Consider the following 72,089-nt stretch of genomic DNA (forward strand, 5'->3'; position numbering starts at 1 on the left):
AAATGAGGCCGTCTCACTTCCTAACACGTGGTCTTATTCTTTTATGAGACTTGTATAGATCTATATGAGATTTGTATACCTTAAATTTGTATCTAAGATTTACATAAAGCCTAAAGGGTTGATCTTTTGATCAGGATGTGTGTAAAAGTGACTCCTCCAATCACATGCTGGCATCTCATGATTCTTCCAATTTTATAACATTTTAATCGTAGTGCTACATTTACACAAAATTTTATGCATAATATTATACGTATTGAATGGTCGCTATATTTCATCAATATTTTCTTATTTCATTAAAATTTTAAATTTTAAATTTTAAATTTTAAAATTTTAGTAGCTAACACATCAGTACATATGGTTATGTAAGTAGAATTATAAATATATATAGCATTTTCCATAAATTAAACTACACTTTAAAGGAAAATTTAAATCCTAAAATATGAGTTCTAAACTCTTAAAAATCTTAATACTAATTATTTTTTCAGTTTGGATTGAGAGTTGATTTCATCTCATTTTATCTCATTATTATAACTTTATCAAATTTTTACATAAAATAAAATAAATAATTTAATTTTTTTAAATTTTAAAAAAATAATATATTAAAAAAATAATATTTTATTCAATTTTTAACTTTCCAAACGACACCATCGCTTCTATGCCAGTCCGGCAGTCGCAGTCACCAACTTTAGAGGTCACCAGAATTGGTCGGAATTTGGCAGTCAAAAGTTTGCCAGAATCCTGAGGTCGGCCGACAACGACGGTTAATTTTTTATTTAAATAAAATTAGAAATTTGACTGTGTGTAATTATATTAGATTTTCCAAGGAAGAAAAGCCTTCAGCCATTCTCAGTCATGAAACCTCATGAATTAGAAGAAAGTCGCTCGCAATCATTATTTTCTTTGTTTTTATCATCTTTTTCCTTGTGTTAGTTACATGACAAAGACATCCCTTCTTAGGCCTTGGTGTCGTCCACAATGCCCTTTGTCAAAAAGCCGAACTCTTTGCATATTATTGCCAACAACCGAAATCCTTTCTCATCGTCGAAGCATCATTTGCCTCACTTTTTTCCTGTGGCTGTGAAGCAGAAAAGAATATAAATTCATTAACACAATAATAAAGCGAGATAGCAGCCGCGCAACCGCTCCCTCCACTCTTCAGTGGCTGTATGTGAAGGTGGCCCCTCACCGACAACCCAATCAAACAGAATTATCAAAACACTTCAATCCAAATAATGAATATTAAACTTCATATATATATATATATATAAAGAATCCAACATCACCTCTAATCAACCCCCCTCCAATCGATTCCCTTTTCTAAAAACGATTAATGTAACAAAAAAAATAGAAGAGAATAGTACAAAGGTTGAGGAAGAAAAAATGGTGTCATTGCCGTGTCCTTTGTAGCCTGGATCCAATCATTTTCAGCTCGAAGTTCTTCACAGACCCAGCAGCATCTCTCATTGTGGTGTCCATGACATATGGGATTTTTTCAAATATGATCTCTGTCGAGTTTATTAGGTTCCGGCATGGTTCGCGCCGGACTGCTATGGTTCCATGGTAATGGAAGTATTTGATTCGGCCCTCCGTTTTATGAGTTGTTTTACCAGCGAGGTTTTGTGACATATGTACCCCAGTGGCATATACATTGCGCGGTTGCACAGCGTATTTGCGGTCCCTCCTAATTCCTTTCACCACATCCCTATATACAAGCTTTTCAAACCCCCACCTCCTGAAATTTGGACATCACAGAATATTACAAGACAAGGATGTGAAGAAAATGTATTTCAATACAATTTATGAAGTCATCAAAACAAATGTGAATTCATAGAGAAATCAATAAACTTGCTTGTTTCTGAAAACAAAATCTTCTTGACTTTTTCTGTTGTAAAGGATCCACCTCAAATGGAACCAAACAATCAACCGTCCAGCAAAAATAATCGGCTAATATGGCTCTTACAATGAAACATGAAAATAAATACAAAAAATGAGTTCTACGAACAACAATCTAGATGGTTTAGCCTAAGACCCTCCTATCAACAAGTCCCAAACAATCGTTCCTAACCCTCACTATTTTTATTTTCTGGCAATGTCATCATCATTCTTTATCTCAAATCAGCAACAACATAATTGAATGGTCACCGATGTCAAACCTTTTAAATAAGCATTCAAGTGCCTTTCTTTACACTTGGGGAGAATTAGTTTTCCAAAAATCATATCATACTTAATTATTTGACCCTTTGGCCTATCTTACATCTTACTCCAGGAGAGAACACCTTTCATTGAAGGATTGTTCCCTAAAATAAAAAAAGGAATCTTTAAAAAATATGAGTAATATGCTACTTTAAGAATTAACAAGATCCCAAGCATGCATAACATATACGAACTTTGGAACAAAGTTCAAACCCACCCAACTTCCGCATACCCTAAAACAACCATGAGAAGGAAGAATCAATTCCAATACTACATGAAAGTTCCAATGGTTCCAAATGTATAAAACACTTTGGTCCATCAATGCCAAAATGCTCCCATCACCCAACTACAGCATAATAATCTAAATGTAGTAAGATTAAATATAATTCATAAAAACTGATTATACTATGAAATACTCAATTGCTAAGATAAATAAAGTGCACTGTAAACTCCCTTGTATGGGGGGAAAACTACAATCTATGCTCTCAAACGGATAAACTCCGTGAAGATTGAACTACTAACATGGCAATGTGAGTTCAACACAAGAAGTTATTTACTATCAAACAATCTGGATCTATAATTTCCTTCAATAAATGCACCACGAAGATCAATACAAACATCAAAATTTCAATAACTGAAATTCAAAAAATGTTAAACAATTCTCAAACTCCAAGTATGACATTTCCCCTGCCTAGGTGAAATTTAATTGCTCAGGAAGTTGGCTTTTTAAAACCTATCCACCCATGGAAAATGTAAAATTGACACATTGTAAAAGACGTCAAAAACTGTATTCAACCCAAGCAATTTCCCACTATTTTCTCAACTTAAATCACGCTAGGAAAAAAAGTAATCAAGAGGACGCATGAAATGTACCTGTAGGTTCTGCCGGCAGGTTCGTAAAGGCATAGCTTACTGCTCATGGGCATCTGCTCAATGGTGAACTGCGAGTAGTTGGAAAGCGAATCGAGCACCGTTTTAATGGTGCTTTTGGGCGGCACATATATATACTCATCAACGTCAAAGAAGAACATCCACTTAGCCATAAACTTGTACCTATGCAAGCAATCATTCACCACCATGAACTGGTTGTGATAGTACCCGTCAAATCTTTCCTGCTCCCTTATATCTTGCAACGTCACAAAGCCCTTTTCCATCCATGGTCTCAACACCTCCAACATCTCCTCATGAATCCCACCCGCGTCGTGTATCACAAAATGCGATCTCTCCCCGAACAATCTAACGTGGTACGCTATCCACTCCCTCAGTCTCTGGGGACTCAAATTCCCATACAAGGACGAGCCACAATACAGATAATCGTACTTGGGTTTTGAAGTAAACAATGCGAGATTCAAGGATCCGGGAGACTCTGTCAAGGCCTGGATGGTGTCCGTGACGTTGAAGCTGCGGTCACCGCCACCGGAGGTGGAGGCGTAGAGGAGTAATGTTCCGCCGGAGTTGTCGGTATTGATGGGTTGAGAGAAGGTGCAGTTGACGACAACGACAGTGTAGACCCGGCCGTAGCCCCAGTCCGGGAGGATCTTGTAGCCGACGGCGGAAATGGGTTCGGAGGAGTTGAGATGTGGGACCCACTGGCACTGGTAGGTCGGCTTGGCAAAGACATGGAGTGGCTTGGAAGCTATACCCACAATGGCAAAGGTGTTGAGGCCTCCTCTGTAAGCCCCCATAGTGACGAAGCTGTAGGCGGCCGCGCCGTAAGTATTGAAGCCACGCTTGATAACGCCATTATCAAGCGTCTGATCTTCTTGCCGAAGGGACGTTGTCGCCGGCTGAGACGGCGGTGACGGTGAAGAAGGTGGGGGGGCGAGTAGGGAAGAATGTACGGCAGATGAAGTGGAAATGGTGGGTGGGGCCATCTCGGTGGTGACGACCCTGGAGATGCAGAAGCGGAGATCGGAGGTGGAGATGGTGAAACGAGAAGGAAAGAACTGGAGAAGAGTGGCCAAACTGCAGAGTATTAGAAGAGCAGTTAACAACAGCTTAAGCTCTGCTGCAAAATTCCACACTCCCACCACCAACATCCTCTTCTCTTTCTCCTTAGGTTTATCCATCACTCAGTAATGGAAGAGCAGGATTCAGGAAGGAAGAAGAAGAAGAATGGCAAAAAGATTTATCCTATACTCCTCTGTATCTCCCTGTCTCTTCCTCTGCCTGCCTCAAAGTTTCTGTCATTATGTGTGTTTTATATTGGATCGAGTTATTAGCGGTTCTCCCATCTCCGTCCTCTGGATTTTTGTAATGAGTACTGTTATATGTTAGAGAAATTACACAAATTGATTTATTTAATTCGTTATTATTTTACAATAAAAATAAATAAAAAGATTTATAATCTGATGAATTAAACGGCACATTAGTTTATAAAATTATTTTTTTATAATCTCTTTATAATTATAAAATCTAGCCCACCAATTATAAAGCTCGAGTTGTAATTGAAAATTTGAGTGAGTGCTCAACCGAGCTCAGTTCAACTCGTTTCAATTAGAGAATTCTTTTGTTTCTTATTTTCTTATTTTAAAGAATAAATATATAGGATAATAATACGAATCAAACGGAAAAAAAAAAAATTACTAATCAAAAATCAAAATTATATTTCGAATACAATATTACAATTTATATTTACAAATATATTTATAACTTATATACAGATCCAAATACACACATAAATGTTAGTGTATATGCTTTTAATATATAGTGTTACTTTATATCTGGAATTTTGTATACATGCCTTATATCAATTATATTCTTATTGATATAAAGGTTTGTACTATAATGCAGAAGCAAGCTTGTTCTCGAATATTAATCAACTCAAATCAAATGATTATAATTTTATATTCATATGCAATTTATTTTAGTGAATTAAAAAAAGGTGACTCGAGTTTTAACTGACTCTAATTTGGACAGTTTGTTCAAAAAGTAATATTACTCATCATTTTAATTATCATCATCCTCTCGTCATCTTATAATGTGGCATCAGATAATTGGAAACTATTTATTATATTTTACTTGTGAACTTATCATCTAATACCACATCACGAAATGATGAGAGGATGATAAAAAAATAGATGATGGATAAATTTTTCCCTGTTCAAATTACACTAGTAATTATGAATTTTATTTTGGGTATTTAACAACATTTGCCCTTCAAGCTTTGTGGTCCGATTCATATTTATATTTGAGTAGTGGTAAATATAGTCGTAGAGTGTGTAAACACCGCACAATTCTTTAAAAAAAATGAGATTCATTATTAAAAAATTAATTATTTTTTTATGTGAGTCTTATATTTACTCAATATTTTCAAAGAAATTACGTTATGTTTACGCACTCTAAAATTATAAATATCATTTCTTTTATACTTACACGTGGAAACTAGAATTTACAAATAAAAAGTTAAAAACCAAATTTGGAAGGGTTTAGGCCAGAACCATGAATGATGTATCTTATTATATTCACTTAACAAAGATGTTGTCGGTATGCGAATAACTTGTTTACCCATTAAAAAAACAGAAAGTTTAGGAGGGGAATAAATAAATATTATAATTACTGTTTATATGTAATTAATAATACACATATAGTCTTAATTTTTTTATATATTTATATTTTAAAATAAAATATTTAGTATTATTATTTTATAAAAATATCTTATATTTAAAAATAAATAAAGATACTCTTTTTTAAAAAATAAGGTCTATTATTAAAAAAAATAATCTTTTTATGAATTTGAAATTTATCATTTTTTTCAAAAAATAATGAACTTTAGGATGGCAAATATTATTTTTTATTTAAAATGTATTTATATAAAAAGTTATAAAATAATTATGTATTTATTTTTATTTTTATTTATATATCTAGAGAGGGGGGGGGGACCGGGTGTATAAAAAAGCCTCGCCTCGTGCCAAAAGGAGGCGTCTGGGAGTCTCTTCTCATTTTCCAATGAGTTTATTTCTTCCGTCTTGCCACCATACCCCTTTACTTTGCACAGCCTTTTAACTTTATGTTACTGTGAAAGACAATAATGAAAGATGAAGTTAGCAGCTTGGGTTTGTAAGTTGTATGGAATGTCATGGATGATAATTGAATCAATATTTACTAATAAAAATTTATAAAAATAATAATTTTTTTTGAAATGATTCCTTTCAATAATTTTAAGGTTAAGATATTAATAATTTTAATTATGTCTAAATTATATTTAATGGGTCATATTTGATAAGTCCACGAGCAATAAATTATTGAAATTGATTAAGAATTTTAATTAAGCTCAATAACTGGGTTAAATTTCATTTATTATTTATTGAATAAGTTAGTCCTTTTAGAATTTAAAGATCGACCACTATAAATTTATTTTAATTTAAAATCATCACTGATTGAAGTCTCCTACACAGTCTCAGTCACTACCAATTATACATTGAATGAACTATTAGATTATATTTTTAAACTCAAACTCTTTTTTTTTTTTAATGATCGTGACCGAGTCCAACTAGAACTCGAACTTGTCAACATCCTATTCCAACACGGATACAATTCTACAAGTCATATTCACGTTAAAACTCTTTAACCGAATCAAACTCAAACTGGTCGTCACCCTCTCCCAACTCTCTATAAGTATCTACATTCCCCATGTTATTTGGAAAAGAAAATAAAAATAAAAATAAAAAACGCAACATAATCGATTTTGTGAAGCAACACTATAAGGTAAATAGTTTGATCATAAATTATAATTAGCATACGTTAACTAGTTATATATATTATTATTATTAAAGCTAGTTCTTTTGAAGCCAATGTTTACGCATCACGCATGTCATGATATTTACAAGAACGTCATTCATCATATTTCAGTCTGTATATTATAATTGTGTATGTATTATGTATCTTATACATCTCACGTTGCATAAAACACGTAAACTTTCATAAGATCAAGTGTAAGATAAGCTCATAATAGCTAATCAGATGATCATTCAGATGCATGGTACCAATGCAGTTTTAGGGTGGGTGTGCAAGCTAGCGACTCAAACGTGGTTCACCATAGTATGCCAGAGTACTGCATAGTTGGCTTCCTTTGCTGCAACAGGGGAAGTTAGTGCACAACCTTGCACACAGGGTTAAGTGTGTTGGCCAATCGGATAAATCATATCAGTCAATTAATGCAGATAAATCAGTCATGCATAGCATAAGCATCAGTATTGTAAAAGGGTTTTTCTCTCTATCGACCCACAGGGCAAGCCCACGAGGGGCCACTAGGAAGTAAGTCAGAGAGTTCAGCCGAGGCCAATGTCCCTCCTCTAAAAGGAGTCAGTGAACTTCTGTAGAGTACTCGACCCATGAGTGAAACTCATTAATGAAACAACCCACGCGTGAGGAAAAAGGACGGTAGGGGCAGATGAGACTTGCCGCCCTGATACATTCTCGATATCACCTTACCCTTGTGAACATGAGCAAGCAGGTGGGCGGAAAATATGGAGAACAATTGGTCTTCTGATAATAGGTATGGAGGGGCTTAACATGGAACGTTCACATGGTAAAGTGAGTCAGGAAGTCACGCGGTATTAACGGTGCTACTCTCTGGACTCTACGTCGCATTAATGATGCTACCCAGAAGCCGCGTCACATTAAAGGATTCAGACTAAGCGAACGGTTGAAGTGGAATGAACTCTCCGAAGCCAAGTATGAGTTGTCCCCATCCGGATACCTAGTATAAAAGCCGACCCTAGGTACGAAGAACACTCTCTGATTCCTCTAAATTTACACACAAACTACTAAGAATATATACTGACTTTAGCATTAGAGACTCCCCAGCCACCACCAAGACCCCCACATTCTTCGTGTTTGCTTAAAGTGTGCAGGTGACAGCCCGAAGATCCGAGTTTCTGGAACCCGGTCCAAATGCGTGCGAAAGACAACGTTAACAATTATGATCAATCATAATTTTAAGTTTTCAGCATAAAATATTTTATGAAAAATCTTATGTTAAGTATGTTTACGTTATGATGGCTTTCTTACTGAGTTATCGACTCATTTTAATTTGTTTTTATGTTTTTAAACCACTCCAGGTCAGGATAATTATGGCGATAGAGCTGCAGGATGAGACTTGCTCCAGAGAAGCTTGACAGTGGCTTAGATCATGTATAGAGATTTTAAATTATGATTTTTATGACACGGGTTTTGAGAAATTTTAATAAATGCTTCTGCGCACTCTCTTTTATGATCTCATTATTTTAATAAAAAATTATTTAATTTATAGAATCTTTGTACTTGACCCTTCATTTAAAATAACAGAAAATATTTTTAAGTCAAGATTTAATAGTAGCATTTTGCTCTCGAGAATTTTTAAAAACAATTTTATTATTAACTATTAGAAGCGGGGCGTTACATTTCTTGATATGTTGGAAGTATAAAATGTCAATAGGAAAGAACGATAGTATTGAGTAATTATCGAGGTTAAGTTAAATGCTGAATTTCTAGCTCGATGGAAAATACTGAGCATCAATTTGATTTGATAATAATAGAAAAGTTGAAATTTGCGATAATTTGAGAAGGGATAGAGAAAGAAGAAACTATTGGTAGTTACTTTAACGGAAGGATTTGTAGAGGAAAATAGCGAGAATAAGTTCCGGCTTGAATATAAGAAGCGTTTTATATTAATTTATTATTATAATTTTTTTAAATTTTTATATAAAATATAATAAATAATTTATTTTTTAAAATTTTAAAATAATAATAATATTAAAAAAATAATATTTAAATAATATTTTATTTTATTTTTACCTTTCATAATCACCCAAGTTAAAAGAGACGATGATCCTAATAAAAAAAATTGTAAAAAATTACATATTTATAAAGTGAATTTAATAATATTCAGTATTAGGAATGATTTGAATTACTGTTCATGGACTGTTATGCACTGTTCATGTCCGTTTAGTACTGTTCATATACTGTGTCAGTTTTTACTATTTTATATTATTTATTTATTATTTTTAAATATTTTCAAAATTTAAGAGATAAAATATTATGTGTTGATAACAAAAACTACGTGATCCAAACCGGGCCTTAATTTTAGAATCTTCACCCGGGGAGGGGCATGAATGCAAATAGATTCCCAATCATACAAGGCCGTGACAGGTGGCTGATTCTCTGCGAAATACGGTGTCTTCTGTCGCGCTGTCCTGTCCGTCCGGCTGGTCTGTCTTCTGTCGACATAATACTATTAGGAAAATGATTTACCTACAACACCTTATACAACACATTGTATAAAGTGACGTAGGTGTATCAGTACTCATACTATTATTATTATTATTATTATTATCATTATAATAAATTTTTTAATGAAAATAACAATTTCCTCGAACACTGTTCGACGCGTGGCCGCGCCTACCAGGTGGACCACATTCTTTTATGGACCACATTAGACTTTAGAGCCTCATGTTTGAACGGCCGATCTTTTCTTTCGTATAATATGAAATGATATAAAAATCGGCGAGGCTGAGGGGGGCAGGCACACCGCCACACGGAATCAATCACCGATTCTTCCCATATTTTCTGAAAAAGCATTTCAAAAACGCGGAAATGGAATGGCAACGACAACTTGACCCAATTAAAGAACTAAACGACCTTATTCCTAAGAAATTGCAAAGATTTATACGAGTGTATGGCAGCGAAAGTCTATCTGTCTGTGTTGCTTTGCTTATGCAGAAGGAAAACAACGGTTTTTACGTCTACGACGCGTGTTTATCGGTTATGAGCAGAGCACAGTACATCTAGTCGGGCCATGAGTAAAAGGCGGTGAAATTTTGTTAGAAAAGTACTAGAGAGTATCCACTATAGTGGTACACACAATATACATATTATGTGAATGTCTCTCATCCACTTGTTATTTTTTTTCCTTATTCTTTCTTCAAATATAACGGCTTCTCTCTCTCTTATCTCTCTCTCACCAACGTCTCTCTCTCTTATCATCTCCACTCTCTCTCTCTCTCATCTCTGCTTTCTCTTTCATTTCCGCTCTCTCTCATCGGCTCTCTCCCTCATCTATCTCTAATTTTAAATTTAAAAAATATGTGGTGTAGATTTTGACATATAATATGTGTAAAAATGGTTACTATAAATAGTGGTTTCTCCCAATAATATTTCATTTTGTTAGGTACCGTCTAAAAGTTCTATATATTAGCGTACATTAATTTATACCTGTTTAGATGAGATGAATTGAGATAATTTATAAATAATAATAAAATTTATGAATTAAAATTTATAAATAATAATAAATAATAGTGATATGATCTCGACTCATCTCTCAATTCAAATCGATTCTTAGTTAAACTTTTAATTTATGATAGTTTCGAATTCGACGTGACGACAATCTACTCTAAATAATTTATTTCATGAATTCATGGCAACCTATTCTATAATATAGTTTTTGTTCTTATACCAATTGTTAAAATTCCAATAATTGATCTAAAAGTTTTAAAATATTGGAGATTAAGGCTGGTTTGGTAAGTCAAATAATCTTACCACTTCACTATTATTTACTATTTATCACATTTTTACTATTATTTATTTTTATTAATTACTTTTTTATTATTTTTTAATTATTATTTACAGATGAAATCAACATTAACCTAAGTTAGTTATACGAATAATGACAAAGAACAAAACAGTAAGGGAAAAGGGGCAACAAGTCTACATCTTAAAAGGAGGAAAATGGGAAGAAGGGAGAAACGGGCTCGAGAGAATTCATATAAAACTTAATTGAATTCAAATCCCATCAATGATAGAATTGAATTTAAGTATTAGTTAATATTATAATAAGATGTGAATTCAAATATCATATTAATTATTTAAAATTGAATAATGCTACTCTTACCACTCTCGGTCCCGCTTCCAGTTCCGTTATATTTTTTAAATTTTTTTAAATTTTTTTACTTAATAATTAAGTAAATATTTTTTAATGATATTATAATTTTTTTTATTTTTTTTAAATATTTTATAATATTAAAAAAATACATATATAAAAAAATATTATATTTTACACTGAGTGAGACCGGGAGCGGGACAGCCAGCGGAGGCTGTAGAGGCGTCCTTTAAAATTATAAACAAATGTTATTCCTTCTTAGCTTCAAAGCGTACGTATATATAGTGCGTTTTAGTACTGAGGATGAGATCGATCCTCGTCATTTTTTCGATTAGATTAAATAATCTAACTCAGAGAGATAATATTACAATATAAAACTTTTTATTAATATTGATTCCACCTAAACAATTAGCTCCATTTGAATATTGAGATAAAAAGAGATAATTTTAGATAAAAATTAAAAGTTAAATAAAATATTATTTTTTAATATTATTATTATTTTAAGATTTAAAAAAGTTGAATCGTTTATTGTATTTTATGTGTGAATTAAATAAATTTATAATAATAAAATAAAATGAGATAAATTGAAATGATTTCTCAATCTAAAGAAGAGTTGTTATCTTATTTCGATTTTTAAATATCTCTTTCGAAAATTCTAAGAGATAGTTTGAATATTGAGTTGAGGTTGAAATGAAAGTTAAAAATTAAATAAAATATTATTTTTTTAATATTATTATTATTTTAAAAATTAAAAATATTAAATTATTTATTATATTATATATAAAAATTTTAAAAAATTATAACGATTATCAAATGAGATGAAATAAAATAAAATACTTCTTTTACTTCTAACATTTAATTTGTCATGCTAAGAGTGTAGCCGGACAAATCATGCATGAAATCTTAATTGATATATTGTAATGATTCATCATCATTAAAAGAAGTAGATGGATAGACTTATAAAAAGATTGCAGCTAATTGATAATTCAGATAATTGCAACCAAAGTTAAGAATGCCTCAACCACTTTACGTTAAAAGCATTTATTTAAAATAAAAGCTTTGGTCATCCTAGCTAGCTAGCTAGCTAACTCCATCTACGGTCGTACCATAATTGAATGAGGAAGCTGGAAAGTACTACTGTGCATGGTTTTATTTAATTAATTTAAAGAACCTCTAATGCACAGTATATATTTTTATAATGCAGATTTTTAATTAATAATGATCATCTTTCTTTTTTGTGAGTAATGAAAGAGTTTGCATTTGATTGATCTATAATTAAAATAGAAAAATGATTTTTGCAAATTTAGGATATGTTATTAATGTTATTTATTTAAGGGTGGCTTGTTTGAAAATAGATCTCATCCCATCTCATCTTATTCTCAAACATAATTTAAATCCAAATATTTTTAAACTAATAATTTTAACTTTTTCATATTAATTATTATAATTTTTCTAAACTTTTAAACAAAATATAAAAAAAGTAATTTAACTTTTTCAAATCTTTAAATAAAAATAATATTATAAAACTATATTATAATAATATTATAATTTATTTTATAATATTTTTTGTTCAACTTTTTCTCTCTTTTTTTTTTAAAATTCAAAAAAATGCCCAATTCAATTAACTATCTTACTGTTATTTATAAACTATCTTATTATTATTTATAAAATTTTTATTTAATCTCACTCTCGCAAGCCTAAAATGAATCAATTAGGAATGAAAATGTAAATTAATGTTTAATAGTTCAATATGTCTTGTAATGAGTAATCCACTGCAACTTGCTGCCTATATGTCCTGGCTAATATACATATACATATACATATATATATATATATATAGATATAGAAGCATTAATTTGGCTTTGCTACGGCAAGAAGAAACGAGTTTTTGTTGATTTTATATTCCCTACAATCTCGTACGTGTTCATGACGCCAGTGAAAATGGCAGGCAATTACAACGAGTCATGCACGTATTTTCCAGGAGAGAAAACAGAAGTAAACCACTAGAAAGTGAAAGGAATTGAAGCCTTGTGACGTATGTCGTACACGGTTGGTGGAAACAATTGCATCACATTAAAATAAAATTTACAACATTCTACCATATCATATCATATCATATCATATCATATCATATCATATCATATCAACAGCAAATTAGTGATTTTTGGTTGAATGACACCAACCCGTATCTATCTCAAAAGTGAGTTGCAAATCCTATAACTATTGACTTAAATATACAAATGAGAAATTATACTTACAGTCACTTAAAAAAAATAAATAAATATGAAATTTACATGAAAAGAAATTAATTTTTTAATAGTAGACCCTACTTTTTTTCAAAGTAATTACGACATTTGCACATTTCACGACTGTATGTAACATTACTCTTTTTTATTTAAACATTTTTTACAATTTAAAGATATATATATATATATATATATATATATATATATATAGAATATAGACCTTACTGTATTTCTTGTAGTCTATACTATCCACTATTAGCATTTAAGTTAGTAAGGTAATATTAAATATTTTATAAATAATAGTAAAAAAATAACAAAAAATATTAAATAATTATAAAAAATATAAAAAGTATAGAAAAAATAATAATAAAATAATAAATAAAAGTAAATTATTCTCAGCCACCCAAACTCTTAAATTCTTAATGATTTAAATTCAAAGACGGTGTACGTCCTTAGTTGTAATATAGAAGGTGTTTAAATAAGCATGAGTGCTAGTGGGTCATGTATCCTCAGGAATGTATTTAATTTTGAAAAAAATAACAACCACATTTGAGGTAAAAAAAAACAAGGCACCAATTGAGCAATCCCTAGTACTACGTACCTTCTCTCACTCTATAAATAATATGAGTGGGTCTACACCAATTGAGAGATTTTTAACTTGAATTACTCAAGGTATACTAGCAAAAAACTCATTGTCGAAGGTCTATACATACTTGGGAGTAGTCAGGATGCTGTTCTCGGACAACATGTAAATTCACATTATGCAATTTTGTCCCCTAGAGGAGTAGAGACACAAACACACACACACTCACACTCGTGGTTCGTATATGAGACCCAAATTCTAACTAATCTCACTCTTTGCAAATTCAGTTATATTTATTGATAAATCTCCTAGCTTCACAACATTATATCAATAAGTAACTGCATGATATAAATAAATAACTATGGCCTTTACCAACTCTTTGGATGACAAAAGATATATTTGTCTAATACATCTTAGTATATTACTCGGCTGTGCCGTTCTAGCACAAAATCAAAAGTCATTTCATTTATGATTTGATCTTTACATTTCATAACATAATTAAATGAAAACAAAAATATAACTGAAACTTAACAATAAAAGCTTAAAAGTCTTTTATCCACTATATACCTCAAGAGGATTTACTTTCCTCCATTTGCAAATCCAATGTTGAATCCAATGAACACCTCTTCCTAAGATGTCTGCTCTCAAGAATCCTTTGGAGACGATCAAATTGACCTATTGTCACGCCCGTGCTTTTCTTTCTTTTTTTTTTTTTTTTTAAATATTTTAAAAAAAGGGACGACGGGAATTACCATCCTGTTTAAAACTTTTTCACTTGCATCCCCAGGGTGCGAGACTCTAACGTTTATAAATAAAATGTGCTTTGATCATAAAAGAGGGTTACAGCGGAATGCATAAATCTTATAATAAAAAGGCCTCGTACGTTTAAAACTCGTGTCTAGACTTCCGTGCTCTTCCCCGTGGGCCGTGTCCGTCCTGATCGTGCAGTTCCTGTGAGGGGGAGGGACATGCATAAAAACTAAAATGAGTCGAAGACTCGTAAGCATTACTTCATACGGTTAAAATATAACAACATAGGTTTTCATTCATGCATTCGTCAATCGTACATACTATTACGTGCGTGCCTACGTGTCTTGTGTGCGTTCGTTTGAAAACGTCACTGGACGGGGCTTTTCTTTTGAAAGGCTTTCCTCCATTTAAAACGTGTCCCCCGTCACTGCCTTCATTTCTTCAAGAGTCGGTGTACGGGGTTTTACTTTAAAAAAAGGGCTTTCTCGCCGTAAAACGTTTCCCCCGTCAGTGCCTTCATTTCTTAAAGAGCCCGTGCTCTTGTGCTCTTGTGCATACATGTGCATTCGTGCGTTCGTGCGTGCGTGCTTACATCCATTCTTTCTTATCGCTTTCATAGGCCAGTACACACAATTACGCCCCGTGTGTTTGGGGTTAGCGGTCTTCCTTTGGACCCGGATTCCGCCCGTGGCCACGGGTTGGGAACCCCTTTTCATAGGGGGCAGCACTGGGTGCACTTCCAGCACTACTTACCCGGCATTGCAATCTGCCCATTCATCGGTACCCTTTCATTCATGTCATGTGGCCGTTACGTGTCTTCATACATTCATGCTTTCGTTTCTTTCTTTCTTTCTTTTTATTCGTTCGTTCATGTCAGCTCGAAGGAGCTGAAGCTTTCATTCCGTTCGTTCTTTCATTAAATAGTCATTTCTTTTTATGAGAAAACATTTCTTTTCGTGAGAAAATATCGTTTGGGGCGTAAGCCCGAAAATGGTCTTTCCGTCTTCTTTTTCAATTTCATTTCAGTTCTATCTTCTCTTTAACAAAGAACATACATGGGCTTAAGCGTCAGCTTCCGTGGCATCCTATAAGTGTCACCTTTAACTTCGTCAATCATGGCATCCGCGAGTATCACCTTGTGGCGCACATGAGAGCGTCGGTTCGTAGGATTCACAAAAGCATCTGCTTTCATGCCTTTCATGCATCTTCATCAGTTTATGGGTTTTTCTTAGAAAATACATACAATAGATACAGCGTATAGTCATCCATTCACATGCGTACAATTAATACTTTGGGATGCGTAAAAAGGGGCTGCCAATGAGGGGTCGTACATACTTATGCTTTTGAACATTTAGCATTTTCTTTCTTAAAACGTCTTTAGTCTTTTCGTGAGCATTTTAAGGGAAAAGCGTTTCTTGTATCTTTGATAACTCTAGAAGAGTATGAACGTAACACTTACCTGGACTCCATGCTACTTGCATGTCATTCAGTCCATTCACGTGCTTGTCAGATGGCAACCTACATGCATACACATAACCTTAGCATCATTCTCTATCTAATGCATAAGTAACTTAAACTATAAATAGAACTACGCTATACTTAGAACACTCTCCTTCTATCCCATGCACTTACGTGCCCTTCACTATGTTAGACCCTTCGGGGACCACTTATGGTCACCACAACTTCCAACTCAAAGTCTTGCCTCGAGTGCTCATCCACTAAAGTGAACCCCTTATTCACCTTAGGATTAAGACACTAGGACATTCGTCTTACTCTTCTTACAACCACATTCGACGCATGATTCCGACCGATAGAATCACACATCTCCATCCTAACGATGCATCCGTCACTATCTTCATGCATCTTGGCCCATACTAAATCCTCATTCCCATCCAGCAAGACACATGGCTCTAAGCCAACTCTGAGGCTTAGTTCCGTGCAACTATGCTCATGACAGATTACCCATTACATACGGTGAATCCGTCCGGCACGTGTCTCTCACCATGTTACACAGGTACCTTACCCCTTTATCACCTAAGATCAACGTATATAATACGTTGATCACCTGTTCGTAGGGACAAGGGCCATATTCCGATACCAATCTTCTCTTGACCCGGCTAGCATGACACTTCACGCTACCCGTCCCTTTTGACAGTTCATCCCAACACTTAACACGACAAGACTCCATCTATAACTACGTTTCATGTCACGTTATATAGCCCGAGATTGTTCCAGTGCTACACCGTGACCTTGTCGTGTTACCTAACATTCTATTACATCACTCCTGACTCATCACGAGTACGGTTCCTCACGTACTCCCGTTACATCGTGACATCTCGTCACGTTCCCATTACGCCATTTCTACACTTTAACACTTCACCCATCATAAGCATGACTTCCAATAACCACGTCACTTCATGACGTTGCCCAGTCATGCTTCCGCTGCGTACTCTTACACTTATTCCACTACTTCACCCATCACAAGCACGATTGTCAATAGTCATGTCACTTCGTGACATTTCCCAGTCATGCTTCCGCTGCGCACTCTTATACTTGTTCTACTACTTTGCGCATACGCCTGGCCATAAGTCCATCACAGTGACACTTGTCACCTCAGACTACAGGCTACGCCATAGCTACTTCGGGACACTGTTTCACAGTTCCTGACACTATCCATCACGTTCCACGCCCATCAATCACATAATCATCCTTATCTCTACGGCACGCCACACTGAGTGTCGCTGCTACGTGGAGTACACTCCACATATACTCCCTTCATACACACCACATCACCATTATGGCATACCTACCATATGGTACATCACTTCATCACATGGAGTACGTTGCACTCGTATTCCCTTTACATACGCTCCATCACCACTATGGCCTACATGCCATATGGTGCATCCCCAATCATATGGAGTACATTCCACATGCACTCCATCCATACTCACCATATCACCACTATGGCATACCCGCCATATCGTACATTATTACATCACATGGAGTACACTCCCCGTGTACTCCCTTCGTACACTACGACACATCACCATTATGGCATCCTTGCCATGTGGTGTATCACCCATTATATGGAGTACATTTCACATGCACTCCATTCATACACACCATATCACCACTATGGCATACCTGCCATATGGTGCATCACCATATCCCATGGAGTACACTCCTCGTATACTCCTTTCATACACACTACGGCACATCACCACTATGGCATACACGCCATATGGTGTATCTCACCATCTCATGGAGTACATCCCACATGTACTTTCCACATACATACCACATCACCAATATGGCACACACGCCATATGGTGCATCGTCCACCATATAGAGTACGTTCTACATGTACTCCTCTTACACGCATTACGTCACTGAGTACACTCCACTTGTACTCATCCCGTTCCACGACACGCCAAGAGGGTATATTTTACATATACTCTCCTTGTCTCACATTACGCCACACATAGAGTACACAAAGCGTGTACTATCCCCATCCCACATGCCACATCACCATTATGGCATATCCGCCACATGGTGCATTACTCTACCACATAGAGTACACCAATCGTACACTCCCTTCATACATATCGCGGCATGTCACCACTATGGCGTACCCGCCATATGGTGCATCTCACCATCACATGGAGTACATTCCACATGTACTCCCTACATACACAACACGCCACATGCACACAGAGTACACTCAGTGTGCACCGTATCCATTCCACATACACCATGTCACCATTACAGCACATATTCCCAATCACACTACACAGCACACTTCCCAATTACACCCAACACATCACAGTACACTACACGACACAATGCACCTCCATCCAATACAGATAGGCCCAACTCTTCACTACACAAAATGCCTAACACTTCATCACAATGCCTCAACTCCACAAATACTAACAGCACAGTCCACAACCTAGTCAACTAATCAATATCCAACATAATTAATAATGGATAGAGGGTTATATCATCGACGGGATAACCCGTGCGTTGCTTGCAGATCGTCATAGCCGATGATGTCGGAAGAGTCGTACGTGGCGGCTAACTCACGTACGGTGACTGTTTAGGCGTTTAGATAGCTAGGTGTGGTCTTGGAAAGGCTCGTGATAGCCTTGTGATGATGGTAAAGAGCATAACATGGCGGATCTAGCCATGTACAGTGGCGGTTAATCACACGCAGTGACTGTCCATCACGTGCAGTGATTACCCATCACATAAAGTGATGGTTTAGACCTAGGGCTTGGCTAAAGGAGGTGTGGTGAATCTCGTGGTGGCGTCGAGGTGGCGCCACGGTGGCTCACGGTGGCAGATCTGGCCATTCCATGGAGGAGAAGCCGTGGGAGAGTGAGAGAGAGTGTGCTCTCGTGGGTGGCAGATCGGGGCCAAGGGAGGTCGAGCTAGCTTGGTGGCGGCCTGAGGAGGCTGGACATGGCGGTCATCAGCCATGGGTGGCGGTGCACGGTGGTGCACGGCGTGCAACCCGTGCGTGCGTGAGTGAGGAGCCGTGAGGTGGAGGGAGAGCTTCTGGCCATGGGTCACATGGAGGAGCTCGGGGGAAAGGGAGAGGAGGTCCATGGTGGCCATGGGTGGTCATGGGTGGCCGCGTACGGCGGCGCACAGTGGGAAATGGGCTAGAGACCCATTTCGGGTACTTGCCGTGGAAGGATGGGGAGGACTGTTTCATAGGGGCTGACTTCGGTGGAGGATGATGGCCGGTGGGAGAGGAGCTCGCCGTGGGAGCGGTGGAGCCATTGGGCGGCGCACTGCGGCGCTACGCGCACAAGCCCGTTCGGGCTGTGTACTTCCGAAATGGAGAAAGGGAGAGCGTGAGGGGGAGAAGTCGGCATGGATGGACTCGCCGGCATGAGGAGCAGCCGATGGTGTCGGCGGTGTGGCCTGGCGACGCACGGCGGCCCCGGGCTGAGGCCTTAAGCCGTTCGGCGTGAGGTGATCTGCGTACAGCGTACGCCGAAGGAGAGAGGGAGGAGAGAGAGGGTTAAGGGGAAATGAGAGGGAAAAGAGAGGGGTCTGGGTATTTAACCCAGTCCTTTCATCTGGGGGTCTACACGATAATCTAACGACGAGGAATTGAAATACTGATTTGAAGATGCGTAAAACATTAACTTAATTAAAAACACTTAGAGGAATTAGGATAGATATTATTTTAAACTAACTTTAGTTTGTAAAATAATATTCTTCATCATTAATAAATGATGAAGTCTCACTTAACATATTTAAAAGGGTTAAACCTTTTATTTAATAAAAGTTCTCAACATAATTTAAATCCCATAATATCTTAAATAATTGAAATCATTTTAATAATAATATTAAAATGATTTCCGGCAATTATAATATTTTTGGAGCTCTTCAATAATATTATGATTGTCGTATTTAAGATCAAATATTAATTCAATAATGATGGAAATACTCCTTATAAATATTTCCAGCATATTTAAAACACTGGACGTGCCCTAGAAGTCACACGTTATCTTTCGAGACACGCTATCATGGTTCGACACGCATAACGTGACTCGCAGTCGGTAGTGAGAAAGGCAGATGATCACATAATCTCTGCCTTTAGGGTTTGCTTACGTCATCAGGACGAAACATACATTAGAAAGAGAGAAGCGTACGTAAGAAGAAGGAACTGGGTGTTACACCTATAGACACCTTAATCCTGAAAATTCAACCTATTATGCAATTGATTCTGATTATACTTAAGCCAACGGCCACTCTGAAAATCCCCAAGGAAGTAAACATTCTTTCCCCTATTGCCATGAAAGGTATTTGGTTTTTCCGTAACCAAAGTGTCCACAACAATCACATTGCAAATCCAATAAAACTTATGAATTCAGTAAATAAGCTACACTGGGAACACAAGTCCAAATGGTTAGAGAAACTACATCAGGATACTAAACCCCCCAGAATGCTTGCACCGACCAGAAGTCATCATCTCAATCTCATATAATGTTGCCATCACATGCTAGATCCTCTTGACATACCCAAAGTAAGGGGAAGCAACTACTGCTATCTCCTCTCAATCAAAGAAGTTAAATGTTAGATGTTAGGAACGACAAGAAGAAAAAGTAAAGCAAAACGAAATCAATCACACAAGATTTAAGTGGTTCGGCAACGTACTTACATTCATGGAACTATAGACGATTTTATTCTCTTGAAAGTCAAATACACAATGCGGCAATACAATATGTGGCCATACAATATTACAATATATTAGGGTCAGGTCAGACCGGTTAAAGAGCTAAATCGGGTCAAAAAACATTTTATTTGAGGATTCTCCTCCGGACCCCCACGAGGCTTGTCCATGTTTGCTTCGACTTATCGGCCAGAGCCTATGCTCCATGGCCCAAACCTCATTAAAAATCTATCAAAAAATTGCAACAAATTCTTTTTGGATCATGTCATCAAATTGGCCGCAGCAACAAATTCTTTCCGAATCATGTCATCAAATCAGCCACCACAAAAATAAACCAAGCTCCACATAAGCAAACCCAACACGAGATAGAGTTTTCATCCAAGGAGACTCATATGTGGCCACTGGAGCAATTCAATAGCCCAAGGTATCAAAAGATTGGAGAATACATCCCATCATCCATGACATAATGATCCACCCCAAACGTTGCATGCAACAAAGGAACTAATATTCCCCCTCAAGATGGAGTGTATAAATCAATAACACCCATCTTGTGTAAAAGGAAATGAAATTGAGCTGCACCAAGAGGCTTTGTTAGGATATCACTGAGTTGATGAGAGCTAGAGACATGAAGAGGTTTTATAATTCCATCTTGTAATTTCTCCCGAACAAGATAACAATCAATCAAAATATGTTTGGTTCTTTTGTGAAACACTAGATTCGCAGTAATATAGAGGGCAACCTGGTTGTCACAGAACATGAGAGCAGGTTGTGGATGAGAGATGCGAAGGTCTTGAAGGATTGAAAGGAGCCAAGTGATTTCACAGGTAGTGGAGGCCATGACCCTATATTCAGTTTCAGCCGAAGACTGAGAGACATTCTACTTCTTGTTGGACTTCCAAGAAATAAGAGCGTCACCAAGAAAGATCAAATAGCCTATGACAGAGCACCTTGAATCAGGGCAACCAGCCCAATCGAAATCGGTGAAAACCTTGGGATGAAGAGTGGTGGTTGTTGGAAATAATAAACCTTTGCCAAGAGTAGACTTGAGATATCGTAGGATGCGATGAACAACATCTAAATGGGGTTGCCAATGCGTATCCATGAACTGGCTGAGGACCTGAATTGAGTAGGCCAAATCAGGCCTAGTCCTAGTGATAGTCAAGTAAATCAATCGCACAATGAGTCTGCGATATTAGGAAACATCTTGTAAAAGGGGGCCATCATCTTTGCCTGGTTTCAGATTTTGTTGTATGGGAAAATTAAGAGGCTTGGAACCAAGAAAGCTAGAGTCCTCAAGAATATCCAAGGCATACTTACGCTGATTGAGGTCAATACCCTTGGCAGACCGAGCCACTTCCAAACAAAGAAAGAATTGTAAGTCTCCAAGATATTTGATTTTGAACTTTTGATCAAGAAACACCTTTAAATTTGTAATAGAGAGAAGATGATTGCCAGCTACAATGATATCATCGACATAAATTTGTTGAGGTGTCTCAACACATGATTTTTGGTGAACAACACCTTTGGCGGCATAGAAGTCAGGCATATGAAATTCAATGTCATTGTCAGATCTGAGAGTTTTGATCCTTTTGTTGAATTGTGTTTCAATGAGAGAGAAAAATGAGTGGATTAATTGTCGGGTTTTCCCTTTGTCATGCATGAGATAAAGCCAAGTACATTTAGAGAGATCGTCAACTATCATAAGAAAATATTTGGATCCATCAAGAGAGGGTACTTAAAAAGGTCCCCAAATGTCATAATGTATTATGTCAAAAGTAGAAAAAGACATGCTTCGGCTTAAAGGAAAATGAAGTTTGTGTTGTTTAGCCAAAGGATAAATTGTACAAGGAAAAGAACTCAAAGCCTTTATTTCAGATACATCTTTATTCAGAACCAACAATCTTGAACAAGAAAGATGACCTAATCTATAATTCTATAAGTCAAAATGACAGTGGCTAGAAACATTATGAATGACACAAGAAAGTGTTGTGGTAACCTTAAAACTTGCTGAAGAACTCGAATCCTACAAGAGGTAATACAGTCTAGCTTGCTGCTCACCCATCCCAATCATTCTCCAAGAATGTAGGTCTTGAATAAGACAATGGTTAGCTAGGAAAATCAGGCAACAATTCATATTGATGGAGAGCTTACTTGCTGAAATGAGATTAAAAGAGAAACTAGGAACACAAAGAACATCATAAAAGGTTAAGAAGTGTGAAAGATACACTGTATCTATATGAATTACATGTGCAAGTGTTCCATTTGGGAGTTTGACCGTACGATTAACAATTGAGGTAATGGAGGTAGATAAGAGGTGCAACTAACCATATGATCAGTGGCTCCACTATCTATAATCCATTGATTTGGTTGATGTAAAGAATGCTTATGAATAGAGGAATTGAAAACATAAAATGTTTTGATTTTACCTGACAGATTCATGATATTTCATCTTATTCTTAAATATAATTTAAATACAAACATTTTTAAACTAATCATTACAATTTTCTCAAACTTCCCAACAACTCAACTTTTTCAAATCCTAAAACAAAAGTATTATTAAAAAATTATATTATAATAATATTTTAACTTTATAATATTTCTTATTCAATTTTTTCTCTCTCATTTCTCAAAACCTAATAAATACTTAACCTAAACTATCTTACTACTATTAATAGATTATCTTACTATTATTCATAAAATTCTCATTTTATCTCATTTCCTAAGCATTTCCTGACTCATAAAAGTGGTTGACTTTATCAAACTTTATTGACCTTTGGATTTTATTTTAGGTTAATACTAAGGGCCCTGCTACATGCATTGAAAGAAAGAGTGTATCGACAGTGCATTTCATCTTTCTTTTTTCAATATTTAAAAAAAGGTAGGCTGGCTACTATGCTACCAAAGTTTGTCCACTTGGTGTGCCTGTTAGTACAAATTACACTTTTTATTTTAAATATTTTATAAACATGTTTAGACATTTTAATAATTTTTTTAAAAAAATTAATAAAAAAATCAATACACTAATAGTCACTTTTTTAACTATTAAATAAAAAAATATTAAAAATAAAATAAAATATATGAGCAAACTCAAAAAACATGGTATCATTTTCTATTCCTAATGCTAAATAGTCTCTATGATTCATTGATTTGGTTTGGAAAGTTTTCTCCCCATTTTCGAAAAAATAAACTTTTTCATCGTTATACTCTCTCAACTTTAATCATTTTGACTTCTTATTAACAAAGTCTCTTCCACATAACTGCCAATGATGGCTCGGAACCCATTATGATGCTGCTTATGAGCCATGTGTCAAGAACTTCGTTAACAGGTTACACGTATTTACAATAGAATGATCAAAATGATTGGCGTTTAAAGGGTATGATGATAAGGTTCATTTTTAAGAGTTTAGGAAGTAATCTGTCTAAAAGATAAACGATATTATATATTTTAATATTTAGTCTTTTTTATTATTTTTCAAAGTTTTAATCTCTAAATTAAAGGGTGACGCACCGTAATCAAAATAGGATTTTTAATCGCTTTTGATAACTCGTCTTATCATTATAATTTTTTTAAATTTTCATGTAAAATATAATAAAAAAATTTAAATTTTTAAATAAAAATTATATTAAAAAAATTATATTTTAATAATATTTTATTTAATTTTTAATTTTTATATTATCTTATCTTAACTTATTATCAACAGATAATTTTAAAATTAAAAGGTTGAGTAGATTATTTGGGATGTTAGAGTACTAGAGATTACTCGATCGGGTTTTGGATGTTGGGTCTGGGTTCTAGTTCGAGTCCAAATCTTGCAACGGACTCAGCCCAAACTAACAGGTTCATCGCTCATGGATCCAAGATTTCATTCTAGCGATGTGGTGAGCCAGAGAGAGAGAGAGAGAGATGGCGTGGAGCGCGACGATGATCGGAGCACTGCTGGGACTGGGCACCCAGATGTACTCAAACGCACTCCGAAAACTCCCTTACATGCGCCGTGAGTCCTTCTCTCCACCCCTCCTCCTCTCTTCCCTCTGTTCCTTTTTTTCCACAGTCATCTCCTGGGCCTGATTATGTTTTTTCCTTTTGTGTTTAGATCCATGGGAGCACGTGGTGGGTATGGGACTCGGTGCCGTCTTCGTTAACCAGCTCGTCAAATGGGACGCTCAGCTCCAGGAGGACCTCGACAAGATGCTCGCCAAAGCGAAGGCCGCTAACGAGCGCCGCTACTTCGGTATTTCCTTTTCCTTTTCTTCCTCCTTTTTTTCTGTATTTGCTTTTATATGATGTCAAATCGGATGTTGTATGAATAATTTTGGACATTGTGTATCCATTTCATGTGGGTACGTGAAATTCCAATCAGCCTATGTTGTTGCATCATGAAATTGAATTTCTTGTATATGTTCTCACATGTCCGTTCTCACTGTCTTGGTAGAATCCGCATCATCTGAAGCGCCTTTTATTGATTGGGTTTCCGGATAATATTTCTGATACATTTAACTTGCTTGGATGATGTTTCGAACTTTTTAACAAAAAGTTTGTTTTCTTTTAGTAGAATCACGCCCTCCTAATAGCAGTTATTTTGAGCATTCAAATTAAGTGGGCTTCGATTGGTCTATATTGTGAAATTTTGTTACGATGACTCTTATGTTGTTCTGGTTTTAAATGAAATGCCAATTATGTTTCAGCAACTATGACGGTTGTTTGCTTGGTCCTAAGTTCGACTCAATATTGATATTTTGGCAGCTATGGTTTCTGCTATCTGATAACCTTTTGGTTCTGTATCAGATTCTTTCCATATAGACTAGAATCTCTTCTTTGGTATTGATGGGGGTGGCACTTTGAATGTTGTTAACATTAATAATTCTCTTTGTTTTTTTTTTTAATCTCTAGAGTGGTCTGTGAACTCTTTTGAGACTGAAGGATACCATTGATAATGGTTTATTAATGCTTCAGTGGTCCTTAGACCACATGGTGTTACTTTCTCCCTCAAGTAAGGGGTGGAGGTTGAGGTTATGGCATTCAAGGGACTAGGGAGCACTCTCCTAACACTCTATACTCTCAAGATGATATGCATTTTTTTTTTTTAATTTTCCATATTTGGATACAAACCCATCTCAATTCATCTCATCTAATCATTACAACTTTCTTAAATTCCCACAAAAATATAATAAACAATTTAACTTTTTCAAATCCTAAAACAATAATAATATTAAAAAATAATATTCTAACAATATTTTATTCAACTTTCAACTTTCATCTTAACTCATCTCATCTCAACTTACTATCCAAACCGTACCTAAGTCTTTAAATGGGATGTGTTTTACCTTTGGCGCTCTTAGATGCCTGATAACATTTTTATATGTTTTCCATATCCAATAATAATGTGAAGTTTTCTTTTCATTTTAACCTTTTAAATCAACATAATGCAAAAGACCCTCCATATATTGTGCTATCCAATGCTATGAAACCTACATTGGTTATGTTGTGCTAACAAGCATACAGAAGCCCTTGAAGGTTACTTGCTTTAGGGTAGAGTATGCAAACTCGCGCTTTTGTATTTTCTTACATAAAGTCATGGTTGGATTCATCCTGATACATATTTTTTGGTTGTTATCTGAAATTGAATATGGACAATTAATTGAATTCATGTTTTGTAAATTTTATGCTTTTGCCTCTTAATTGGCTAAAATAGGACGTCCTCTTAATTGGCTAAATGTTTAAAGATCACTTGGAAGTTCAATTACTGTTTGTTTAGTTGGCGAGCGTACCATGCTGGAGATTCTAGACATTTTATGAGTCACCTAATATAATTTCATTTATAAAATGTTGTAACAAACGAAAACAAAGATGTACCTGTGTCTTTGTATTTTGTGACTGTATATACATCACCTCCCTCCCTCTTTTCTCTTACTCTCTATCGACTACTTTATTTACCTTGTAATTTTGCTGTCAATTGCAGATGAAGATGACGAATAGCATGCTTTTCCATGGATTGTGGCAGCTTCAGACAAGGCATTCTTGTTTTCAGAAAATGTTGTCTTCAAGTTGTAGATGCATGTTTGCTTTCCAGTTACTGTTGCTCTGTTCGTAAGGCTGATAGAACTCTTTCAAGTTATTACCTGTTTACACAATTTTTTAGATGCTTTCATGATGCTGACTGGCTGATGTAAAACCTCCACCAATAAAATGAATCACTTGAGCTACTCTTCCAAGCAAAACTGTTTTGTAAAGCAGGTGTCATGATGCCATTTAACGGACCTTCTACTGAAGATAATTTTTAAGATCTAGAATACAAATGGCCGATTATGGGTGTAGACCTTAGATCTTAGTGGTGGTGGTGCAATCTACTTTGTGCAGCTCTCTGCACATTCAACTGATGCTAGGAGTCGATCTATTTGTTCTGTAATAGACTGGTTCAGTTGTGATTTTATTCTAAATCAACATTATTTCGTTAATTATGTGCAAGGGATCTATATTCATCTTCCCAAAGTCCATCATCCTATATATTGATGAAAACATGTACAAGGAGATCGCATGCTTGCCGGGAAGATGGCCTTTCTTTTTGGTGCAGTTTTTGTGCATTGAAGGGCTATTTCAAGCACTTGCACATTCTTCACCCGGCAGGAGTGGTTTCCATGAAGGATCGATCAACATCTCCCGACCGGCATTTTGCATTTCTATATGCGTCTCTACCCACAAGCTCCGTCAGCACAATACCAATTCTATAAACCGTCACTCTTTTCCGTTGCCTTTAAGTTTTTAACAAACATGCGTATTCTGAAAACACAGGAAAATGTTTCTGGAAACATGCGTATATGGGGGGACAGAAGTAGAAGTACCTCAAACCTTTGAGATTTCAAATTGTCCGATGACATGACCTTTCAAGTTTCATGGAATTTAAATTATCAAATTTAGGGACAATATCTAACAATATAAGAATATATGACATGGCTTAACAGAAGTAAATTTAATACTTCGAGAATTATTTGAGCTATAGATGATAAAGTAAGAATCATATAGCATCAATTGGAATCTAGCAACAAGTTGCTAGATTTTAGTCCCTGTGAATGATCTTTGGTACGCAATCATGGTGCAGGTATTTCCACTCCGTTTGCAAATCCCATTGAAATCCTTAGCCTTGCCAGCTCCCAATCAAGGCTCCTGGTCTCCTTGCTACCGAGCGTGCGCGGATGTCCATGCATGCAGCTAGCCAATCCCATACACTTCCATTTGCCATGTAGTACTCGTATATCAGCAGCAGATTCAAATTAACCTGCTTCTTTGTTGCTGCAGTAACCCATCAACTTCACAAGATGCCTGTCACTTATCCTCTCGAGTATGTTTGGGAATATAACTGTTCTTATACTACTATTTACAAATAGTTCACTACTATTTTACTACTATTCATAAATTATTTTACTATTATTCACAGATGATCTCTTAGCATCCAAACAGCTCTCTTGTGGAGCTTTTATTTAGTCAGTTAGTTGTCTATCATGATCATCTTTCTGCAATCAGTACTTTTTAACTGCCGCTGTATGTGATATCCTGTATAATACGAGGGATAAGGTAAGTGGTGTATGAGATCCCACGTTACTTGCAAACGAGAAGTTATTACTCTTTATAATGTTCTAATGAGACTTCAATTGTATCATTTACTAGTCATTTTAGAGTATAGACTATGTAGTTTGAAACTTCTATTGGGGCGTTACACTATATCTCCAGATGGCAATTCGGCTTTATAAATCTTCCCAGCACCACCTGAGCCAAACATGAACTCTTCTCCCAAATAGTTTGTGGCTTCCATGATGTCTTTCCACTTGAACTCTTCGCTGTTCGTGCTTGGGAAAAGCTCGATGAGTACTCACAAGCTTAACCCGAGACAAGTAGAAACTGTCTGATATATAATGCTTAAACCCTTCCCTTGCCCGGACAGAACTTTGTGTTTCTCCACTGAGAATCAAGTAGGATGGCAATCTCAAAGAAGGATAACGCTCCCTACTACGTAATCCTCTTAGGGCCTTTTCTTTTTGGGCTAATCAACATGGCCTTAGGCTTGAAAAATCTATTGTTCTCTTTTGGGCTTCAAGGGAAGGAAACCTGGACTAGCTAGGAAGCCATTATAGATGGACAAAATTAAACTGAATCAAAACTCTGATATTAATAAATTATTGTTTTGTCTTTTAGTGATCTTAAAAGAATAGGTGCAGTGATGATTATTCTAACATGAATCATAGACAATGTTACATCATTCCATGCAATCTAGAAATCAGCACCACCAATCAGCAACGAAGTAGATCTTAGATTTTTCACCTGAGATCTGGTATAAAAATACGTAAAGCTTGAACAAGAAGCTTGCAAAGCTTGAACAAGAAGCTTGCATGCACTGGTTTCTTTTGATAATTTCATGATTTGGTGAGTGTGGTAATTGAACTGTACATCTTCAATATATATTCACCTATACTTGTGAATCCCCTTCTGCCCTTCTAACTTTTTCGAGGATTCAAGACTGACTCACTCGGTCTCTGTATGTATGTCTGCTGCATGGACCCATTCTCGAAGTGGGCTCTACTCTGTCCTCCGCTTGGGAGACTATGGTTGCTGCCAAGGGCGCGTTCACTGTCATAAAGGTCAATCCAAGATCATCTCTCTCTCTCTCTCTCTCTGAGCACACATTTTCTACCATCACAGTCATCTCCACAAGACATGTTAAAGCAACCATCTTCCCATCACCTCAAAGGAATATTGTTAAAGCAGTTCACAATCCCTTGCTTTCGCCTTTTTACTTTTGATCTCTCTCTCTCTCTCATTTGAATGCTTATAACAAGCCCAACAAGATATCAGTCTCAAATGATCTCTCCTAGCCATCTTGAGCTCTAAGGTTTCACACGACCAACCCTTGACTGAGTGCCAAGTACCTTGCTAGATGCTGATCACTTGAGATCACCTGTTGGATGATTTTATACAGATTTCATTTTGCATGCATGGCTGCCGATATTGTCTCTCCCTATCTTTCCTCTTTGACCCTCTTCGTCATTCTGTTACTCATCTCTAATCCCACCATTGCTGAAACAAAGCATAGCTTCTTCCCACCTGTCATGAAGAGAAACACCATGGAATTTACCTCAAGAAAACATGGAGTTGGAAAGTCGAAGACCGAATCATCAACTCACAAAAGTGTATCAGTAGCAACAAATGGTATCCATGTCCCTTCACCAGGTCGAATGAGAGGCAGGTTCCAGACTAGCAGATCATCTCCATTGTTGCCATGGCAAGAAAATATATTCGATGCCGGAGAACATGAAGTTCCAAGTGGTCCAAATCCCATTTCGAATAGGTAAGTGACGATCGAGCAAATTAAACGAAGTAAAAGATCAAGAAGAGAGATCAGAAAATGGCCACTTCCTCCATCCATATATATAATATCTTTGATCTGTGGTTTGTGTTTTTGCATGCATGCCGTTTATATATATACATGAGTTAGGCTTACTGCAATAGTAAAATATCTCTACAGTTTATTCTTATTATTGTTTTTCCAAAACAGAACCTACCAACCAATCATTTAACAATGAGGATATGTACATAAGTATTGATCTTTGGTTTCTTCATTTGTGGAATTCATAGTCATCATTATTCCGCCCTCCTCCTTCGGCCATGCAGATGATCATGTCTTTCAATTCCTTTTTCTTTTCTTTGTGAATGAAATGGATATTACTCATGTTTTTTTAATTAATTATATATGCACAGATCATAATTAAATATTTAAAGATATTCTTGCTTTTTGGCACTGTTTGATTTTGTGTATTTTGATCAAGGAGGTCGAATCACTTGTTTGACTAGTACTAATAGACGACTAGCTATAGACATGAAGGGTCCGTTTCCCACTACTATATATATCTTTGTTTTAAAACACTTCGCCGAAAGAAGAAAAGACAATGTTCTTTAGTATAATGGGAAAAAGACAAGAATTTTTTTTAAAAAAATTGCAACTATGTATCGAACTTAGGGGCAGAACCCAAAAAGAGAGATTAAAATATCACTAAAGTAGTTGGAGTTATTGGACAATCTTCTTTTTTCCCCTGCAAAATATGTGCTATTTTTCATCGATATTGGAAATAACAGCCAAAATTGCAACCAGTTTTCCTAATTGTACGTCCAATTCAAGGATTTTTTTTTTTTTTTTTAAATAATCTTTCAAAACTGATCAAAGCAAAAGATTCTTCATGCGGGAACGAGCTGCTTTGGTAAACTCATGGAGGCAGTCATGAATTAAGCTGCACGTACGTATAACGTGGGATATATATATATATATATATATATATATATATATATATGGATCGAGACAGAGTTGATCGATCATCTGCAAATGGTGAAGAAGATGAAGAGATCATCATGATGTGGGCATGCAGATGGGTACGTACGTAAGATCAACCACCCTTAGAAGATGGATACATAGAGTAATTATACGTATAATTGTGAAGTGCCTAAACATCGCGTAATCGTTTTGAAAAAGAGTGAGATTTACTATTAAAAAATTAATTTTTTTCATATTGATTCTATATTTTATTCACTTTTTTCAAAACGATTATCTGGTAGTTACACAATTTACGATTGTAAATATTTTTCCTTAAAACATATAATATGAAATGAAGATTCTGGTGAGGAAAGTCGAAGCAAAAAGCTACAAGTCATGGAAAATAACTCGAGAATATTAATATCACCTGCAAATCTCGAGTCTATTAACTTTTTAGCTTTACTAGATACAAGTGGTTTGGCGCATCAAATCGCGTATCGACGCTGATGTGATTTTTTTTTTTAAAAATAAAAAATATAAAAGAAGAAAAATTTTGAGAGAAGAAGAATGTCTCATGTCTCACGAAAATCATTTCCGTCTTCAATTCGCACCGTTTTATTAAATGGATGCCTTACATGTCAGTATCGGTGTCTGATTTGATACACGAACTCATTTGCAAGAAGACTTTTCCTGAATTTTTTGATGAAAGATGGGTATCAATTAAGAGTACTTATGTGAAAATAATAGGACACGTTAATTCTTTTATGAAAAGTGGCACTACAAGAAAAATGAGATTTTGTGGTCATTTAATTGCGGCGAAAATGTTATTTGTGATAAAAACACTCATTTTGACTGTAAATAGCCATTTCGTTGGAATTAAATGGTCACAAATAAACAGTTTTCTTGTAGGGTGGGATAACGAAGAATCAATTTGAACAGTAAATTATAAGTAATTAAAGAAAAACACATCAGGAGTATTAATCAATCAATTAAGGAGATCAACGTCATTCTGCTAGCTAGTAGGGGAATCTGTTCTTGTATATCTCAAGTACTGGTTGGTCATGTGTGTGTATATATATATATATATGTATGATATATGTGTGTGGATAAATCAAAGTGATGGACATAATGATTCGAGTAAATTTGTGGGTTTGAACCTTTTGTTTAGGACGAGACTGCATGCAATCATGAAAGAGGGATATCAAAGAAAGCAAGAACACCATAGTTTTGCGTGTAAAGTAATATACGGACAGGGACCAGGCATCCAAAGCAGTGGAGAAGTGTCTCTTTCCTCTTATCAATTTCCCAATATAGCCCTTACCATCTCATGTAAAGTGGAAACCGAATTCAATGCCATTCTGTCTCTCTTCCCTTTTAAAAGCTGCGTTTGCACCAGCAGCCAGCCAGCCAGTCCATGGCAAAGGCTGTTGTCCGTCCTCATCTATCTGCCTTCTCCATTTTTTTTTGTTTTTTCTTTTCTGTTTTTTTCTCTTCCTTTAGGCATCTACTTGGCACTTTGTAGCTTGTTTTTTTTCACCTTTCTCTTTAAAGCATGAACTGTAAATTCATCTATGAAAGGCTTGACCAAAATTTCAAATGGAATATATACCTTTTAAAGATTTGCAATGTGATATTTTCTTTTTCTTTTTTTTTTTTGCAATAATTTTTTAAATATCTTTAAATATTTTAAAAAAATTTACCAACTAACTAAAAATCACTTCCTTGGCTTCTTTAAAACTATCTTCAAAATTTGATGTAAAATATACGTTTTCTATAAATTTAAAATATCTCTAACCATAACTTCAAGTTAGATTAGTCAAAATAATAATATAATATTATTTTTTTAATAATAATATTTTTAATTATTTTTTTCATATTTTATAATTATACGAACTATATATTAATTAATAATAATATTTCTTCATTCACATATTTCAAAACTAAATAGAAAAATAAAAGTGAAAGGACGTTTGGAGAAGTGAAAGCAATGATAAATGAAAATTGAAATGCAAAGCAGTTGAGATAATTTTTACAATAAAATATTATTTTTAAAGATGAATAATATATTTTTAAATTTAAAGATATACTTAAAATTACTGTAGCTCATAGTTCAAACTTTTATTTTTTAAATAAATTAATATAAATAATTTTATCTATATTTTTTTAAATTATAAAGATACGTTAACTTTTTAAAGAAGTCATTAGAGCATTAGCATTGGTCTATGCATATGTATATGCAAAGTCAAATTTGTATAATATGACTCTAAAATCTTCCACATTAACTTATGCATATCTAAATATTTAGCTACCTATGAATAGTGCTTATCCAAATTTGGATAACCACTATTCACCCTACAAATCATATTTAAATAATTATTTCTCTCTCCTCCCACTCTCTCTCACACAATCCTTTTATTTTCTCACTCCTTCAACAACAAAACAAACATTCACTTGCACATTCATTTTATTATTATAATATATCATATATATTTTTTTTCATTTTATTATATTTTTAATATATTATTATTAAAAAATTATATTTTTTATTATTATATTTGTATTATTAATGTCAAATGTATGTAGTGGATGTTAATTGTAAAATATATATAAACAAATGGATTTTAGCAAAAAAGTAATAATAATAAAATAATAATATTTTATTATTATTTTATCTCAAATATGCATAAGCCAATGTGAGAATTTTGCTTGAATGACAAAATAGATATGTAAAAGAGGTAATTTTATATATACATATGCATAAACTAATGCTAATGCTCATAGTGGTGCTCTTAGCTACTAAAAAAAACACTACCTGTCACTTTGTGGGCACCATTCAGCTCGGCCCCCCAAGCATTTTCTGGCCATATCAAAAAGTCATTGTAAAGATTTCAATAAATAACATTTTAGCATTTTTGCCTTAGGTTTTCTATTTTGTTTTACATTTTATCTGTTACAAAAACATGAAATTAATTAACTCCTCTGTACCTTAAAAAAAGGAGAGAATATTTTTAAAAGAAAATATTTATATAGTATTAGAATGTGTAAATTTTACGTATTTTTTGTCTAAAAATTGGACAAATCTAAAAATAAAAAAAAAAATCTATATTTTAATAATGAGCCTTATTTTTTCTTAAAAAAAAAAAAATACCAAATTAGCATATTCTAAAACTAGCACATTTGGATACAAAAATTATCTCATCTCATTCTAAATTTTTACATAAAATATAATAAATAATTCAACTTTTTCAAATCTCAAAATAATAATAATATTAAAAAATAATATTAAAAAATAATATTTTATTTAATTCATTTAAAATCATTTCTTCTCATCTCACTATCTAAACGAGACATATCTAACATTACTCTATTCATAATAGCAAGATAATATTAATCGATCCATCATTCGTCTCATCTAACATTACTCTATTCATAATAGCAAGATAATATTAATCGATCCGTCATTCGCCTCTTCCATCTCAGTAAAAGCTAGCGATCCGGAAAGCATGCTTAAGTCAAGACAGAGACACGTAAACTTTGATAGCATTTACCTTTTTTCATCTTTCTCTCGGTTCTAAATGTCCAGATAGAGGAGTTAAGGTGGTTTGCTTTTGGTAATCAAAGAATCATTCTGTCTTCGCTTTTGAATTTGAGCTTCTTCAAACTTTTCTACACTGCTCTCAATAGACTCTACGTATGCATAAGTACTGCATTTACAAAGAAATATTATAGAAGTAAATTTAGAAATTGGCGTATATAATTTCATGTGATACATTAATAGATTTATTTTATAATATAAATAATTTTAGAATTAAGTAATTCTACATACAATCATAAAATGTGTAACCGTCGTGTAATCGCTTTAAAAAAAAATTAAAATTTACTATTAAAAAATTAATTTTTTTTATATGAATTATATATTTTATTCACTTTTTTCAAAACGATTATGCGGTGGTTGCACAATTCACGATTACAAATATATTTTCTCTTTATAATTTGATATATTATATTAAATTACGTCAATTTATAAATTTATTTTTATGAAATTAATTTATAATTAAGACATCTCTCTATATGAATTGACCTGCTGCATGGCCACAACCGAGACGCTACTGTTAACTGTAAATCACATGAGAAGTAGTACTCCAATTAGATACAAAACACCATCCGTCAATCTAATCATCCGGAAAGGGATCGAAAGAACTGATTGTCGATGTAGCCCTCTTGATAACAAGTGATTCAAAAGTGATGTGCATGCAAAGCTTTTCTTTACCAAAAAGTGAACTCGTGATTAGTGAGTGCCATCGCATTCTCATTCTGCATGCGAGCGAGAAGTACAGTAGATGTGGACTGTATGTGTATGCTTTGGGTCAAATCAGGCCACTGTCTGAAACATCACAACAATGAGCTACACATCTTGATAAAAAATTTTATCTAAATTACTTTTGCAAACTTTTTATATATTATATTAATGTGATTGATTGTATTATTTTTTTAATATAAAATAACTATTTTGATCAATCATATTAGTAGAATATATTTTAATATAAAATAATTATTTTGATCAATCACATAAATAGAATATGTAAAAAATACAAAAAAATTAACGATATATAAGAAGCTTAAACCGAGCAAAATGTCTTTTCTAGCTAGCTAGCGAGCTGCTACTGCAGAAACTTTGAGGCTTATCTAATTTCTTTACACAGATGGAGGGATATATATAATGAATAAATATAGATAGAAGTTATTATTAGGAGCATCCATTTTACACACATGATGTAACATTATCTAGACCACACATCTTTCCAAATGTGTATTGGAAACAATCAACTAGAAGTAATCACACAATAAGTATAAAATATGTACTGTTATAATGACTTCTCTTTAATATTACTCATATATAATAGGAAGACCACCTAACCTCCATATATGCAAGCTATCAGAATAATGGGCATGCATGCATGCCCAGCTACATTGCCAATCCTTTCCACGTGAACTACGTACTCGACAGCTGTTAAAGATGAAATTCTCAGGCCAACATGCCCTCTGCTTTAGCCTACTTATAATTCTCCTTCAGCGTTTTCATCCAATTAGACAAGTTGGATTGTTATAAATCATTTGTTGCAATAAAACTTCGAATGATCACAATATAATAATATGCACCCTTGATTCTCCCTTGGTGATGGTTCCATGCATTGGCTGGATAAGAACTGAACAACTTCCCTTCAAAGGGTTGACTGTCTTAAGTACAAGGGTTTCAAGACTCCTCTTAAGTCTAGGTTTCGTATTGATAGTTGCAGCTTTTACAACACTCATAAATTAAAGCATTTGTTGAGCCAAACAATAAGAACTACTCAAAACCACAAGTGGGTTGTCTTCATTACATAGGCAATGTAATCAACTAATTGAAGTGTGCTTGAGTTTGAAGAGAAGTATTGGGAAAAAAGTCACATGTTATTTAAATTCTCCGTTGATCCTCCGCCTAGTTTTGTAGTGATTGGACTCTTCATTACAAAGAGCCGACAGTCACGGATGGGCAGGTCTGCAATTTCTAGGTCTGCTTTTTGGCAAGAGCTTGAAGAAGATCTAACTGTTTGTCAAAACGACGTTTTTCCATGCTCCAAACAAAAATTACGCAGCCCTCACATGAATTGGTCCAAGATCATTATTCTTTCAACTTGCCTACATTCATGTCATCTCCTAGTGATTCCACTCACAAAGGCCCTGTTTGCTGTTGGTATTGTCATTGCTCTCATCCATATCAGAGGCAATGTAGTGCTTCGCATGCTTGAGGGGGACCTGCCTTTCAGAACCAAAATCTCACCACCAATTAAGGGCTTTAGCATTGATATTGGTTCTTCACTACAAATTCATGACCAATCCATGTAAAACAGTCCTTCACGAGATCCAAGCCATGCCTCCAAACCATGGCCCTGCTGATATGGATACTCTCTATAGCTTTGCCTCTCGTCTTGAACTCCTACCAATCCTACACATGCAGGAATTCAATACAACTCTGTCAATAATGGGAAAATTTATACATGTAAAAGAGCTTATAAGCATTAACTCCTGTAAAATCTCTATATCCACTATAAAGTGAGAGAAAATTATAATATTAATCGAATGAGAAACTAAGAAGAAATCCAGATACTTTCAGCTCTACGCCAGCACACAGTTGAAGGGACTGAATTAGAGAACTTATTCTCAAAGAGCAATTCACCAGACTTGATACTCCAGAGCCGTAAATTGCAGTCCTCTCCACCTAAAATGAATATAAGGTCAGATACAAGCTCAAATTTCAGAAACACTGATCACTAGTTAAATAGCTTACACTCAAATACCTGACATAAGAAATTTCTCAGATGAATCGACTGCAAGCTGTATACGAGTATGGGAATTAACATGCCCTTCATAAGATTGCACAGCTCCTCTCCGGATTAGACGGTGATCATATAGTTTTACCTGGAAAGAACCGAAGCTTAGGAAAGAAAACTCTATTTCTCCCTCCCTCTCTTTTCTGATGGACCAACCGTAACACAGTTTGAAATTAAATGCAGAAATCAAGATACGGACTTAAAGATCAACATAATTTTTAGCTTAGCTGGCAGTAATAGTACATCATGAGGGATGAGGAGGAATAATCCAAATTACTTCAAAAGTGTAAAAATTATTGCAATTGTAATTAGCCTTTATTTCTGGTATCTGTTCCACAATTCCAGTAGAGTAAGTTAGAGGAGAATGATGATAATAACTGGAAGAATGTTCTGGATATTTTCCATGATGAATGAAGACTGAATGCTGAAATTGGAGGTGCTGATTTCCTTGAAAAATCAGGGATTCTTGCTTATTTTCATTCCAACCTTTTTTCTTGATGTAATTGTTCACCAGAGACCATAATAAAGAGGTATCAGAGCAGTCAGTTTTGGAGCTTCTTATAGGTTGATAAGGAAAACAATGGCAGAGGGTACAAGGACTTAGAGAAGTTAGTGCTGGGTTTGTAGCAACATCAAGACCAACAAGAGAAGAGGGTGGAAGATCATTAGAAGTCCTTGGATGACTTATCAAAGAAAATGAACCTCGTATTGGAGACCTTGAACGGGACATCTCCCTTCACAGAATTGCATCCCACCCGAAGTTCCAGAACTCTCTGCATGCATCATGTCCTCAGGTGTCCTAGAGTGAACATTCCATGAAGGGAGATGTCCACTATTCAAGGTCTCCAACTCGAGTTCCATCTTCTTGATAAGTCATCCAAGGACTTCTAATGATCTTCCACCCTCTTCTCTTGTTGGTATTGATGCTGCTTGACGCCACAAACTTCTCCAAGTCCTTGTACCTTGTACCCTCTGCCATTGACTGCTCGAATGCCCCTTTGTTATAGTCTATGGTGAATAATTCTTTATTTATTGGCACTAGGTGTCCGAGAATAGCGTCCCAACTAATCCCGGGGGTGCACAGGCCCTCGGCAATGAGTTTTTCGCAAGTGCACCTTGGGTAATTCAAGGGAAAATCCCCATCTGATGGCCCCTAGAGATTGTTTGCACCCAAGATGATTATAACCTTAGACCTTGGAGGGAGCATACCATCAAGGCCAAGGCCTTTACAACTTGAGTCAACCCCTAGGGGTTAGTCTTTGGTGAATAATATATAACCCTCTCATCCTAAAAAATTTATAGTAACCCATAGCTTTCTTCCAAAGTCCAAAAATTACATGTATTCAAGTTTTTGCTAAAAATCAAATTTTAGCCTTAATCTTAAAAGTTCTGAAATTTTTCTTTAAAGTTAAAAGTTTGAACCTACAAAGTTTTAAAAGCTATAAAACAATGTTTTCCAAAACTCAATGCTTTTCTCAATCCTTCATTGAATCTATTCAATCTTCCTTTACTCTCATTTGCTATTTACCCTTGCATTGTGCATATGTTGATAACCCCCTTTTTTTTTTTTTTTTAATCTTAAATGACGTTTATAGAACTTTTTTAATACTATATATATAGGAAAAATATATCATGCAAACAAATTAACTATTAAATTAGGCCAACATGCATATGTTTTGGAAATTAAGGGATATGTTTTGAAAATCTCTCTCTCTCTCTCTCTCTCGGCATGACCTTTTGTCTTCCATTCCCGGCGCTTCTCGCCAGGGATAATCCTTAATCTTTCTTTGTTTCTCTGTTTTGATTTCTTTTCTTTCTTTTTGGTTATATCTTCAGTTAGATGAAGATGGATCATAGTTTTTGGATAGAAGCTAAGAGGTTCTTGTTTAGTAGGAAAGGTGGCAACTTTTTCTGCATTACTAAGAAGAGCCGGAAGTTGTTCAATGTCGCTTTATCTCAGTGGAGGTATCGTTGTTTGGATGGCAAAGGTGGTAGAGGATTGTTTGAGGTCATCGGGTAAAATGGAATCTTATCAGACTAGAAGGGCGCGAAATAGAGTTTTTTTTAGTTCAAAGGTGTCAAAATGCATATGGTAGGTTTGTGAAGTTGATTGAGTTTGGCAATGGTATGGGGAATGGTATCATTGTGATTCCAGAAAGGAGGAAAGGGTGTGGTTGGGCAGGTTTTGTGAGGATAATGAGAGAGATCGTTGATTCTAAGTCCTCTGTTTCTATTGCTGAAAACAGAGTTGCTCCTAACAGAGTTGATCCAAACAATGGTGGTGTTGTTCGGGATTCCAGAGTTAAGAAGGTGATTTCGGATACATCATTCAAAGGAGATATCCCTCCTCGTGAAGCTTCTTACTTGTCGGCATTGATGAATCCGGCGTATGAGGTTTTTAATTCTCACCAGGATATTGGAAATGGAAATATTAGGAAGGATGATCCAGGGTTGGATGTTAGTAAAAGAAAGGAATGAATGAATGCTGCTTTGCAGGAAATCGGCTTGATGGTAGGTCGGATGGTTGGCCTTTTGTGGCGCTGCAAAATTTTGGAGAAGTCGAAGGGTCTCTTTGGCATGTAAGGGCAGAGTTGTTTGGATAGAAGGAGAAGTTGGATTCATTGATGAAGAAAGTTGATGGGGGGTTGGGCTTGCTTATGGGCCGGGCCAAACATATGTGAAAGATGAAGTGGCAAATGATGGGGATGCGAAATGGACCTAGGGCTTCTAATGTTACTAAGGGAGATGGGTTGGCTAGAGGCCCAATAAATAGGCCTATTCAATGGACGACTAAGCCATTTTGTGGAAAGCAGGGTCCCAAAAGCTCGATAGGATTTGAGGCTTAGCCCAAGGGGGCTCCGACTGGTGCTTCGACGTCACAGACAAGGTCGACAGCGGCAAGCGAACCTCCGAGAGGTCTCCTGACGATGAGTTCTCCAACGGCGACTCTCCATTTACATAGATCTAAGAATCTAACTAGTGTGGAGACTCATATTAGATCTTCGATAGCTTAGATGGATGTGTCTTCATGACAGAAGGGGTTGAAGGCGGTTGACAACTCTTCTAGGGGTACTCAAGTGGTGAGTCTCACTCCGGTGAAGGGGAGGAAGTTGTCTTCCTCTGATCCTAAGGTTTTTAAGGGAGTTTCACATCACGAGAAGGGTAGAGAAGGCTTGATGCGGTTACTTTCTTCTTCATAGTTATGCTATGGGGTACTAAGCAGGCGTCAGAGGGAGTGGATGTGGAGGATGTAGTTGGTGAAGTGGATATGAGAGTTAACGATTTTGGGCCCATCGAGGAGTATGATTTTGGGGTCCCTTGTACCCAGTTCAATAACTTAGATTTGCAGGTGGTTCATGGTGGTGGGGAAGATTCTGAGGCAAGTGAGTCAGAGGAGTTGATGGATTCAGACGATGAAATGGATCCTGATCCGCTGTGTTCTATCCCTCCTGAAATTGAATGGCCTAATAAATCGTATGATTGGGTGTTGTGGAAAGTGGATGAAATCAAGGACAGCGTGGGAATTTCTTGTGACGGTTTTGAGGAACAATTTAGAGCACTTCTTATAGCAATTGAGGTTGATCAACCATCTTTGGCTAGATCCGCTTCAAAAAAGGCAAGCAAATTGAAAAGATTGTCGTGCTCCATTAATTATAATGCTAGGGGAGGAAGAGATAAAGGCAAGGAGAGGGTTGCCAATAATTAACAATGAAACCAAAGATTATTTCATGGAATGTTCGGGGGCTTAATGATTATAGAAAACATCTCCGGGTGAAGAATTTGATCCGTAAGTGGAGGGCTGATGTTATATATTTCCAAGAAACCAAGCTGAAATTTGTTAATCAAACAATTGTCAACAGTTTGTGGAGTTGTCATTGTATGGGGTGGGTTGAATTAGTTTTGAATGGGGCTTCGCGTGGCATTACTGTTATGTGGGATAGGAGGGTAGTGGAGTTGATAGATCGATGTGGGAGAATTTTTGGTGGCTTGTTGTTTTAAGAGTGTAGATGATAGATTCGAATGGGCATTTGCAGGGGTTTATGGCCCTAATGTGGATAATAGTAGGAGAATTTTATGGGATGAAATGGCAGGTGTTAGCTGCTGTTGGGGTGTTCCTTGGTGTTTTGGAGGGGATTTCAACATTACACGGTTTCCTAGCGAGCGTGTGGGGGATACTCATTTCTCTCATGCTATGACTGCTATTTCAGATCTGATTTTTGAGCTAGATTTGATTGATTTACCGATAGCAGAAGGGGATTTTACGTGGTCCAATGAAAGGGCATGGTCGAGGCTGAACAGATTTCTAGTTTCGGCTTCTTGGGAAGCTTTTTTTCCTTATTTGAGCCAGAAGAGGTTACCGAGAATGTGTTCTGACCATTATCCCATTATGTTGGATCGTGGGGGCATAATTAGAGGTCATAGGTATTTTAAATTTGAAAATATGTGGTTGGAGGAAGAGGGTTTTGTGGATAGGGTGAGGTCGTGGTGGTCATCGTACTCTTTTTCAGGTACTTCGAGCTTTGTTTTGGCTGGTAAACTCAAAGCATTAAAACAAGATTTGAAGAAATGGAATGTGGAGGAGTTTGGGATCATAGAAAATAAGAGGAAGCTTTTGCTGCAACAGTTTGGAGGATAGGGAGCTGTTGGGGGACATATCCAATAAGGAATTGGAGAGAAAAAAAGAGGTGGTTGAATTAGAGAAGATCACTATAATGGAGGAAATTTCTTGGAGGCAGAAATCTCGGGCCCTTTGGTTGAAGGAAGGTGACAAGTGTACAAAATTTTTTAACCGAATGGCGAACCCTCATCGAAGAAATAATGCTTTTGAGGTACTTCATGACGGTGATAATATCCTATCAGATCAAGAGGCCATCAAGGAACATATTGTCAATTTCTATGAGAAGTTGTCTCGGGAAGAATTTTCGCGGAGGCCCAAGCTTGATGGATTTTTTTTTATTCCATTGACCAAGTAAGTGCAGAGTGTTTAGAGAGAGCTTTTGAAGATGATGAAGTTCTTGATGTGATTAGAGGAATGGCAAGGGATAAGGCTCCAGGCTCAGATGCTTTTTCAATGGCTTTCTTTCAAACTTGTTGAGACATAGTGAGGGAAGATATTATGAAGGTTTTTCTTGAATTTTATTCATTTATGAAATTCGAGAAAAGTTTCAATGCTACTTTTATTGCACTAATTCCTAAAAAGGTGGGGGCAGTGGAAATTCAGGATTTTTGGCCTATTAGTTTGATAAATGGGGAGTACAAGATTATTTCTAAGGTGCTAGCTAATTACATGAGTGTGGTGTTGGGTAAAATTATCTTGAAATCTCAAAATGCCCTTGTGAGGGGGAGACAAATTCTTGACTCAATCTTAATTGCTAATGAATGTTTGGATATCAGAATTAGATTAGATGAATCTGGAATATTGATCAAATTGGAGATGTAAAAGGCATATGACCATGTTAGTTGGGACTTCCTCTTGTACTTACTTGGGAGATATGGTTTTGGAGACAAGTGGTGTATGTGGATCAAGCATTGCATTTCGTTGCCGAGATTCTCCACTTTGGTGAATGGTACCCCGGTTGGGTTTTTTAATAGTTCACATGACTTGAGACAAGGAGATCCGTTATCTACTTTACCTTTTGTTCTAGTCATGGATGCTTTGAGTAGAATGATTGAAGCTGCAGTAGAAGGCAGTTTCTTGTGGGGTTTTGTGATGGGATATGAGTCTCGGAATAGCTTAAAAGTATCATCTTTTTGTTGATGATACTTTAATTTTTAGTGAGACTAATCAAGAACATCTTCGCTCTTTGAGAGCCTTGTTCTTATGTATTGAAGCAGTTTCGGGTCTCAGAATTAACTTAAACAAGTCTGAAATTGTTCTAGTGGGGCTCCGTATCCAATATTTCAGATTTGGCTAATATTTTGGAGTGAAAGATCTCTTTCTTGCCTTTGAAGTATCTTGGTCTTCCCTTGGGTGCTCCTTATAAATCTGTTTTGATATGGGATGGGAAGATCGAGAAGATCGAGAGAAGGTTGGCTGGTTGGAGAAAGTTATATTTGTCTAAAGGGGGGACAAATTACTTTGATAAAGAGTATGTTGTCTAATTTTCCCACTTATTTCCTTTCTCTTTTCCCTACGCCAGCAGGGGTGACAAATAGAATTGAGAGGATCTATAGGAATTTCTTGTGGGGAAGTAAAGGGAAGGAAAAACAAATTTCACTTTGTAAGTTGGAATAAGGCGTGTCAACCAATTTCGTGTGGAGGTTTGGGGGTGCAGAATTTGAAGCTCTTTAATAAAGTCCTTCTTGGGAATGGTTATGGAGATATCATGTTGAGAGGGATGCATTATGGAAGAATGTTGTTGACGTCAAATATGGGAGATTGTGAGGGAATTGGTGCTCTAATGAAGTTAAGAGGAGAGTATGAAGTGGGTTTGTGGAAGTCCAATAGGATGGATTGGGGGGAGTTCGTCAAGCATATTAAATTTAGGGCATGTTTGGGGGATGAGATGAGAATTTTGTGTTTTGTTTGAGAGTTTAAAATATTGTGTTTTAATATTATTATTGTTTTGAGATTTGAAAAAGTTGAATTGTTTATTATATTTTGTATGAGGATTTGAAAAATGTGTAATAATGAGATGAGAAGATAATTTTGTATCTCATCCCACCCCCCAAACCTGCCCTTAAGGTGGGGGATGGGACAAGGATACATTTTTGGCATGATATATGGTATGGGGATTCAGCCCTCAAGAATGTTTTTCCTTCCCTTTTCAGAATGTTTTTTCTTTCCCTTTTTAGGATTGCTAGTGGCTGATTCTCTTTCTTCTTGAATAATAATCCTCAATGGAATGTTGAATTTGTGAGAGATGTGCATGATTGGGAAGTGAATGTAGTCTCAGATTTTTTTGGAAGATTATATGATTAAAAGATTGTTCAAGGAAGGGAGGATAGCTTGTTGTGGGTTCATGAAGTTCCAGATTTTCAGTTAGTTCCTATTATAAGGTACTACCCTGCAATGATGTGAGTGATTACCCCTCGAAATGCATTTAGAAAGTTAAGGTGCCTAGTAAGGTGGCATTTTCTGTTGGTTGGTATCTCTTGAAAAAATTCTGACCACGGATAACTTAAGAAAGCGTAAACTTTGTGTATTAGATTGGTGCTTTATGTGTAAAAAAGTGATGAATCTTTTAAACATCTTTTTCCTTATTGTGAGGTGGTTAAGATTTTGTGGAGTGAGATTTTTGGTAGAACGGGAATTGCTTGGGTGATGCCTAAGCAAGTGGTGGATTTTTTTGCTTGTTGGAAAGGTTTAGAGGGAAGACATCATGTTGGTGACACTTGGAAGATGATCCCCTTGTGTTTGATGTGGTGTTTATGGTTAGAGAGGAATGAGAGATGTTTTGAAGATAGAGAAAGTTCGATGGGAGAACTTGGGGAGTTTTTCTTTAATACTTTGAGTTTGTAGGCTACGGCTCTTGTATTGAATGGAGGATTTTCTCGATCTGTTTGTCTTTTTTCAGTTTCTTGAGTGTATGTAGTTATTTCCTCTTGTATACTTCTTGTGTACTTGGACTATGCCTATTCTTGGTAATAAAATCTCTTATTAATTATAAAAAAAAAAAAAATTAGGCCCGCCCCCTTAAAGATGGATTCCTAGCTCAACCCTTGCGGAGGAGCACATACAAATGCAGCTTGAAAATCAAAGAGTAAGCAAAATAGAGAACAAGAAAGTATATTCATTCTTTCATTATTGAATGGTAGTCGAAAATTCTAGTGTTGATAAAATCTGCTGGGAGGGGAGAGTTGGGAAGGAAAGGGTTTATTGAACTGATCAACAACATTTCAACCATAGATCACCCCTCTTCCTTTCTCCATATTTTAATTTTTTTCCTCAAACCTAGTTGGGCTATCATTTATTTAGATATTTAAACTGGGGACAAGTACTTCAAACATTACATCACACTGAATGGAGAAAAGGGTACGTGAGGCTGAACCAATTGGCTGAGAAGGATTCATAATGCTGATCAAAACAAATTCAGTTAAGGCTTACTTCAGTTCATTGCTGCCAATCACAATGAATTCAGTGCATCAAATTCCTGAATGCTCGTATTCTGGTTTTTTTTTTTATAGGTTATAAAAAGATTATAATAATGTATCCTCTGTTTCTAAATCTGTTTTCGAGTCTTGATTCTTGACGTTCACTCATCACAATTCAATATTTATTGCCATGCTCATGCAAGCACATTTTAAGTGGAAAGGAGTCAATATGAAAAGACAATACTAACCGATCCATCCATGGAGCTTGCCAAGAAGTAATGGTCATCATATTGAAGCGATACCAAACTAGAGTTTGGAAACCAGAGTCAAAGTTAAAAACATTATCAAAAGACATTAAATGAGATTAAAGAAAAAGTCCATTACGTGTTTAGCCCACTGACCAAGAAATAGATGAAGGCATTTTTATGGTGCATGAAGAATCAATGTTCCCAAGGACCTGCGCAACAAATTATCCAATTCCATTACCCAAGAATTCATCTAAAAAAGCATCTATAAACTGGCATCCACGGTAATAGTTCTTCGAATATAAGCAGAGACATTCTAGGGAAAAAAATCATAAGAAAAGTATGAAAAAGATGCCAATATTCGGAAACCTGAGTAAACAACCACAGAAAACAGAATCATTGCAGCACCCATATTTTGTACAGTGACCTCGTCAGGTTCTGTTCATAGGATTAAACTACAAACATGGAGAAGGAGAAGGAGAAGGAGAACTCTTACCAGGTCAGAGTATGAAAATGTTTGTGATGAGTGCAGGTCAAGATTCAAGAACAGATTTAGTATCAAAGAAGATACGTTCTTTTATAAGTATCAAAGAAGATACCTTATGGAAATCTAGAATATTCTCGCATATTTATTTATTTATTTTTATTGGCATCGAGTGTCCAAAACAAAGTCCCAGGATTACATAGGCCCTTGAAAGGAGTTTCCACAAGTGCACCTCGTGTAATTCATGGGAAAATTCATGAAATTGTTTGCACCCAAGAGTCAAACTTCAGACCTGGAAGGAGCACACCACCAAGACCAAGGCTCTTACCACTTGAGCCAATCCCTAGGGGTTAATATTCTTGTATAAAATGTCCACACCCTATAATAATGTCTTTTGAATAAAATTTACAGGGCACTGTCCTCTTTCTTAAATCAAGGAAACAAATATTCGCTGACAGAACTTCAAGTCCTCAAAATGATCACATTAAATACACTGGTGCAACAATAAAATGAATTCCACATCCCATAAACAAACTTGTTACCTTGAACAATTTTTGAGTAGAACTTCCAACAGTTTTACTCAAAGGTGAGTATGGTATTCTATGACTAATGAGTCTAACTGAATTCCCTTCCTGTTTTTCACGAACATCCACTGTCACAATCACCCCATTCCTGAGTCCACATAAAAGAGCATTTCCCTGCATGGATAGATAAAACAAGTTTTCATTAAAACAATTAGTTTCAAGAATATCTCTGCAGAAAGAAAAGCACACGAACAAAAGAAAATATACTACATCTTCCTCATTATAAAGAATTAGTTTCATATTTTATCATTTAGTTAATATTTATAACCAAAATCGTATGTTATTCAACGTTTGACCATCAGTCATCTACCTCACCAATTAATCAATCTCGCCAATTAATAACCTAGACAATTTTTTTATAACAAATTTTCCAGATTACATCACTGGAGAGCCCAAAATATTTTCCTTAGATATATATCCTGCTATCGTGCAAAGATGAAAGCTTTATAACACGACAATCCGGATACATACTGACTGATCGCATCACTTCAATTTATCACATTCGCACATACTAGAACAGCAATATAATATCACCCATGATCCAAAGGCTCTAAATCCATCAAAGCAAAAATGCATATAATATGATCAGGCACCTCAATTGAATATCTAGCGAATCTCAAATGATGCATAAATTACCGACTCAACAAACTGTTGTGCAAAAACATCACTTTTGCTACGAAACACCCATGATGCAACTCCTGTTTCCAAATCCACCAAAGCAGCTCCCAGATTAGTACCTGTAACAACCAAAATAATAAAATATACTTTCAGCATCTACAAACTTAGACAAAAGAATAATGCTAGGGGAAAATAACCCTCTTCAGTTTTCCTCACTAAAGTTCATTTATTTCTGATTTGAGTTTCTTGACATGAGAATGAAGTCTACATGACCAGTTGGTCAATTGTTACATCATAGAAGGAAACAAAACAAAGTATATACAATTGCTTGTCAAGAACAGCCCACTTATTATCATTAGAAAATAGGAAAGTAAAAAGCCACCGGTGATGTCGGAATTCAGGCTCCAGTATTGAAGAAGTTTGTATATGATAGAATAAGAAGTTAAATTAAAGAGTCAAAGACTAAATCTCATTGATGGAGAGAGGGGTGGGGGGCTAGATACAGAAGAAAAAAAACTTGCCAATTGCTGCTCGACTCCCATTAAAACTGCAATCTGCTGTCCAAATGGTACAATTGAAAGAAGCTACCTCATGTATCCTTTGATTTAAGCCAGGGACACTTGAATTGAGATCTAACGGTTCAACAAGTTTAACAATATTGAGAGATCCACGTGATGTCTCTGATCCCAAAGTACTTATTCTATTTTCCTATGTCAAGGCAGTACAGGTGCAAAAGTAGATTTCCCTTTCAGAAATGTAATGGAGATTGTTTCACTGAGAACATAATAGACATCAGGAGTATTAGAGGGTACGCCCAACGTGGACTCCACCACATAATCTATTTAATCAATGAATCAAACAGAGAAGCATGTCAAGAATCTAATGGTAGGGCCCCACAAAAAATCCCCAAGTTCAAAAGGATTAGACAGAGACAGTATAACCGTCCTGTGTCCAGTGCTCAAAGAGAAGACTCAGACCATATTGTGAATAATTAAAAAGTAAAACTGTTTTTTTCTCCTTACAACTACAAAAGAAAGATGAGAATTAGAGTGACTTCAGAGTGTGATGAATCCAAAGGTGGAAAGCACAGCCAACAGATCTCAAATCTGCTACAAAGTATGACAGATAAACTAAAGGTTTGGAATATATCCAATTCCAGAAATTAACAGTGTGCAGTGTGTAGAAACACAAGAAGCAATATGAAGAGTTTATCAAAGTCTGATATCACAAAAGGATACAGTGCACCCCGGATGCTTGAACCGTCTTCTATTGTAGAGGGCTGCTTTTCAAACAATTTTATGCAAGATACATTTGATGACATTGATAAGGAAGCTCTGGCAGATCTACAAATAGGCCCAGGAATCATACCACAATCTGCTTGGTCATTTTTATTGAAAGGCCACACACGATCTGGCATGCATTTCACCCCGAAATCAAAATCTGGCCTAACTTTTCCAACTTCAACAAAACTGCAAGAGTACCAAAATTCATATGCAATAACTTGTAATGGACTCATTTACTTATAAAGTTAATAGTTTGGATGAAAAACCATATAAAATTGAAATTTTACAAGACAAAAAGATTAATTAAAACCAATTTGCAGAACTATGCAAGAAACGCAAATGTTTTAAACTAAGAACGAGAATTTAATAAGTTTATTTTTTCTAAAAAGTGAGCTTCAGTCTACTACAAAAAGTAGTACTACAGATTTCTATAATTTTGATGCTAATTTTGCGCAAGCACTTGGTGGAATTGACAGAACCACCTCGAAAGCGTAGAGTACAGCAATCAAAGGTACTAGCATACAAACGCAAGTGCACCACATTGCAATTTCATTATACCTCAAGGAGCCATTCAAACCGCCTGTTAATAAAACATCGGCTTCAGTTTGACCCTCGGGTGTCTGAACATCAACATGCATCTGCTCCAAAGCGCCATCAGCAATCTTATCTGTTTCACTAAACTTCCAAACCTGCAATGTTCAAAGAATAATAAGTAAGACAAAATAATAAAGTGAATGAAATTCCCAAATTACAATTTTAAAGATAAATTCACCATGTCATGGAATGACTTCCTTATATAAGCCATAGCAACCTTAAAACAATATTGTTATGGTATAAGCACGACTCATACGAAGTCATCATTGCTGCCTAATTAAGTAAAATAGATTATGTAATTGAAGTATTAGATGAAACATTGATATGAGATCTTTAGGGTGATTCCTGGAGCCAACATCAGATAAACAAATTTCTAGATCCCATTAGCTCATATGTACCTCAGGTCACAAAGGAAAGAAGAAAAAAAGGAAACGGTGCTTAATTCTGTCAGCTAAACTCAACTCTTTATGGTGATGCTACTCATTCCCATTTGGTTATCTTCCAAGTTCCTACTTTCTGAAACAAGTTTTTATATGTTAGTTGAAATCTTTTTTTTTTTTACAAGTATATGTTAGTTGAAATCTCAATCAGGTCACATAAAGATTCTAACTTCATTAAGCTGGTGTAAGACTATGACAATCAGCACACCATGCACAAACTGTCACTCAAATACAGGTTCGCAAGACCAAGTAAAAAATCAGTTCATGTTACATTCAATTGCTGTTGACAAGACAAAAATGAAACTCTTGTCATCTAGCACATAGAGATTCTCAAAGATAAGTCAAACAATCAAAATAAGAATAAAAAATTTATAATTAAGCAATTAATTCAGTAATTAATTAAAAAAGGCTGTGAAAAAAGAAAAAGCAAAAGCCTAAAGTTCCCAACTATGGACAGTAACAATAACCCTGTCTCTCTCTATTCCACTAAATCTCTCCCAGCAAAAAGCCCCCTGCCCCAAATAGCTCACCGGAGGAACCAGCCACCCTCACATAAAATTGTTCCTTCACTCTCTTCTTCTCCCATCTCCCTTCTTCTTGTTGTCCTTTTCTCTTAATTTTCCGTAGTTTTTCTCTTTTTTTTTTCTCTAGCCATTGGAGGCTAGATCTAGGGGCATTTAGTCAACCTTCTAACTACATGCACACTACCAAGGGGACTGCCACCTCCTCCTTGGCACATGACCATCACACGCCTGTGCTCGGCGTGCTTGACCACTACGTACCACCCATTTGCCTCAGCTTCTAAATCCTTTTTGACACCAAACTTTTCTGGCTGGCCAACAGGTTGAATTGAATTGGACCAGTCTCTATTGGGGTTATTACGCATTTTTGTACTTGCTGTTTCCAGCCTTTTTTTTCAATTTTGTTTAGCCTTTTCTAATTCTAGTGACTTTAGATCTCTAAGGTATGGATCCACCGACTCCACCATTCAAATCTGAATTTTAACCGGTGTGTGGACCACAAGTGCTGTTGCACTCCACCACAGATTCTTTGTTGTCCTGTTTTGCCATTAGGCCAAGAAGCATTGGATTGGCTTGACGAACCATATCCCAATTTATGTTTTTTTATTTCTTTGCTTTGTATTAGCTATATTAGGGTGTATGTTGTGGTTCCCCTCCTCAACCATTCGTACTTGTTATTTATATTAATATACATCTTAACAAAGAAAAAAAGCACAATCATAAACAAAGTAGAGCTTCCTCACATGCACCAGACTTCAATTCCATAGTTAAAGCAAAAAAACTGCATAGTGTATGTGTGTCATGAATCCATAATGGTAGTTTTACAAATTTTAGCATTAAATTGCCTAATAAACACATTTTATGTTTTGTTCAAAATTTCCCACGGATTATGCCTGCTTTTTATATTTCTCTCATTTAATCAAGTAGGAACAGTGGGATACATAATTGGGTAGCCTTCCCCCTTGCAAATTCCTCACCTCCCAAGGGTTGAGCTGAAGCCTCCCCCTTATAGGAGCACTGCCTCACTACAAGGGTAAGTGGCACTAAGCCTGTTCCGAGATTCTTATTTCTTGTTTTCAATGTTCAAAAAAGTAATGAAGAGACCAAATCAATCATTTAAAAGACCCAGATTTTTTTAACCTTCATCTGGGAATTCTGTCACATTTAATTTAAAGTCCATTTCATGTGAATATGCATGTTATGGGTGCCAATGGCCCATACTTAGACGTGCATCTGTTTCCCAAAGATTCCAATAACTTTCACGTGTTATTATAAACATAGCATCGGAAATAGCCACTGAGGAAACATAGATGAGTACCACTTATTACCTACAGAAGAAAATTGAGAAAAAAGGACTTTAAAGTGAGGGGTACATCAGATTTCAGTGGTATGGAAGATGATTCGATGTGCATCATGTGGTGTCTATGGTAGGAACGTAATGCACGGACATTTGAGGACAAGGAGAGATCGATAGAGGAACTTATAGCTTTCTTTTCTAGCACATAATGTACTTGGTCCAATGCTGTTGATTTCAACAGCATGGCCCTCCATGATTTCCTTATATCTCTTGCACCCTCTTAGTTAGGGTTGTCTCTGTACATACTGGGCTAGGCCTATTCTTGGGGAAAACTCTCACTATAGATAATCTAAGAAAATGCCAGCTTATTATTATGGATTGGTGTTTTATGTGCAAAAAGAGCAGGGAGATTGTTGATCATGTATTACTTCATTGTGAGGTGGCCATGTCACTTTGGAACGATGTCTTTGCTAGAGTGGGATTAGCTTGGGTGATGCCAAGGAAGGTTGTTGACTTGCTAGCAAGTTGGAATGGCCTACATGGCAATACTCAGATTGCGGCAATATGGAAAATGGTCCCAATTTGTCTATGGTGTGTCTTCGGAGAGAGAGGAATGAAAAGAACTTCGAGAATCATTAACGGTCAATGGACGAGCTTAGAAATCTTTTTTTTTTATACTTTATTGCATTGGTCAATTGTAATTGATTTCAATGGTCTGGATAGCCATGATTTTCTTGTATCGTTGGACACTCATGCTTAGGTGTTGCTCTTGTATATGTCCCATGTACTTGGGCTATGCCTATTTATATAAATAAAATCCTTGTATTACTGATTAAAAAAAAAAAAGCACAGAATCACGAGTGAACTGAGCAGAATAAAAGCTGGAGAAATACTGTCAAAATTAACCTATCATCAGTCAACATACCACGGGTTGTGATATTCGTATCTTTTCGAATTCCTCCTTGAAGTTGCACTTTCCTTTGATGAATGGAATGATGTTACCATATAATTCCCTAACTTGAAGCAAATTAGACGCTCTTACACCAGTTCTCCTGCATAAGTTCGTCGCCTGTTATAAAATGAGTCAGAATAAGCCCGAGAATTCATTGGCAACATGAAGCAATGAACTACTACCAAGAGCAGCAAATAAAACATGCCAAGCAGAGGCAGTTGTAAATCTGGATGCCTCAGGATGCAAGTTTGATTTCTGGTAAGCAAATATGACAATTTTTGTGAATACACATTCAAAAGCAACTTGCATTGTTATTTATAAATAGGAAAAAAAGTGTAACAACATATATGATTCACTAAGAGGAAAGGTTTAGACCTTTGTGCACTGATGAGAGGTAGAGGTAAAGCTGTCAAGAGTAAGTTTAAATATGTAGCTACACCATTTTAATTTCTTCTTTCAGCTGCTAAACACATCACAAAGCAGGATTCACTTGCATGGATAAGGGGTTGTTTGCCAACTCAAAGTCTCTGTAATACAAATACTACAACTGATAGATCTTCATATTTTCATGCCCTTTAGCTATACTCCATTTGTGGTCAAGATATCTTTCAGGAAAATGAAAGTCAGACAATCAAAAATGAAAGATTGGTTACTTATATTTGTTCAGTTTAGAAGAAAAGTTCATAGACATCTTTAGGATAACAACTTTTGGACGACTAGCTCCAGCAATATTTGACAACCCGTAAACCGACATGAGATAAGTGGGCAAGGATTAAATGTAATAGTATTCAGGTCAAACCAGGTTGGCATAAGAGTTGTCTTAGGATCAACCCAACATGAACGGTTTACCAAACGAGTTATTGTCATGTCATGTCATCAATTTATTTAGAAAGGTCGTGTTAGACTTGATGGGTTGGACTCAATTGATTAAATGGAACGGATTCTGGTTAACCCATATAGTTGTATATGTCTAGCTTGGCATGCCATTATGACTCATGATATGTTATCTCATTAAAAAGACAACAATACATGTCATGGAAAATATTCCCTAACCAAATATATTTCCAGATTTTATCATTGTGTTCCCCCAAATTATATTTTCCATTGATCAAAACAAAGAAAAAAGTAGATATGCCCCGATTTTAAACTACAACACTTTTTATGACAAAACCTCACCAATACAAGGCTTTTTGGACCCACCCCTAGGACGTAAATCCCTGATACACAATACCACCTGCCAGAACCAGAACCGTATATCAGCTAATGTAAAGTAACTCTTATTGAGTTGAGATGATATAAGTTGAAATGAAAGTTGAAAGTTGGATAAAATATTGTTAGAATATTATTATTGTTTTAGGATTTAAAAAAATTGAATTGTTTATTATATTTTGTATATAAATTTGGAAAAATTGTAATAATGAGATGAGATAACACTTTCACCATCCAAACGGGACAGTACAGAATCAAACTCAGGATGTCTGACTCTACAGGTCGTCCCAGATCTATCCTTTGGCCACTAGGCTACACCCTAACGATACTTTATGCCAAACAATTTAATGCTTCATTGTTTCTAAGAAATTAAGCTTTTCCAGTTGAGGTTGGTTAAAAACGTAATAATTTTATACCAAAAAAGTACCGTTTATTTACGTCTCAAATGAAACACCGCTTAAATGTATGCATGCCATTTCCATTTACCAATGCTACGACACCACAAGCCACCACCAACCAAAAAAAGAAAGATTTTACCTAATTCGCAGTGAACGAAACTTGGGGGGGAATCAACATTTTTTTTTTAATAAGTATCAACGTTTTCTTAGCCATACAAGATATTCTGAGCTTTAACATATTAAACCTATGCCCACATAGAGCTCTTCTAAAAGATATACCTTGTACCCTGTCATTGATATTAACAAGTACAGCCCCATGATACCCAAAGTTATTTAAGGCATACCCGTGTCGACTTTTGGGCTAATTCTGGAGCAGTAGTCGAAGAAGAAGCACGAGAAGATCCGGGTATTGGACCTTTAATAGGGAAGTAGCGGTTCTTCTGTGCATCGTAATAAAACCCAGGAAGATCTGCCATATGTATATATATCACATCATTATTACCATTAATCAAAACAAAACCTGAACTTCAAGCAACCCAGAAAAACAAAAGAACAACTCGATTTTTTTTTTTTTTGTATGATAAGATAAAAGGTATTCAGGGAAGAAGGAGTACGCTGTGGCATAGCTTCGGCCTGGTAATCTAGAGCTAGAGAGGAAGAGAGAAAATTGTTGTAGGAGGTCGCGGAGGCGTCAAACGAGAGGAAAAGGTCAAAATCAAAACATGCCTGTGTTGCTGCAAGTGCTGAGTCGGTGGAGTGAAACCAAACAAATCAAAACCATCGTCCCCCAAAGTGGAAGGGCTCGTTCGGAAACAAATCTCATTTCAAAATTATTATCATTTCATCTAATTTTATTCTCAAATGAGTCGTACTATATAGAATCTTCATACTCTACACATTATTTAAAAAATAAAATCACATATTTTTAAATAATATGCAGGAGTATGAAACTTATGTTTAAAATTTTTCTTCTTAAATATAATTCAAATACAAAATTTTCATACTAATTATTAAAATTTTTCTAAACTTTCAAACAAAAAATAAAAAATAATTCAACTTTTTCAAATCTAAAAAAATAATATTTTAAAACTATATTCTAACAATATTTTAACTTTATAATATTTTTTATTCAACTTTTTATCTCTTATTTTCTAAAATCTAAAAAATACTCAACTCAAACTATCTTATTACTATTCACAAATTATTTTTACTACTATTTACAAAATTCTCATTTCATATTATTCTCCAAAGAAGCCCTTCGCTCTTTTCGTACAATCTTCATTTGCGTTAGTAGGTCTCGTTTAGCCTTAAATCTAAAAAATACTTAACTCAAACTATCTTATTACTATTCACAAATTATTTTTACTACTATTTAAAAAATTTTCATCTCATATTATTCTCCAAAAAAGCCCTTCGCTCTTTTCGTACATTCTTCATTTGCATTAGTAGGCCTCGTTTGGACATTAAGGCCTAGTTTGGATATTGAGAAGTATTCTCATAATATTTCATTACTAGTTATTATTTTATTATTACTTTTTACTTATTTTTTATTACTATTCAATATTCTATTATTATTTTTTTATTATTATTCATAAATTACTTGAAAATATCTCACTATCCAGACACAACCTAAAGAATTGAAAAATAGTAATGAAATAATTTGAGTTAAGATATTTTATTAGATTTTGAAAAAAAGAAAAGAAAAAGTTTACTAAAAATATTAGAAAGTTAAAATTATTTGAATATTATTTTTATTTAAAAATTTGAAAAAATTGTATTATTATTTTTTTATTTTGTTTGTAAGTTTAATAAAGTTATATTGATCTTCAAAAATAAATAAATAAATAAATAAAGTTGTATTGGATTTTGTATTTAGATAATGATTAGGTAATGATTAAATAAAAAATTTGAATATTCAAAATTGAAAAATATTTTATGTTTTATTGATGTTTGAGAAAAAAAAATCTAATAATATCTGAGAATATTTTGTTACACAAACAAGACCTAATTTTGCATTGAGATAATTAAATATTAATAAAGATGAAGAAATGCAGAAAAAATACACATATATTAAGTGTAATAAAAAACTAAAAAAAAGTAATAAAATATGAAGAAAACTCATATTACATTTAGAAAAATATCAATTTTTATTTTATAAAAAAATCAAGATATTCTGTAACGCCCGTCCTTGTTGTGAGACTTTAGAAAATAATTTTAGAAAACGAGACGGGAGCTACCGAACCTTTTAAAACTTTTCTCTTCCATTCAGGCCAGGATATAAAATATTCTTTAGTTAAAATTTAAAACTTACTTATGAGGATATAAAAGATTCTATAGTTAAAATTTAAAACTTACATTTATAAAACTAAGAGAGTTTTGCAGCAGAATTCATTTAATTAAAACACAAGTCCTTTTACAAAATATGATTTAATACGTTACATAAAATGTCTAGGCTTCTGTCACCTTTTTCTTTAGTCATGTTTGTCCTAATACTTCGTACTCATTTTATTCCTGAGAGGAGGAGGGACACACATAAAAACAAAATGAGTCGAATACTCAATAAACATTATTTCATACTGTAAAAATATATTAACATAAGTTTCATTCATGCATTTCACATTTATATACATATTTTACATAAAATATTTTCTGTTTTTTGAAAACATTACAAGGTAAGGTTTTTCTTTCAAAAAGATTTTCATTCCTCAAAACATTTTCCACCTTATACATTCCATCACAAAACTAAAGTATCTCATACATCCAATTATTCTTATCACTTTTCCTTTAATCGGTACACACTGTTTTCTCCCATGTGTTGGAGTTAGCGTCTTTTAGACTTGATTCCGCCCATGGTCAAGGGTTGGGAATTCTTCAGTCAGGACGCAGCACTGAATGCACTACTAGTACTACTTAACCGGCATTGCAATCTGTCTAATCCATTGGTATCATCATTTATTCATTCAGTCATGGCCGTTACATAGCTTCATACATTAAAATGTTCATTTCTTTTCAGTCCATTCCTTTCATTTCATTCATTCCTTTCATCAGTCCATTTCATTTCATTCATTCCTTTTATCAGTCCATTTCATTTCATAAAACATCATTTCATAACATAAAGCATAAAATCTCATCATTTCATTTCATGGAACATACGTACAATATGTACAATACATACTATATATAATATACATTCACATACATACAACTATTCTTTGGGTGCATAAAAAGGGGCTGCCAAATAAAGTCATTACATATAAATACTTAAACATTAATACACTAGCATACTTTCATAAAACATCATTTCTTTACTAAGAAAACGCTTCATTTTCCTTCATCGCATAAAAGAACATTTTTCTCATAAAAGCATTTCATTTCAACTTTCTAAAGAAAACATATTATCTTCATTTTCATAATATTTAGAAAACTCTATAAGAGTATGAACATAATACTTACCTGGACTCCATGCTATGTACATTTTATGCAGTCTATTCATGTGCGTGTCAGATGACAACTTACATGCATTCATATCCTTACATCATTTCCTTTTCATTTACATAAGAACATTACACTTAAAACTTACATAAAAAAACTACTACTCCTTACTCTTAATACATTCTCTTTTACATGGCCTTAACCTCCAATTGGTCCTTACTTAAACTTCCTCCACTTAGACTAGTCATTGTCCAAATAATCTACATCAATCATTTACTCTGAATACCTCTTCACGACATTTCTAATTGTACAAACTTACACCTCTAAGTATTCATAATATCCATTTCATTTCACTTATACCTGTCATTATTTAATTCTCGAAACATAATCATTTTCATGAATCATAAACCTAAACTATGAACCTAAAAGCTTAAATTCATTTCTAACTAACAAAGTGAGTTCACATGCTTCACTTTAAACTCCAAACCATCACTCAATAAGCTTTACGAATTTGTCCCACTTCACCATACAACCCATTTACAATCACAATACTATTCCTCAAACAATACCCTTCCTCCATACATAATCCAATACCAACTCACGTTTCCCATTCACTTTCTCACCTACAAACATATTCAAACATATTACACAATTCAAACCAAACACGCATATACAATCCACCAAACATACACATGTCATACTCTTTTATTACCTAAGATCAACATATAATCCATGAGAACGTGATAAGCTCAAGTCTACTATTAAATTGTGGAATGTCTCAACTTTTGGGCGTGTGGAAAAGGAGTTACAATTGGTGGAGGATCAATTGGTTAGCTTGGAGAGTGAGATTACTGGAAATTATTTTGAGAGAGCTGAAAATCAAATGTTACAACTTAAGGCGAAACATCAATTATGGTTAGATAAAGAGGAGATCTTATGGAAACAGAAATCGCGCATTCAATGATTGAAGGAGGGTGATGCGAATATTCGGTTCTTTCATGTGAGTGTCTTGAATAAAAAGAGAAGAAATATTCTTACTTATTTAACCTTGCAGGATGGGTCTTCTTTAAAGACTCATGAGGAGATTCATGTTTGTGCTATTAATTTTTATCAAAATCTTTTGGCTTCCGAACCAGTTGTTAGGGTTGAGGATGTGTTTTCCCTCATTCCTAAGCTGGTTTTGGAGGAGGATAATGAGGTTCTCCTTCAATCTCCTTCTATGAAAGAAGTTAAAGAGGCATTAGATTCTATTTCGGATGATAGTTGCCTAGGGCCCGATGGTTTTTTGGCAGCATCTTTTAAAGTGGCCTGGGATATTGTTCAAGATGATGTATGGCAGGTGGCAATTGAATTCTTTAATGGCTATCCTGTACCCACTTTTTATGGTGCTACGAATTTAGTCCTTATTCCAAAAGTGGATAAGCTTGATAGTTTCACAAAATTCAGGCCTATTAGCTTATGTTGTGTGGTTTATAAGATTTTCTCAAAGGTTATGGTGAATCGTATGGCTCATATTTTAAGTAAGTTAATCTCATCGGCTCAATCAGCTTTTGTTAGCAATCGTAGTATTTTTGATAATATCTCCATTGCATAAGAATTGGTCACTGGTTTGGATAAAAAAGTTCATGGTGGGAATGTGATTTGTAAAATTGATATCGAGAAGGCATATGATCTGGTGAATTGTTGGTTTCTTCTTCGTGTTTTGAAGGGATTTGGCTCTCCCTTAGCTGGTGTGACCTCATTCTTCAGTGCATTGCCTCTCCTACCTTTTCGATTATGTTGAATGGAATTTCTAAGGGTTTCTTCAAAGCTTCTCGTATTATAAGACAATGTGATCCTCTTTCACCTTATTTTTTTTATTTTATTGGAAGATGTCCTTTCTAGATTATTGGATTCTCAATTTTGTATGGGCACCATTAAGTCTTATAATATTTCGAGATCTTGTTTGAGAATTTCACACATTCTTTATGCAGATGATTTACTGATTTTCATGAGAGGTGACAAACGGCCCTTAAGGGGTCTTTTGAATACTTTGAAAACTTATGAGTTAGTTTCGGGACAAAAGATCAATGCAGAAAAATCAAGTTTGTTTTTATTCAAAAAAATAAATTATGCCAGAAAACACCAAATGTTGGAAGCTTTGGGCTTTAGTGAGGGTAAATTTCCTTGTACTTACCTTGGTGTGCCGTTACATACTGGTAGACTTACAGTTTTTATGTTGAAACCGCTTGTTGAGAAAATCATAAAGAAGGTTGCAGGTTAGAAGATAAATCTTCTTTCCTCCAGTGGTAGATTGGTGCTTTTGAAATATGTCCTCAATAGTGTGCCGATTCATGTTCTGTTTGTGCTTAAAATTCCTCTGATAGTGTTTACAGAGATTCAACGTATTTTATCAGAATTTTTGTGGGGTTCCAAAGATGGGAGAAAGAAAAAAGCATGGCTTTCGTGGAGGAAAGTTTGCCGACCAATTCAAGAGGGTGGTTTGGGGGTGAGATATCTTAAGGAAGTACAAGATTCACTTTTATTCAAGTTTGCCTGGAAATTGACTATGACTGATTCCCTTTGGGCTAATTTCTTTAAGAGCCGGTATTTGAGAAATATGTCTCCTTTAGAAGCTACTCAACTTCCTCATGGATCTAGCTTCTGAAAAAGTTTAATTCGTAGAGTCCCTTTGCTCTTTAATCATGGGCTTTGGAAGGTTTGGGAGGACAAGGTCAATTTCTGGTTTGAACCTTGGCTTCCATCTGGTGTCCTAGATGGTCGGGTTCAAGTGATTGAATCCCCTTTGCTACAGATTTGTGATTTATTATCTTCAATTGGTTGGGATATTTCTCATCTTTCTACTTTGGTTGGGGCTGATTTATGCAATGAAATCCTACAATCTAATATTTGGCTGAAGCGAGGTTTAGATATTTTCATATGGATTCTTTCATTAGATGGTAAATTTTCGACTAAGGGGGCATGAAATATTTTCAGACTTCATTCGGACCCTCCCCATTGGGTAAAATGGACCTGGTTTAGTTGTATTCCAAGTAAAATCGCTTATACTGCTTGAAAATTTTGGAATCATGCACTGCCTATTGATGTAAATGTTAGAAATCTTGGTATTTATTTACCATCCCTCTGCCATTGTTGTGTGGATAAAGGTGCTATTGAAATGGAAGAGTATTTGTTTGGGAATGGTTTTCTAGCTGAAGAAATTTGGGAATTCTTCTCCAAGAGATTAGAGGTGAGATATAGGAGAGGTCAAAGTATTTTTGATCGAGTTTTTCTTTAGTGGTAGAAAGCAAAATGCTCTTCTCAGCTAGGGATAGTGCGTGGTCTTATTCCAACTATGATTATTTGGGGACTTGGGGTTTTTCCGTTGTAAGATTTGTATGGAAGAGGATAAATTCACTTGGGAGCATATTGTGTCGGCTATTCTATTGTGGATTCAAAATGTGTTAGTGGTGTCTATGAAGTTCATGTCTTGTTCTACTCGGGACCAAGAGATATTGCGGAGCATTAGATGTTCTATCATTGTCCCGCGGGTTACTATAGCTAAAGTTTTTGCTTGACAACCTCTTGATTATGGTTATTGGAAATTAAATATAGATGGTTGTTCGCTTGGTAACCCCGACTTATCTGGCGGTGGTGGTGTGGTTCGTGATCATAGAGGAGATTTATTTGCAGGTTTTCTCACTACTACCAAACTCAGATCAATATTGTAGCTGAATTTTGGGTTTTGAGAGATGGCCTTAAACTTTGTAAAAATCTGGGATTATCAGATATAATAATTGGGACAGATTCTATGATGGTGCTTTCATGGATTAATCGTGGTGAATGTTCCCACTGGTACTTATGGGATTTTTGGGAAGAGGTGATTGAGCTTATTCGGTCTCTTAATTGTTGCATTCGTCATGTCTTTCGTGAACGCAATATGGTGGCTGATTTTTAGGCGAAAGGAGCCCATAATCTTCATGCTCATAGTCTTATTCCTAGAAGACTTGAAGGTTTGTTGCGCCTTGATAAATGCTCTTTACCTTTTTTGAGATTGAAGTTTGCTTAGTGCAGGTTGTAGGGGTCTGGTGCTGTAATTTTTCACTTCCACGTTTGTTTTATTATTATTATTCTTTGTTGAAGCTATTCGGCGATACCAATTTAGATTATGCAATTTTCTAAGCAGGTTCTATGCAAGTTATTTAGTAGACTATTCGGTTTTATGCAGATTTAGTTGGTTTAAATTGATTCATTAAGATTTGAGTTATGTTTGTTTATATTGAATAACTTAATGAGGTTTGAGTTAGTCTATATCTTTTTTTGATGTCTAGGTGATTGTATGTAACCCTTAGGCATCTGCTTGTAACTACGGTATTTCTTCGCCATAAGTGATGGCTATAATAAAATTGGGGTGCCGTCCTCTTTTAAAAAAAAAAAAAAATTCATGGTTCATGCATAACACACCCAAAATAATCAAATCTGCCCAATTCTTGGACTTCATGGTCCTCATATAAATTCAAGTCTATAAACCATTGCATTCAAGTAAAATCAAACCAACTCTTAAACTAAATCAATATACACATAAATTAAACCCATTATCCATTTAACTCAATACACAACAAACCCAAGTAATCACATGACTTTACAAATCTCAACCTGATACAATAGTCATGTTTTTCACAATTTTTCAACCTAAACAATCCCAACACTGCACCATAAAATTTATATAAAGTCTTCCCATATCATTTACACATCAATCCAAACACAACACAATCACAAAGCTTTATAAGCTTTATATGCACCAATAGCAATCACAACACTTATCAAACTGCACAACCAACCCATTGCTTCACATAAAGCACATGCATATCACAATTACATATTCACTTCTTCTAAATTGTCACAATCAATATATTCAATATATATAAATACACCATCCTACCACTTTACAAAACATTGCTCACTCAACCACAACTTCCTTGGTCCATGAAGTCAAACATCATATCGTGCAACTACACACACATACTCAAAACAAGGTCCAATTAAACTCCATACAGAACAAATAACACAAATATCATATTTCACAATCTTTATACTTCACCTCCAACTTCATTACAATCTCAACACTACATTACTTCTTCTAACTCTAAGTCTACCGTAATCAATGTAGTGAATATATACAAATATGTCCAATTATAAAAACATAATTGCATTCAATCACATAAACATAATTTTCCTTGGAATAATGAGATAGCGGTTTACACCACAAATTGAGGGCTGAGCTGGGCAATGGTGGCTCACGACTGTGCAACCACAGAGGCATGTTGCTGCTGGTAGTGGTTATTCATAATTGGTCTTATGTAAGGGCTCTTGGTTGTGCAAGGAAGAGAGGTAGTGATGGGTGTGGGACTGAGGGAGGTGGAGCTTAGGCATGGGCCTTCGATAGGTGGAGGAAAATATGTGGTCTGAAATGGGGGTTGTCTGGTCGTGCACGATAAAGAGTGAGATGTGTGTGTATGTTGGGGGGTCAACTGAGGGAGGAGAGAAGAGGGAAGAGGGAAGAGAGAGCGAAGTAGAAAGGGAGACATAGGTGTTGGGGGCTAGCACAGGTTGTTGTTCACGGCGGCTTGAGAGGGGATGTAGAGGCGATGGGTTGACTACCGAGAGGGAGGAAGAGAGAGAAGCATTTGGGTTGGGGCTCATGGCTTCAATGTTTGTGGGTTGCAAATAGTGGTTGTGCTGTTGTGCATTGTTACGCCGGTGGCTGGAGGCGGTGCTACCGACAGAGGAGGATGAGAGGTAGATCGAGAGGGAGAAAGGATAGAACCTGAAACCGAGAAGAGAGAGAGAGAGAGAGAGAGAGAGAGAGAAGAGGGGAAAGGATGGAGGGAATTAGGGTTTTGGGGGAATTAATCTAGGCCCTACGTCTAGGGGTTCCTAACCTAGATCCAATGATGAGGATTAAACATGGAGAAATAAATTAACTAAACAATAGGGGAAATGAAATAGAAATGCAATGGAACTAAATTTAAAATCCAACTTTGTTTTATTGATCTAAAATAATATTTTCATTATAAAATAAAATAATGAAGTTTACTAAATATTTTTAAGAGAAATAAAATCATCTAGATAAATAGAGTTTTTAACATAAAATAAAATAATGAATATTAAATAATAATCTTAAAGAACTAAAATCATTTAAATAAAATGATTTTCTAAAACTATATTATTTATGGGGCTTCAAAATATAAAGAGACTTACTTGAAATATAGGTTTGGTTAAATAATACTAAAAACGCCCAATTTAAAATAATTTTGGACTTATGAAAATATTTCAAAGACTTTAAAACACTAGGCTCCATTTAAAAATCATCTACCAAATTTAAAATATAAATTAAAGATTTAAAATGTAAAGGCGAGACTCGTAACCAATCGAGAGGAAAAGGAGCGGTTGGTCACATATTCTTAGAAGTTAATTATTATTTATAACAAGCCTATAACCCGCACAATGTGTTGACCGTTATTTATGCTGAATTTTATAAATTTAAATAGTTTATTATATATAATCACTACCACAACTATTAAAAGAATGATATAAAATGGAGCATGCATATATAAAAGAGTTCACTTTATCAATAAATATTTCATGGTCAATTTAGAATATTAAAAATGTAATTCATATATATAATTGATTGTTCAATTTCTTATAAAAAAAAGATTGTTTAATTTATAACAAATGTAAAATAGATACAATTAATATGAGACTTGATTGTGAACTAAATAGGATATCCTGCACAAAAAAATCAAAATTTACATGAAATATGCTACAATTGCCAATTGAGAAAATAAAGGCAAGTGTGAATAGAGACGATATCAAGTAAAAGGATCCGGTATACATAGAGGAAAAATTGCGGAAAACCCAAATCATAACTTCTAAAACTAACCCATCCAAAAGCTTATGCTTCACTCCGATGCTAAGAAATTGCAGAATTACACATCTACAAACACAATTTTATTTGCAACCAAATGGACCCTTTGAAATAAATAAGTTAAAAAAATTCTTATGGAAAAAGAAAAACATACAGGATCAAGAGCGTTGGGTTCTGAGCCATAGTCAATGGTCAAGAGATATAAATATGGCTTTAAAGTCTAGAGTCTCAATTTGATCGAAGGAGGATTCGAAGAAGGCGCCGAGTCATATGATCTTAGGTCGGGTTAGTGAAATCAGCACCCATTTTTCCAATGTACAATGGAAAAAATGGCTTTGAAGTCTAAAGTCTCAATTTGAGAAGCTTTAAGAGGGTGTGGACAACCGATTAACTTCAGAGCTTCCTCAATGCGATTATCAATCTCACTGCACCACATAACGCAAATGGCAACATCAACCATCAAAGAGAGATTTTAACTTTTCTATTCAATTATGAAAATTATTCACGACATTGATTGCAATCATATCGTGGTGTGTAAAGATGATTCAGAGAGGGTTACGTGCATTTCCTCCAGGTGTGTTTGGGTTTCGTCATTAACGGTAACGATGCACCAGACGATGCTTGAACAGAGCTTTTCAGAGGCAGATATATCGGTTTTTTTGGTGTTGGCATAACCGATTGAGAGAAGAAGATCATAAATCCGAGCAAGAGAAATCAGTGATCCGAATCTGGACAGGAAGTTAGACTCGACCATGTCGGTTCGACTCGCTTGTGAGAGGGAGTTTCGAGTCCTTATCCTTTTTATATCCAACCCCCCATTCAGACTGTGCTCTGTAATTGTGGAATGTAGATAGTGGAAGTTGGGCTCTATTTAACTTCAGAGCATTTTTCCCGTCGCGTTCTGATTTCACTAACCCGAGGCGAGATCATACGACTCGGTGCCTTCTTTGAATCCTCCTTCGAATCCTAGATCATATTATGGGCGATGTTGGTGAAACAATAAGATGAATGAATGCGATGCCTGAAATCAGATATGAATGCGGTATATCGTCATGTAAAGCGTGTAAATAGAGTCAAATGTGTGTATATCGTGTGTGTGTTACACCGAAAATTGCGGTGTGAATGCCAACTCAGAAAGTTAAAACTCGACTTTTATATAATTAAATAGAAGTGGCCTGTAGAAGAGGGTTGTTATTAGGATATTCAATAATATATTAAATTTAAGACTTCCCAATAATTTTCTTTAACAACAGTAGAGATTGTACATAAAATGACACCCCTAAATACATAAGCAATTTCTTGAATCATATAAAACATAAATCTTAGATGCTTACATAAACAATTAGTAAGTATTGTGTATCAGAATGAAATGTAAGATAATGAGTATGTTTAGGTACGGTAATATATTAAAAATGTACCATTAATAAATTTAAAATTGCGGATATCACACATTGATCAATCAACGAGAGATTTCAACAATTAAAAGAAAAATCGATTCTTTAGAATCCTTCCTTTCTTCAAAAGGAACGAATAGAGATAGAATCAGACCGATTCCCTAAATGCATTTCTAGATATTCTTCAATTTCCTAGCTATTTACGGAACATGAGAAGTAGATGAATATTCATATGCTTCCGGAAGAAATCGAAGAATTTCTTGGGAATCTTACAAGATCCATTCATTCTTTCTTCTCTGGCAGATGGTTGCCTAGCCGTAGCCACATATTAGCGACGCTCAATATGCAGGATTTCTATTGCATCAGATCTTTCGCTTTGATGGAAGCTTTTGGACCTAGCGAAAAGGAATTAAAAATTAAATTAATAATTAATAAGGCCTCGTTTGGATTTTGAGATGATCTCATTTCATCTCATCTCATCTCATCTTATTTTATTTTATCACATCTCAATATTCAAATGCCATTCAAATACAATCATTTTTCAATTTCAAATTTTTAAAATTTTCATCTATCATTGTTTGATCATTATAACTCCCAAACTTCAAAACAAAATACAAAAAACAATTCAACTTTTTCAAATCTCAAAATAAAAATTATATTCTAACAATATTTTAACTTTATAATATTTTTATTCAATTTTTTCTTTTTCATTTTCCAATACTTTTCTCTCTCTTTTCCCAAAACCTCATCAAATTTCTTAACTTAAATCATTTCACTAATATGCACAGATTTTTTTTTTTTTAAATCTCATCTCAACATCAAACGAGGCCTAATCTTGATTTTGGACCGTAAACCATTGAATAAAAGGTTTTTCTTGACTCTTGGAAGGGAGAGGTTAGAGTGAGATCGTAAGAGAAGTTCCCTTCAATCTCTGAAAAAAGGTTGATCTACAACCATCTGTGCACTTGCAAGCAACACTGCCACACCTGGTTGTCTCGAGATGGGCTCTCGGGTTATAGAAGGAAGAAGTCGTTGCATGGTATCGAGGGTGGCTGGAGTTTGTAGCGGCAGTGGATCACACTGCTAGCTTGTCTTTGTTACCTAAGGTTATGTCAGTCCCAAGTTTTAGGGAAGAGAATTGCTACAGTCATAAAGCGATCTTATTAAAGTAAATTTAAAAATCGACATGACTTCATATAATACGTTAGATCTATTTTACAATAAAAATAATTTTACAATCTAATGTACTATATCAAGCTACGTCAATTTGTGAGTTTACTTTTATAAAATATTTTTGTGACTAAAATATTTCTCTTAAGGAAAGAAGCAGCATAAATAGGTAATTAGACTGATTAGAGTTTTGCCAATTTTTGAATGATTTGGTTGTGTAGTCTTTGCCGGCTGTTGGGGTCATGCATTGACAAAGGTAGAGTAGGATGGAGGATCCAGAGGACATGACGCCGGGGAGTTGTCTAGGGTGGCGTGTATATCATATGATACTTTGTAAATGGGTGGCGTGTAAGACCCACGCGCCAATATAGGCGACACGTGTGTATAATGCGCCCATCTTCTTAAGACTCCACATCTTTGATGTTGTATATTGATGGCTTGAGAGTCCCAAAATTTCTCAAGTGTGGATGTCTCGAGACAATGCCTTATGCAATGGAGTTTGGGCCCTTGACCATTCCTGCTCTTATAAGAATTGTCCTCGCTTATCCAAAGTGTAGTGCCCAACCCGCCATGACCATTAATCATTTACAATACAAAAGTCCTACTAGATGAAAACCACCATTCTAGGTGGCTTACTACCAAACTCCCCTTTGGTAGGGAAGGGTGGAAACCTATCTTTTGGTCTCATATTTCATTTTTTTAATATTTATAATCGTATTAAATAAATTGTAATAGGTGTTTATCAAGATCCCCCACCTCTACTCATATACCCTTCTATTTTAGTGATTTAAATTTACATCGTTAGAAAAAAATTTCTTGGGATTGCTTTGTTTTTTGTTTTTAAATGTATTTGTTGTTTTTGACAAATGAAAAGTGTTATTGTGAAGGGAAAGGACACAAGAGCAACCCATCTATAACTTGTTTACAACTCATTGATGTGGCATGCTATGTCAGCTATGCCACATCGACGAGTATCAAACAATAAAAAAAATCAAATCCAACCATGTTCACTTATATCTTTCTTTGTTGCTACGCTTGTTGCCACACCAGGTAGGCTTGTCACCTCTCTCTCTCTCTCTCTCTCTCACACACACACACACACACACACACACACACACACACATATCACAGTGTTTGTGGTCATATTGTATACATTTCATTTTGAAAGTGCTAATTTATTCATATGGAGATTGTTACGGATGTGTTTCGTATCTATGCTAACGACTTTCAATAACCTGCAACCAGAAGGTAGGTGGGACTCGGTGTGATGGGAGACACATTCGATACCTAAGTCTATATAAAGAGTGGAGAGCATTTTAACATTCAGAGAGTTCAGACCTTACCTCAAGCTTGTCCTTTGACCTATATTTATATAAGTTGGGTGTGTGATGAGAATGCTTGCTTCGTGGGTTGACCTTCTCTAATCCTCTCTGGATTGCGGATTATTAGGGTTCTAAATTAGCCGTTATGCCAAAGAGATTTAATGCCTTGGGCGAGTACCACGGGCGGTCATTGCGATGGATAATATATGCCCATTATATCATTAAGTCGTTGTTAATGACAATGGGATTTGAATTCTGTATTGGTGAAACGTGGCGGTTGGCCCCTTGATATGTGTTGTGTGGGCCTTTGCCCTCTACAGTCGTGGGCTTTCGTGGGCTTGGCCCACTCTTTATAGGGGTGTGATTGAATTTCAACTTCATTCTGCACCATTTCAATGACCTTTTCGTGCAGCGCATATTATGGGATCCACTTGCAATATCCCTTATCGGTGACACCTGTCGCTTTCTTATTAGTAGCCTCCCAACCGTCACTGCATCTTTTAAATCCCTTCCCCCTTTGGATTTTTGATTTCTTGCCATCTCGATTTTCTTACATTCTTATTGATTTCCACCATTGAGATTTCTCTCAACCCCTAAGCCTTTGTTATTTGGTTTCTTTTGTCCTAGTCTTTGTCATTCTTCACTGCCAATGGGGCTACGACTCCCCTTTTGTCATTGTTCCTGACATTCTAGATTATTTGGGTTTAGCCCCATGTCAACTCCAGCCCAATGCTTGGAGGGTGTTATTGTCATGTTGCATTGTGTGGCGTTGATCTTAGAGCTTGCTGGCGAGGAATACCCCGACATGAACGCTCAAGAGTTTATCTATACCTATGGTGTTCGACGTCTTGATGAGAATTTATGCATTTTACATTCGCGGACCAAGTACAGGGTGGTGCGCCAAGAGACCCGCTATTCTCATGTCAAAGATTGGCATAAGAAGTTTTCTTCGTGTCCAGTATAGGCTGGAAGTACCCTACGAGAGAAGCCCGCACTAGGAGTTTCTTATTCAAGCAGTGTGGGGTATAGTTCCCAAAGATTGTGAGTTCAATTTGTTGTTTTCCATTCAAGAGGAGGTTCACATTCAACAAGTTTACTCTTGTGCTAGACATAACTCTGAGGCGGTTTACATTGATAGATTCCTGGTTTTCTCAGCCATTCCCACGTCATAGGATGCAACATTTTGAGGGGTCCACCCAGTCCTCATGGGCAAGAAAGGGGGCCTTCAATGCCAGTGAATCAAGCTCTAAAGGTGCACCCATACCATTGGGAGTTACTATCTAGTGGGAGGCTTTATCGCTCCCTAGGGGCAATGAATTGTCACGGCTAGTCGACCAACGGTAGCACATTCCATCGCTTGGAGGAGATTTTAAGGCAGGCTAAAGCTGACTTGGCCTTAGTTTCTGATGTCGAGTCTTCTGAATCTAGCGACCAAGAGCAGATTGGCCAGCCCTTATCCACCCCGATTGCTTAATTGAAGTCTATGATCAAGGGGAGGAGGAGGAGGAGCATATCGATGTGGCATTGTAGTTCGTATTTCTAGAGCCCATGTTGGGGGCTATGCGGGTCCCCTTCTTGAGGTGCCCTTTGAGACTATGGATGACATATCTTTGACCCTAGGGAACTCGGTTGTGATACAAGAGGCTGGCGAGGAAATGTTTTCTCGAGGTGACCGAGATGCTTCCACTCCATCCATTCCTTCCATAACCTCTGGCAAGAAAACTCCTAACCTCCCATTTAACCCTCAGCCTCGGGGGTTATCTCGTGATGATCCCTCGAGTGTGGAGTTTAGCGATGGTTGGGTTTTGATCCGTTTCCCGCCTTTCAGTATTTCTCCTCTTGGTAGGGAAGTCCCTTTGTCTGCCAATCCTACCCCACCTTTTAGTGTTTATTCTCTTGGCAGGGAAGTTGCTTCGCCTGCCAATCTAGAAGGGGCTTCAGACCAATTTCTTTGTTTAGGCCAGAATCACCATTTGAGGAAGGCAAGTCAACACTCCCAATCAGCACTGCGTTTGTGCCTCGATTGCCCGCGACCTCACCACCCCACCGTTCCGAGAGGGTAGGTGGTCCTAGGCCTTTGTTTGCTGATAGGGAGCTCAAATGTTTGGGGGCTCCCTAGCCCCTTTGGGTCTAATTGTTCGGGGCCTACCCCACAGGTCAACAACCTTGTAGAGGAGTCGGTTCAAGATACTTCATGCCGAGTAAGGGGCTTTTTGTCTTTGGTGAGTTTCCTTACTTTAGTTGCTGTGTTACTCGTTGTTTCTTTTCATAAAACAAATTGGCTCTATGCCCTAGAGGGGTCGACCAACTTGTCAGCTAGATTGTTGATTGCCAACTTTATCTAGAAGATGAGGTTTGATCTCTGGGTGCCTACGCCTAAAAGGCTCGCCAAGTTATCTCTAAGGCGAGGATAACTTGGCGAGGGAGGAAAGGGACTAGCTAGCGGAGGCCTATTCTCATTGCGAGTCTTACTCCCATATGTGAGAAGAGGATGTTGTTGACCATTGGGATGAGGTAGTTGATCTTTGACAGGACCTGGAAAACTCAAGGATGAAGTGTCAAGGTGCTACTTCGAAGTCAGATTTTTTAAGGAGGGTGATACTACGAGGAACAGACTTCAACGCCTGGAGAAAGAGTTTGAGGAAGTTAAGCAACGCTTAGTGGAGTATGCTGGCATAACGGCCTGGTTGGAGGACATTAATCGAGAGCTTGGCATGACCCTCGATTGTGTTCGTGGTGAGATGGCTCAGCTAGAGGTTCGGTTCATGAAGCCAACAAGGACCTCAAGAATCATAACGAGGGATTCCTTAAAGCTCAGTTGTGTCACTAAGATTCATAGGAAGAAATCCATTGATTTTGAGCAAAAAATCGCCACGTTGGAGACTGAGTTGAGGGCTTTTAAAGATGAGGTTGTTCGACTTTCTCCTCAGCTTGCGGCGACTATAGACGTTTGTGATCGAGTTTGGGGGTTAGGCTATAATTATGGAATGCAAAGGTTAAGGAGCCACTTGTTGAAGTAGACTCATTTGGATTTGAGGTCTCTGAACTTGGACTCCATTCTTCCTAGTAGTGCCGCCTTCCATTTTATTGACTCCTTGAGCCGAGATGTCATGCCCGACGCTTTTTCTCCTCCAGCTTTGAACCCCTGAGTTCTGGCTATTTTCCTTGTATTTGCTCATAATGTAAATAGATACACTGTTTTCATTTGAAGTTGAGTTGTTTTTGTTTTGGATTGAGTCTTGTTTGTTGTGCATGCTTGTGTTTTGATGCTTGTTATCAAACTGTTGTGGTCCTATGAATGTCTGGATATTCTATGCTCGGGACGCTCTTGTGCTAATGGTTGGGGATGATGTTTTGTGAGAGTGGGTTGATGCACTCAAGGGAGTGTCATCATCCTTTAGTCTCTGGGATGAGTACAAGGGCACTCAGCTTAAAAGGCGAGCGACGCACTCAAGTGATTGTCATCGCCCTTTAATCGCTAGGACGAGTGCAATGGCACTCAGTTTAAGGGGTGAGGGTCGACGCACTCAAGCAAGTGTCACTGCCGTTAAGCCCAAAGTCTTGAATTCCGTTCCTGTGAGCGTTTCCGTTGAAATACTAGAATGAAATATTTCGATATACTGTTTCGAGATTGTTATATGGATAAACTATATATATATAGAAATTATATTCCAAAATAATATCAATACAAGTCATAAAACTATACATACCTAAAAAATT

At 35.8% G+C, this 72,089-nt stretch overlaps 3 protein-coding genes across 3 annotated transcripts; 1 reads left to right on the forward strand and 2 right to left on the reverse strand.

The window, feature by feature from the left end:
• Positions 1-1,230: 1,230 nt before the first annotated feature.
• Positions 1,231-4,423, reverse strand: LOC109001245 (galactan beta-1,4-galactosyltransferase GALS3-like). The gene is made up of 2 exons (XM_018978443.2): positions 3,067-4,423; positions 1,231-1,732 (listed from the first exon to the last, which is right to left on the reverse strand). The coding sequence occupies exons 1-2, from the start codon at positions 4,260-4,262 to the stop codon at positions 1,387-1,389; spliced, it is 1,542 nt and encodes a 513-aa protein (XP_018833988.1). The 5' UTR covers positions 4,263-4,423; the 3' UTR covers positions 1,231-1,386.
• A 20,194-nt stretch (positions 4,424-24,617) lies between these two features.
• On the forward strand, positions 24,618-27,272 carry LOC109001246. The gene is made up of 3 exons (XM_018978445.2): positions 24,618-24,814; positions 24,914-25,051; positions 26,780-27,272. Exons 1-3 carry the CDS (start codon positions 24,724-24,726, stop codon positions 26,794-26,796), a joined length of 246 nt encoding a protein of 81 aa, XP_018833990.1. The 5' UTR covers positions 24,618-24,723; the 3' UTR covers positions 26,797-27,272.
• A 9,050-nt stretch (positions 27,273-36,322) lies between these two features.
• On the reverse strand, positions 36,323-54,947 carry LOC109001247 (DDB1- and CUL4-associated factor 4-like). The gene is made up of 13 exons (XM_018978446.2): positions 54,759-54,947; positions 54,489-54,613; positions 52,511-52,654; positions 49,292-49,422; positions 48,689-48,919; positions 47,972-48,150; positions 47,469-47,569; positions 46,791-46,946; positions 45,921-45,976; positions 45,768-45,825; positions 37,453-37,573; positions 37,263-37,373; positions 36,323-37,100 (listed from the first exon to the last, which is right to left on the reverse strand). The coding sequence occupies exons 1-13, from the start codon at positions 54,766-54,768 to the stop codon at positions 36,982-36,984; spliced, it is 1,542 nt and encodes a 513-aa protein (XP_018833991.2). The 5' UTR covers positions 54,769-54,947; the 3' UTR covers positions 36,323-36,981.
• Positions 54,948-72,089: the final 17,142 nt, after the last annotated feature.

Source organism: Juglans regia, chromosome 4 (genome assembly GCF_001411555.2).
Source record: "Juglans regia cultivar Chandler chromosome 4, Walnut 2.0, whole genome shotgun sequence".
NCBI classification, from domain to species: Eukaryota; Viridiplantae; Streptophyta; class Magnoliopsida; order Fagales; family Juglandaceae; genus Juglans; species Juglans regia.

Bases quoted from the DNA above. Each gene is read 5' to 3' on its own strand.
- LOC109001245 (XM_018978443.2), bottom strand. From the start codon at position 4,262: ATGGATAAACCTAAGGAGAAAGAGAAGAGGATGTTGGTGGTGGGAGTG. The intron at 1,733-3,066 runs GTACATTTCATG...TCCAAATTTCAG, and splicing joins CCTGCCGGCAGAACCTACAG to GAGGTGGGGGTTTGAAAAGC.
- LOC109001246 (XM_018978445.2), top strand. From the start codon at position 24,724: ATGGCGTGGAGCGCGACGATGATCGGAGCACTGCTGGGACTGGGCACC. The intron at 24,815-24,913 runs GTGAGTCCTTCT...TTTTGTGTTTAG, and splicing joins AAAACTCCCTTACATGCGCC to ATCCATGGGAGCACGTGGTG.
- LOC109001247 (XM_018978446.2), bottom strand. The intron at 49,423-52,510 runs GTATGTTGACTG...TGAACATTGCAG, and splicing joins TACGAATATCACAACCCGTG to GTTTGGAAGTTTAGTGAAAC. The intron at 48,920-49,291 runs GTATAATGAAAT...GTACTCTTGCAG, and splicing joins GGTTTGAATGGCTCCTTGAG to TTTTGTTGAAGTTGGAAAAG.